At 50.3% G+C, this 71,631-nt stretch overlaps 1 long non-coding RNA gene across 2 annotated transcripts; it reads left to right on the forward strand.

The window, feature by feature from the left end:
• The first annotated feature begins 11,490 nt into the window (after nt 1–11,490).
• Nucleotides 11,491–49,740, forward strand: LOC146890183 (uncharacterized). Of its 2 annotated transcripts, XR_014999057.2 has the most exons (4): nt 11,491–11,715; nt 27,761–27,945; nt 28,559–28,644; nt 49,625–49,740. It is a non-coding gene; the product is annotated as an uncharacterized LOC146890183 (long non-coding RNA). The 2 variants fall into 2 exon arrangements; XR_014999056.2 differs by lacking the exon at nt 49,625–49,740 and having other exon boundaries at nt 28,559–28,811.
• Nucleotides 49,741–71,631: the final 21,891 nt, after the last annotated feature.

The raw sequence follows: 71,631 nt of genomic DNA on the forward strand, positions 1-71,631 counted from the left end.
GTTCTACTCTTGGACCAAGATACCCGCTCTACACGCTCAACACCCGGGCTGGAGTGTCGCCTTCATGGGAACTTCCCATGGTGCTGTTCTGGCTGAAAGAGCAGCACAGGGACATCCCTTGGTGTGGTGGTGTCGTGTGTCCGTGTGGTCCATCGCTCACGGGGAGCAGCCTCTGTTCCGTGCTGCTAGCCCTGTTTCCCTTCTCGGCCTGCGTCTCACATTCTGAAGTTCATGCCTGTGCTTGGGTCTTACAACCTATCCATCCCCTGGGTGACATGCTGGGAGGTGGAAGAAATAGTCCCCGCAGCAGCTTTGGCCCCAGTGAGACTGGAACACACCAGACTCAGGAAGAGTCCTCAGCCTATAGTATGGCCCCACTGGCCCCACAGTTCCTATCTGCGTTCTGCGAGTGGATTCCTCATGTCCTCCTCTTAGGGAAAGAAAGCCAGCCTGGCCCTGAGGGCAGCTGAGCTCTTTGGCCACTTTCAAGAAGACAGGGGACCCGGGGAGTCGGGTATTCATCGTGACACGTGTGGCCCCACAGTGCATAGGTGGTCTGGCGTGACTGCCACTGCCAGAAGCGTGAGAACAGGACCTCCAGCTTGTGCCTCCTAGGGGAGGTGCTCCCTGCGAAGACAGGTTTGAAGGCAAATGTTCAGCAAGCTACGAGCACAAGTGGGGTCTAGATGCCTCATCCGGCCCTGCTTGGCTGTATGGTGGAAGATCTAGTTCTTGAACATAGGTGTGTAGCACCCCCAAGGTCATCAGGGTCAACTTCCAGGTGATGAGGTGGAGGGTGACTGATTCCCAGACTCCTCCTCTTCTCCAGGCTTGTGACTTCTCTCTCTCTGTGACCACTGTGCTGGCTTCCGCCACCACACAGTGGCTCTTCTCAGTCTGAGCCTCGGAGCTGCGTTGCGAGAAGGCTATGTTCATCTTCTTCTAATCAACTTGGGTTTGTGCCTGTTTTCCCCCCCATTTTTCACGGCTGTATAGTATTTCATACCAAGGTGTATCCTGCTTTATTTATTCAATCTGTGGTGGGTGGATGGTTGGATAGGAACCCTTGAACCGTTGTCCTTTGCTGAGCTCACCTCCTTCCCACGGCCAGGAGTCCAGACCTGGCTGTGGAATTTCTGGCGCCCAAATGGTTAACTCGGCGCAGCTTTCCTGTGTTCTGCCGACTGTCATCTCCCAAAGTGGCTTCTGAACTCTTGCCACCATGCCGCTGGAAGCCCTGCCACCCAGGCTGGCCCCACACAGCTTTGAAAGGAGAGCATTCTTGGCGGCTTTGAAAAAGCCTCAGACCTGTGACAGCACCAACTGTGTTTTCAGTGGATGGAAGACGCCTGTGGGAGACAGCACCGGGTCAGCCTTGAGCCTGTCCCCCAGGCTGGGCACGACTCTGTGGCTGGGTCTTGGCCTCAGCACCACGCTCCTACATCCATCCTGGTTCTCAGCCCTTGAATTAAGAAGAACCTGGTATCTGTCACACGGTGCAGCGTGGCTGTCCCCCTGTCGATGGTGTTCTTCTCCATGACTGCTGGCTTCCTCTGGCCTGCGTCTTCTGTCTGTCAAATGACGAGGGTCATAGAGGCTGGTGGCAGGACAGTGTGGCTGTGGGCCTGAAGTAGCCCAGGATGGAGAGGCCATAGAGCCTGCCCCCAAGTGTCACGTGCTGAGAGTCCATCTTTAAACACTCTCAAGGCAGCAGACCTAGGGAAGAAGATCAGACACTCACATCCAGCCCATAGCACTGGTTGGTGTGAGGGCCATCAGGACCACAGGGCCAAGGCCAGAGCATCTATCCAGGAGGGGCTTCCCGGGCCGGGTGTAATGATCAGTTCCTATCCCCTTCCCGCCTTCTGCCTGGGCACAAATGGGCATCTCCAGAGCTCAGGGACCTCCTGGGGTTCGGGGTGTTATGAAGAGGCAGAGATGGGTGCTTAGGAGAAAGTGCTGATTTCTCTCACAGCTCTGCAGGAGAAGCTGCTTGTGGATAATTCCAGAACTTTTCTGATGGCAGCTGCCCTCACACACATCAGTTCTGTGTTGCTGGCCACCTCAGGCGATACTGCGGAGGATGCCACGGGGAGAGGTCCCTTAGTCAGACTTGTATCATGGGACCTCCTGGTCTTCTTGGAACCAGGGAGATGGGTGGAGTTGTAAGAAGGGACTGTGAAGCTGCCCAGGGCCTGTCATCTTCAGCCCTGGATCCACCTGTATACCATATCCAGCCGCATTAAACTCAATTTCTCTATCGAGAGAGCCAGGAGTTGACAGTCACCTCCTGGAGAGAGATGCATACAACGGGAGTGTCCTTGTTCCTAATATGCCCGCGGACCTCCACCAGGTCTGATGGATCCCAGCCTAAGGATTTGGATCTATCTGTGGGAAAGGCTGTCTTGTCCATCAAAGCCTTCCTCCTTTGTCTGTAGCAACTGAGCTATACTGTGCCCTAGCATCATGGCTGAACTGCATTCCCAGCCTCCCTTGCAGCTAAGTGCAGCCCTAGCTGCTTCATTATTGGCTAACAGTGTTTGAGAGAAGCTAACACCCTTCCTCTCCTTTTCCTTTAGCATCTATGCTGTGGCTGTCACCCCTCCTCAAGTAGGCTGATGGTGATAATGCGTCCTTGGGGGAGCCTCAGGATGGCAAGAATTCAGCTCTCTGAGTCCTGTGTACAGGGTGGCCTCACTGACTCAAGACACTTGGGCCAAGACTATGAAGTGGAGAAAGTTGAAGGCATTGTCTTTGGAACCCCTGAGTTACTGGGCCTTTTGTTGTGGTGGCTAACCCTCGTCCTAGTCAGACACTAAGCTGTTTATTTTATAACCAGACACGTGGAGCTGTGGAGAGGGGTGTAGTCCTTGAGTTTGTCAGTTGTTGAAGTAGTTAGGTATCAGATCTGACTTCAGCTCCAGAATCTGGCTCATGATTGGAAGGCTGAGGCCAACATGACCGAGGGATGGGTTTAGAACAGTATACAACCTAACACGATGAGGTAAGAGCAGGATCCGAGGTTCAGGGTGACTGTTCTCTTACTGTGGAAGTTGGTCTCTGTCCCCTGCTATGTCCCCAGATCCTACAGTTGTGGTGTGGATATTAGAGCCCCATGCTTGGGCTTCATTGGCTCTTGAGATCCATCAATCATTCCCATCACCCTCCCACGCATCCCCCACAAACACTGGCTCAGTATTCTTCCCAGCGCCAGGCTCTGTGCCAGCCTGGCATCTCGAGGATGGTGTCTTCTACACAGTCAGGCTGACGAGCAGGCCCTGCAGGAAGTCATGCTCCTGATGAGGGCAGGTACCCCAGGCTGGCCATGCAACTCCAGCACCACAGGGAGTCCCACAGGGAGCACGGGTTTGGATCATGACTGTGGCCCTCTCCAGCTGTGTGTCAATGCACTGAGAAACTTAGCCTTCCCATGCCTCAGTTTCCCCCTCTTTACAGAACTGTGGCAGAACTGAACTCCTGGGTGGCGGCTGTGAGGTCTCGGAGAGGCAGTGCTGACCTGGTTTGGCCAAAGCCGAGGCTCCAGCCTGTGTCCCTCCTTCCTCCGTGGAGGCCAGCGAGACGAGGCACAGAAACCAGACTGCTACTGGCTCTAATAAAGCCAGGCCATCAGGGTGGGTGACAGGGTTCCGGCAGGTGCACTGGGGGCCCTGGAAGCTTGTCTGAGTCATCAGAGGTCACACAGGCTTCTGGCCACAGATCAGCAGTGGGTGAATCCCTTCTGGGCAACAACATACTCTTCTGCCCCCTAGTCCAGCGGCTGACACTGTGAGGATTGGCTCCCCAGGGCGGAATGCAGAGGGCCCTCCGCGATAAACGATCCCGACAGATGACACACACTGTGGCTATGATACTTCCTGGGTTTGACTAAACCTGGTGACCAACAGAGCTCTGGAACCTATGCCCTGAGTGTGGATGGGACCTGTCATGGCCATGGGGTGTCTCAGCTCCCAGTACGTCTGGGGGCATGGCAGGGGGTGCGACATAAAGCATCCAGGGGTCTCCCCACCTAAGAGTCATGTACAAGTTTGTTTTACTTTTCTCGTTACTGTGACGAAATGCCAGGCAGAAGAGACTTTAGGAAGGACATGTTTGTTTGGGCTCACATTACATTGTGGTGGGAAAGGCTCAGTAGACATGATGCTGTAACAGAGTGAGGATATCACACAGAGAAAGGCAGACTGACACCAGAGGGAAGCATGCCGACCCGGCTGCAGAGTGGACACTGAGGCACGTCTAGGGGAAGAACAAGGACCCAGAAGGCATCAGGAAGAGGCTGTAGGCACAGCATAACTGTCCCTGTGATGGAGGGTAGAGATCTGGGCTGCAGAATGGTCATCAGTACCACAGGGAATCAACATCAGGGGTAGAAGACAATTGCCAATGTCACTGTCAATAGAATAAATACAGGTCCTGGCAACCTGGGGTGGCCTGAGGGCTGGGATGAGTTCCTGCCTACCAGGAAAGGGCAGAAAGAGGTGGGGCATAGTCAGTTGCAGAGTAGAGATCTGGTGGGGGCTCCTAGGTGAAGGTTGTGGCAGCAGCAAAGGCTGGGAGTCAGGGCTGGGCCCAGGCCTGAGGAAGGGGCAAGGACTGCCCAGACAGGGGCTTTGGGAGGACTCTTTTTGGGGAGATATGATGATCTGTATCTTGGCTAGGGCAGAATCCAAAAGGGTGCTATTACATGTCAGAAGTTGTCTGGCCAGGCAGTGGTGGCACACGCACACCTTTAATCCCAGCACTCGAGAGTCAGAGATAGGCGGATCTCTGTGAGTTCAAGGCCAGCCTGAGCTACAGGGCGAGTTCTAGGAAAGGCACCAAAGCTACACAGAGAAACTCTGTCTCGAAAAATCAAAAAAAAAAAAAGTCAGAAATGCAACTTTGTATCACATGTATGCAAAGTTTAAAGTCACCAGTTCCTAAGGACAGGACACAATGTGAATAGAGACAGTTACAAAGTAACCATCTTGGTTTTTGAGGCTACCCTCCAGGAGCCAAGATGTCTGTGCCCCTGTGGCACATGTGTCTGGCCTTTTATGTGGGCCCTGGGGATCCGAACTCAGGTCATCAGGCTTGCACAGTAAATACACGGTAACCTTACCCCATCAGGAGTCAAGGTTAACATCTAGAGCCTGAGTAATTCTCAGATGGCTCCGTGTGTGTATTTGTGGGGGCCAGAGGCATCGGAGCCCCTTGCAGCTGGAGCCACAGGCAGTGGTGAGCTGCCTGACAAAGGGGCAGGGAACCGAACTCGGGTCGCCTGCAAGAGCGACAGGTGCTCTATGCTGAGCCATCTGTCCAGCCCAAACACCACATTCTTAAGGGCATTCTCTGTCCTGCCTTGGGGACCTTTTCATCATTGCTCTATGTCCAAGGAACTAAACATGGTTAATGTGCGTGGTTTCCTTGGGTTGGACTCTGAGCAGCGTGTGGCTGAGGCACAGGGATGGATGTAGCCCAGACCCTGGATGCCTAGGCTCAGCTCCCAGGTGACCAAAGGAGCTATACTCTCTTCATCCCCTATGAGCTACCTCAGAAGGAATCCTAGCAGCCAGCAGTTGCCTCCAAGGTTTGCCACACTTTGAGATCTGTTCCTGATGTTGTGAGGGGGAGGTGTGAAGGCACAGCCATACCAGAAGGGGCCGGCTTTCGTCTTTCATCTACCTGTATCTCTGGAGCTTGGGGTAGCTCACCAGGATAGGCCCTTCTTCTTGGCAAGGCTGGGCAGCAGGGCGGGCCAGAAGCCACACTCCCTAGCATGTACTGGGAACTCCTGCGGCCTCCGCCTGGGGACCTTGCTGGTGGGCCAAGGCTGGCACATGCTCCAAACCAGACACTTCATTCATCTCCCCAAGGGATCGTGAGCGGTGGCTTTTGTGGGCGGTGTGAAGGACTGTGAGCATATAATCTGTGTCCATTGCCTCGGCAGGGCCGGCATGCAGAAGACAGCCAGGAAGCAGGGCTCTCTGGTCCTTTTCTGTTTCATGTGTGGTTTTACCATGCTGTGTCCCTCCCCACATCTTACTCTTTCATCTACTTTCCCACAGGAATGTTGGGCACGAATATTCACAGAAAGGCAGTCCTGGGGTCTTTTACTCCCTCCCAACTGTCTTCTCCTACTGCCCAGCCCCCCTAGCCAACCTCAGTCCTACTACCCAGCCCCCCATCCAGCCTCGTAGTGGCTCATGTGACTGACTCCATGTCCTCTGCATTCAGACAGAAGGGTGGGTACTACTTAATTTTTCCATTTAAAAAATATTTCAGGGACTGGATGACACTATAGGTGCCTGCAATCCCAATACTTGGGTGACTGAGACAGGAGACTTGCACACTGGGCTTCGTGCACAAGGTAGCCTGGGCTACAGAGTGACTCCTTGTCTCAAAACAACAAGAATAACAACTTTTTTTTTTATAAAAAAGTTATGTACTTTAAAAATAAAGTAAATATTTTATTTAATTTATTCTAAAGACCAAGTAGTGTAGTGGTCCACACCTTTAATCCCAGCACTCAGGAGGCAGAGTCAGGTGGATCTCTGTGAGTTTGAGAACAGTTTTGTCTACAAAGAGTCCCAGCCTAGACAGGGCTACACAGTGAGACTCTGTCTTAAAACAGGAGCAGCAACAACAACACCCCCCAAATAAGCAAATAAAACAATAGAAAGTCAACCCTTTCAAACAGACAATGCTTGTGTGGGGAACACATTTCAGAAAGAGAGAGGAAGAGGCCGATTTCTACCCCCTCCTGTCCCATGATGCCCTGAAGGCAGAGCTGTGCAGATTCTGGGCACACACACGTGAGTGAGTGTTGAGGACACCCCAGATTCATTGCCAGACATTATTGAAGGCTCTCAGACTGACACCCCTTAACAGGGATTCTGGAAGCTTCTAGCCAGGGAATAAAGCTGAGCACAGCTCTAGTACTTGGCTGTGTGTCTTTCACTGGTGCGCAGGGTCCCCAGAGCACAACTGGGCAGACAGATCTGTGTGTGACTGAGTCTCTAAGGTCCGACTCTGGGCACAGGTGCCATGCTCTAAAGGTGGTGGCTTCCGTGGTCCAGAGAGATGCTGAGGAATAAACCATGGTCAGTATCATGACGAGGCTTTCCCTGAGGCTCTCAAGGTGCAGGGGGAAGGGAGAGAGAGGGGAGGCAGGTTTCATCTTGCCATGTGGGACAGCTTCCCAGTCTTGGAAAGGACGGGGTCCTGTGTTCCTGTAGCTTGTGAGCAGGACAACAGCTTCTGGGTGGTGCACGTTAGCTGAGGTACGGAGTCCGCCTGGAATCAAGCCAGCGGGTGGTCTAAAAAGAGACCGAGGTGTAAGCACAGACCCCTGTCCTAGCCAGCATGGCCTCGACCATGCATGGCTCACTCCTTCGGCTGATCATTCTGTTGGCGCATGTGCTCAGCTGGCCTTGAGTAGTTTCTTCTCCCAGCCAGCAGGCGTGCGTGATATAAGAAGAAAGGGCGGCTCTCGTCAGTGTCCTTTGGGGGCCCTTTGTGCCACTGTGCCCAGATCAGCCTAGTCAGACAGCTGATGTCTTAGGGTCTTCACTGGGGTTGGGTCTCACATCATCACCTTCTCTTCTGCAACCTCAGCATCCCCATCCTTAGACTAGGCTCATTCTGAAAAGACACAGGACAGGGGAGTTCCAAGGACGCAGCTGGGGCAAACAGGTGGCATGATGTCCTTTCGGGCTCTGGTCAGCGAGGCTGCCATTAGCGAGACACTGGAGACAATGGGAGGGTGAACGTGGCCTGGGTATCGAATGATGTCAAGAACTGACTCCCAAGTTGTCATGTGACAGATGATCTTGAGCCACACGGAGGAGGGTCTCTGTGCCAGAGATGCGGGCAGCCGCAGTGGGAGACACTTGCGATCAATACCCATTTTATCGCCTCTCTGTTTAATCAGGGAATTTGACAAAAACCAAAACAAAAAGCAAATTTTGAGTCATAGCTCTAAGGCATTCATTTGCTTTCTTTCAGATTTTCTGTTTGAAGAATTTCATAGTAGGATGTTAGCTACTGAACGGGGGTGGGTCAGCCTCAGGGCAGCGTTTGGTTTGCTCTAATTTGGGGGCCCACGGGCTGTCTCCTGGAAGCTGTGTGCTGACCACCATGGCCCAGAGTCCAGGTCCCCGCACACAGGTCTTTGGGTTCACAAAGCATCCGGCTCTAACTGGTGATGCCCAGTCTGATTCCCATAGTCCTGCAGCCTGCCCTGGCTGCCCCAGCCTTCCCAGCGAGGAGTCCCAGTGTCTGCACCTCTTCCTCCCCATTCAGACGTCAGCTGTGAGGAGTGCTTTCCTCTCTGCCCCTGCAAAGTGCTGATGGGTAAGATCTAACCAGGGCCTGGGACTTGCCGGGGGTGGGGGGTGCCTTCTGGGAACTGGCTGGAGTAGGGTGGAGGATGGGTGGACAGGAGGAACCCATTCTGCTCTTGAGTTTTGTGGCCTCTGCAATATGTGGGTGTATAAATGTTTTTATTCATTTATTTTCATTATTTTTGGTTTGTTTTTTTTCAGACAAGGTTTTTCAACACAGCCCAAGTAGGCCTTGAACATCTGCCTTGATCTCCCAAGTTCTAGGATTATAAACATGGACCAGTCACTATTGAAAATTTAATAAATAAAACCATTCTGAAAAAGAAGAATGCTAGCATGTATTAATTGTTCTATTTGCTGATACATATTGATTATAATTATTTGAAGCTGTGTAGTGTCTTATAACACACTTAAAAGCAATAGTCTGTTATTAGTTGTATAAAATGAGCATTATCATAAAGCATTTTATTGTCTATTATTTATATGTTTATGTGTGTATGCTACATGTGTGGAGGTCAGACTGTAACCCTGTGAAGCCAACGCCCCTCCCTCGTGTGACAACTCAAGGTGTCAGGCTTTGAGGAAAATGCTCCCACCACTGAACCGTCAGGGTCTCATGTATCCCAGGCTGCCCTCAAACTCATCATCACGTATTCAAGGCTGAACTTAAACTCCCGATTCTCCTGCCTCCACCTCCAGAGTCCTGAGATTTTTGGTACATGCCACTGTACCTGGTCTATGTAAAGCTGGGGATCAAACCCAGGGTCTCATGTACACTGGACAAATACTTCACCAACTGAGTCATGGCCTTGGGCCCCCCCCATAAAGCATTTGAAATAGTTTTTTTTTTATTGGATAGATGTTAGCAATTCACAGTGGTTCAACCATAGACAACTTCTGGCTTTACGACTCAGTGGTGAACACAGTTTGATGCTGGCTGCCTGTTCTGAGAGACCCTCTGTACAGGTGCTAGGCTGAGATTTCTCCAGCTTGTCCATCACGTACAGATCTGTGGACCCTGTGCCCGCCCAGTTCTGTATTAGTGGATTTAGCCAACCGTGGAGCCAACACAGTCAGGGGGAAATGGTGCCCGTTTTGAGCAGGCACAAAGTTGTCTTAATGTTTCTTGGGCTATAGGACAGGCTATTTGTGCGGCATTCACGTTGTGGAGGGACCTGGGTAGACTCTTAGTGCCGTGTAAACACCACCCCATTTTATGTACGGGACCTGAGCACACCCAGTAGCTTGTGGTATCTGTGGGGGCTCCTCGGCCCAGTGCCTGTGGATTCTGAGGGAAGGATGGAACACAGGACCCTTCAGCTGGCATCGATAGGGTAAGGTGGACATTGCTCATCCAGGCCTGAGCTGCCTTGCCCTGGGCTACAGGTGACTTCTAGAGGGACTTCCAGACAGGGTCTCCCTGCACTGAGCTCAGGCACCCTGCAAAGTTTGATGTGCTAATTGTGAGTCCCCATTTGGTGGCCCGATGCTCTGTATTTCTAGCAGGCTCTCAGTCATGTTGGGGTAGCCAGCCAAGGCAGGACTCTAAGGGAGAGGCCAATTCATAGGCAGGAGCTGGGCCTGACCTCCTGGCCTCCATAATGATTATGGTGCTGAGCCAGCACCAGCCTACCCAGGGTGTCCTAGGTGTCTGTTGCTGGCCTCTGACCCTGGGGCAGAAGTCAGCTGGCCTCTATTGTCATTGTGATCTACACAGCAGAGGCAGGCCCCTTCCTGAGAGGAAGCTGCAGGGCAGCTGGTGGCCTTGGACCCTGAGGTCTCTTTGCTGGGCACAGTTGTCTCAGCCCACTGGAGCCAAGGTAGAAGGACAGAAAGGGGTGAGAAGCACAGGACACTCAGGAGAAGCAGGGGAAATAGATGGAGTTCCAAAATGCTAGGTGAAGCGGTTTCAAACCCTGAGTGCAAGAAACTTCTGGAAGCTTCTTTTCTCCCAGGCTTCAGTTTTCTAAAGAGGCCACCAGCACACAGGGGCTGGGGAGGGACTCTCAGGAGGCAGGGGAACCCCAGCAACCTTGGCCTGGAACCAGAATCGGGGGATGCTGTGGTCAGCTCTGGGGTGGGAAGCTTGGGGTAACCGTGAACTGGTCCCGGGAATCTGTACTACATACCCAGCACCCCAAAGTCTGTGGCTAGAGTAATCACGGCTTGGTCGCGCTCTCATTGGGTTGCACTCTGGGTGGGCTGAGGAGGCAGCTGGGCTCTGCTCCACGGGGCTGAGGCTGGGTGGGAGGACTTCTTCTGAGATGGTGTTCTCAGCCACATGGGACCAACCAGAGACTGTGGGCTTGGGAGGTGTGTGTGTGGGGGGTCTTCATGCGACAGATTGTTCTTCCTAATGCACAGCCTTGATGGCATCATTTTGAGATGAATGATGGCTTGGATACTACTTGACCTGATCTATGTGCCCCTCCTACCTCCTCTCCCTGTTTCCTTCTGTCCCCCAGTTCTGACCACGGGTGTTCTTCCTTTGTCTTCAGTCCCCAGCCACAGCCCTCACGCCAGCCTCCGAACAGGATGTCCCCTCTGCTGGGAGCATTCTCCCCTCCACTATCTCTCCCACACAACTGGACACCTCCCTCCCTCCGCCACCACTGTCTCTTTTCCCAGAGGTGGATGAAGGACACACACTAGACTTTAGCTCAGTTTGGTAGCTCAGGGTGGCCAGGAACTCGACATCCTCCTGCCTCAGCTTCCCAAGTGATGAGATCACAGGCATGTGCCATCACACCCAGCTAATATCATGCCTTGAAAGCGTTTCTGAACTGAGCATGAATGCTCACGCTTAGGATCCACTCAGAAGGCTGAGGCAGGAGGATTGCTGTGAATTTAGAGCCAGATTGGGTTACAGAGTGAGACCTTGTTTTAAAGAAAGAAAGAGAAAGGAAGGATGGGTCCACTTCTGGGTTCTGAGCAGGTGTTCCCCTCAAAAAGCTGACGTAAAGTCCAGTCGGAACCCCTGTAAAGTGAGGGATGGGGAAAGTCTGATCCATTAACTGTCCATGCCCTATTCTGTCCAGCAGAGGGCGCCAGTGCCAAACAGCTTGGCATTCTGGCTGGGTCCCTCTCTGAAAAGCTTCAAGTTCACTGGCGAGAAGTGTATGTGTGCAAGTCCTACAGACCACGTGAAGGGAGACATTGCCCGGCTCTGTACAGTCATCCAGGCAGGGATGCTTAAGCTGCGGCTAGCCCGGGGATGGACGCTGGTGTCTGAAGATTCCAGAAGCCTGAATTCTATAACTCTGTTACAGCCTGTCACTACTCAGCCTGCCTGCTGGTGTCACAGCCACAGAGCCTCTGAGATGTCACAGCGAGCCTGGGAGTCATTCTGGAGAGGGCAGAAGAAGCTTCCGAGGTGAGTCTTATCTGGTTCTAATTAGCTGTGCGGCCACGCACAAGTCACTTAACCTCTCTGGTCTGCTTGCTCTTCCGTTAGATGTGGGGCTGGATTAACTCATTTTGACATTCCTTTCAGCACAAGACAGTGGAGAGGGGAGGCTGTTGGCTGGGTCTGGGGATGACGCAGTCTTGGGAAGATTCCCATAAATGCTGTTGAGTCACCAGGGATTGAGGAGTGGGCCTGGCCGATTGGCAGCCATGATTTCATGTGTGTGTGTGTGCGTGTGTCTGTGTGTGCATGCGCACATGTGTGTGCGTGTATGTGGAGGCCAAAATAAACTTTGGGTGTCTTCCTCTATTGCTTTCTGCCTTATTTTTGTTTATTAAAGATTTTATTTAAAGCATCTAAAATAATACGTGTATGTAGGCACAGCTGTGTGCAGCTGCCTGAAGCGTCCAGAAGAGGGCAGTGGAGCCCCTGGGGCTGGAGTTCCAAGTGGTTGAGAGCTGCCTGGTGTGGGTGCTGGAAGCGAAACTCGGGTCCTCAGGAAGAGCATCGCCTACTTTTAACTGCTGAGCCATCTCTTCAGCTCATTACCTCTCTTCTTGAGACACAGCCCCTGGAACTCACTAGCTGGACTGTCAGGCGAATGAGCCCCAAGGGGTCTTCTTGTCTCTGCTCCCCCAGCCCTGGGGTTACAGCTGCGGCTCACTGCACCCGGCTTACGTGGGAGTGATGGGAACCAACTGCAAGCTGCCTTCCTTACATGGCGGTCATTTTACCCACCAAGCCATCTCCCCAGCCCTGCAGCTGTGTGCCTCTCTGGCTTTGGAGTGGAATGGAGGCCTGCCACTTACTGGACACGTGACCTTGGTGGCTGTTTGCCTCCACTTGCAGGCTGGGGGCAAGTCTACCCCTCAGAATTGCTGTGAGTTTCCCCACCTGACATCTCACTCAGGATACCTCACCCACCATTTTAGAGTCCCTTGTCCAGGCTCCTGGTATTGTCCTGGGATCCTGTTTCTTCTCCTCTCTCATTTGCTCTTCTCCTGATTCTTCTCTGGGGCCCCTCTCTCTGCCTTAATGCAGGGGACATTCCATCCCAGAGGTCTCTAGGAAGGTGGGCTTCAAAGGAGTGGGTCTCTGTATCTGCCCTGCAGCCTCTGAGCATCTCCTGGTGATCAGTCTTTAAGCTGTGTGAAAGTTCCAGAAATGATGAGGACAGATGGGTACCACAGAGGGCAAATGGGTCTCTTCTGCTCTGGGGATGAAACTCACAGGAGACCACTGTTGGTGCAGGAGAATTGTCTGTATTCTGTCAATCATGTTTTGAGTAAATGCTGATTGGCCAGGCAGGAAGTATAGGCGGGTCAACCAGACAGGAAATAGAGGCAGGGTGATGAGAACAGGAGAATTCTGGGAAGGAGGAAGCCCATTCCTCGCAGTCCTCTCCAGATATCCGAAGAAGTAGGATGTGACCTGCTCCACTGAAAAAGGTACCGAGCCATGTGGCTAACTTAGATAAGAATAATGGGTTGATATATGTTATAAGAGTTAGCAAGAAGCCTGGGCTAAGCCTGGGCTAATATAAACCTCTGTGTGAATTTCTCTGGGGGCTTACTGGCTGTGGGAATTGGGTAGGACAGAAACCCCACCAAGCCTGGCCCTCATGTTACATATTGTTAAGTATGCACCCCAGTGAATGATTTTTTTTTTTTTTTGAGACAGAGTTTCTCTATAGCTCCGGAGCCTGTCCTGGAACTAGCTCTTGTAGACCAGGCTGGCCTCAAACTCACAGAGATCTGCCTGCCTCTGCCTCCCAAGTGCTGGGATTAAAGGTGTGCACCACCACCTACTGGTTTGTTTTGTTTCCTTTTTTAAAAAAAGCTGCTTTATTGAGGGCTTGAGATTTGGCTCAGTGTACAGCCCCCTTCTTAGAATGTCCTAGCAAGGGGGCCTGGAAGTTTGTTTCAATGGCAGAGCCCCAGCTTAGAATCTCCCAGTGAGGTGTTGGGGTCATGGCTCAGGAGTGGGAGCCCCAGCCTAGGGTCTCCCAGTGAGGTGCTAGCGGTGTCGCTGAGGGGTAGAGTCACAGCCTAGGGTCCCCCAGTGATGTGCTGGGGTGTGGCTCAGGGGTGGAGCCCCAGCCTAGCACATGGGAACTGCAGAGCTGCACACCCCTCTTCCTCTCTCTTACCTTATTAGCAACTTGTTTGTACTGAAAAATGCTTTTACACTTTTTAGAGATAATTTACTTAAAAACCACAGCTTGGCTCTTAAACATCAGTGGATTGGAAAGCAATCCAACTGCATTTACTAGCGACCATTGCTTTTTTTTGTCACAGAAGCAAACAAAATACAGACTCCCCAATACATAAACAATTCACCACAGAGCACCCAAGCCACCGTGAAGGAAAGAGTACACCATGGCTGGAGGAGAGGGGGTGGCACGCCATGCTGGAAGGACTTAACAATTAGACTTTCTCAGAAAATGCTGCCCCCCACCCCAGCTTGACAATTTTATGTGTGAACAATTGTACATGCCTGTGTGTGTGTGCACTGCCCTTTGGGGCTAGAGAGTTGGCTTGGTGAAGAGCACTTGCTGTCTTCTAAAGGACTGGCATTCGGCTCCCCGCATCCCTTTCAAGCAGCTCGTACTCATTAGTAACTTCAATTCCAGGGGATCTGATGCCCTCTTCTGGCCTCCGTAGGCATGGCACCCACATGTGGCATGTACACAGATGGAAAAACACAAATAAAATAAAATAAAATTTAAAAGTTATTATTTGAAGTCACACCCAAGAGTAAACACTCGGTCATTTCTTTACAGAGTGTGACTCATCAGTTTAAGGTCACCTTAAAGAGGCAGCATGACCCAGTGAGTAATCTCAAAGAGGTATTTTTTTTAATTTATATTAATTTACTTTATATATGTGTACATTTTACCTGCATGTATGTTTGTGCACCACAAGCATGCCTGGTACACTTGGAGGGTGGAGAGGCCGTCAGATTCCATGAAACTGGAATTACGAATGGTTGTGAACATCCATGTAAATGCTACGAACTGAACCCAGGTCCTCTGGAAGAGCAGCCAGTGCTATAACCATTAAGCCACCTCTCCACCCCCTCAAATGGTATCGGAACGCTTGGGGTATCAGCAGTAGTTGCTGCTCTCTATGAGTTCTTTCTGTCTTTCTGTTGTGAAAGCTCAAGCAGAGAAAAGGAAACCCAGAGAGAATGAACATGAGCAACTGTCCCCAGAACACCCGCCAGGAAGGGGCAGAGGTGACACTGACCTTCCTCAGGAGACCTGGGAAAGGTCACAGAGCACAGGCAGGGAGGGTCCGTCCTTCTCTTCATTTCCTGCTCTGCAGGGAGGAAGTGGTTACAACAGCACACAGGCCACACTGGGGCCACAGCAATTAGATCAGGCAATGGCCTGGAGGTCAGGCGGCTGAGTCCAGCTCCCCTGGCAAACTTGCCTGTGACTTTCAGCATGCCCCCTTGTGTGTAAAGAGCGGAGGTTAGGTGAACTGGTCTCTGTCTCCTTGGAGGAAGACAGATGTTGGGTGGTGCCCCCAGGAGGAGGGTCTCCCTAGATCCTTGTTCTAAGTGGTCAGATTTGGGTCGGGGGAGGCTGACTCAGCCCAGCGCTTCAGTCCTTTGGAAACGCTCTGTTTTGGGACTGTCTGCTCCTCGGTGGTGGAAATGAAGATTGCGAATGGGTGCGGTGCGCTGTGGCTACAGTCCTCTCTGGCTAAGCTGTCCAGGTTGGTCTTGAACTCATTCTGTGGCCTAGGCAGGCCTCCTCAGAATTGCAATCCTCCTGCCTCAGCTTCCCAAGGAATTGTGCCTCCAGATCTGGCCTCTTGGCTGTTCATAAAGACCTGGATTCAGAGTCCCCTTTGTCCAGCTGTCACGGTGACCTGTGTGAGCACACAAGGCGATGACAAGGTGAGAGGACCTTTCCTTCTAGGGAGCAACCCTGGCGGGGAGAAGGTGGACAGGACCGAGGGTGTGAACGGAGAGATGCCGCCTCTTCAGCCGGGACAGTGTGCACTATGCAGTCAGAGGCAGGAGGTGTGTGGGGGCTGCTGACGTTTGGATGGCTAGCCATCAGCAGAGGTCAAGAGCTGTGACCTGGGTGGCCCAAGGTGAGAGGGGAAGAGGAGAGGGGACCGGTTATCACCCACGGAGATCTGAGCCCTCGCCGTGGGCCACACATGCAGAACAAGGGGGCATACCAGAATGAAAAGGGCAGAGTCCATTCTGGGGTCAACCTGGTCCCGATCACTTAGGACAGTCCGGCCACAAGCCTATTGGGTGGCTTATCTGTCGCAGAGGGTGTGATGGCCTCGGGCTGCTGATAGACACCAAGGATGTGGGATTTGACAGGCCACAGTGTCATCAGAGGCCTGGAGGTGGCCACTGGACCCTAGGCCTATCTGGATGCTCTCCCTGCTACCTGCAGCATTTCCTCTCCAGGGGGAGAGCTGGGAAGAAGCTACTCCTTTTTTTTTTTTTTCTTTTTCTGAATCCAAAATGAGTTTTAGGGAAAATGTCTTGCTCCTGTTATAATGGACATTGCAGGGAAGGACAAAGAAAAGCAGCCCGGGCAAGCACCCCTGAGACACAGCTGCAGGGTGGAGTTCTCATATGAAGACCTTCATATACATAGAACCCAGAGCCGGTCTCCATGTTCAATGTTCCCAACGGGCTTAAGGCATCTTTTCCCACATCTGCCTGAGCCACACCCTGAGCACAGCACAGCAGATGCTTTGCCCATCCGAGGCTGGACCAGAAGGGGCTGAGTGCAGAGTGGCCAGGGAGACTCCTCCCTGTGACACGTGGGCATTACAGGTGTGTGTCGCCATGGCTGGGTCTCCAGGGACCAGCCATGTCCAGGTCTCTGCACCTTGGAAGTGGTTGGGGGAGGGGATGGGAGCACCCACTTTTCTGTGCTGATGCCAGGTAGTGTGGCTGAGTGAAGTAGGCCGGCGGGAAGCGGTGGTACATGCTGGGCAGATGGTGCCAGCATCCAGGAGTGTAAGCCCCTCACTCACTGTCTCTGCTGAGGCCCTATGCCCTACGAGGTCCCCTTATTTTCTGTTGACTGCAGCATGCTCCAGAAGCCTGGGAGCAAGCTGGAGGAGGGGCGATCTCCAACACTGCTCTCTCCAGAGAGCTTCCTCTGAGCCATCTTAATCCCCAGAGCCTTGGGAGCCGAGGTGTAGAGGAGGATGCTTCCCCCACAGAGAGGCCACATTCCTCAGGCCTCCATGCTCCCTGGCTACAGCGCCCTCTTCCTGGGGAGCCGCTGATGATGAGTGGGCACCTTCTCCCTTGTTTCCTCTACCGGCCCTGTCCCCAAATGGCAGCATGCTTCCAGGGTGACTATTGTCCATGCGCCCAGGTGCAGAAAGCACAGACCGCTATGGATCACCACCCAGGATGTGGTGCGGTCCCACCAGGAAGGCTGAGCTTTTACATTTCAGAGGAAGTCCCTGGACCCCATGAGCCTCAGTGTTGCCGACCATACTGTAGGGATGGCGATATTCAGACGAATGTGGTCTTGACAACCTGTGACAGGCACCCTATACATCCTTTCTATTTCTTTAACTCTTAAGTGTGTTGGCCTCCCCCACCTGAGATAAGGCCTTGCATTTTTAGCACCACTAGGCTTCAAACTCACGGCAATCCTCCTGCCTCAGCCTCCAGAGTGCTGAGATGCCAACACAGACGCAACATCCCAGCTTTAAGCAAGGGAAATGACTGCTTAGACAAAGCCCTATACTCCCCAGCAGGTGTGAGGCTGGGATTGCTCCACTTGCCCTCCATGGGGTGCTGGGGTGGCGGGAAGCTATGTGGTGCCTGACAGGCAGAGGGGCAGCAAGCACCGGAGTAGTACCCTGTGGCTTCCCAAGCCCAGCTTAGCTTTAGAAGCGGGAGGAGGGCTGTGCTCGCTGGGACCCCAGGCTACTCAGCCCACGTGAACCCTAACTCATGTGGTGTGTTCAGCACACTCCGCTTCATCGCAGCACTATTCTGTCTAGTTTGCAGTTGAGAAACTCAAATGAAAAGTACCCTAGGCCTACAGCTGTGCAACCCTGAAAGTCAGAGCCTCCAGGCAAACAGAATCCAAAAGCTCATCTTCTCACAACACAGATGAGTTTCCTGGTCAGAGAGGCACCGACTCATCTCTTGGCATCCTGGGTCACAGAAGTTTGCCTGGCAGACTTGGCTCTTGGGGACTTCATTCCGGGCAGATCATCTGCTGCTTTTTTTCTGGGTTGGTGTCTTGGGGACTGTCTCCTAGTAGAACCTAACACCAGAAGCCTGATATGGTGGCTGTGCCTGTCACTCAGCACTTAGGATGCAGAAGTGGGAGGTTTGCTGCAAGCTCAAGGCTAGCCCAAGTTCAAGGTTAGCCTGGGCTATATAGTAAATTCTGGGCTACAGTGTGAAACATTGTATCACAGAAAAAAGCAAAACAAAACAAGACGTTGTTGGAAAAGGCAACACACACACTATACACACACCCACTACACACACTACACCCACTACACACCCACACACACATTACATCCATACACACTACACACATACTATACACACATACTACACATACTACATACACACACACTACACCCATACACACTATATACACACTACACACACACTACACCTATAACACTACACACACACACACACACTACACATACTATACACACACACTGCACACACACACAGTTGTTTAATCCACAAGGCTGGATGTCTCAGCTGGTCTTCAGAATCCTGAAGCAATGGGCTCTAATGCCAGTGAAGGAATGGACCTGCCAGCAAGAGCCAGGGCAAGCAGGAAAAGAAGCCAAAGCTTCCTTCTTCTCTGTCCTTTATAATACAGGCTGTCACCAGGATGTGTGGCCCAGGTTAAAGGTAGAACCTCCCATCTTAAAAGATCCAGATTTAAAAAGTGGGGCTTCCACTTCAAATGATTTAATTAAGAAAACTCCCTCACACCCAGGTGGTGGTGGTGCACGCCTTTAATCCCAGCATTTGGGAGGCAGGAGCAGGTGGATCTCTGCGAGTTCGAGGCCAGCCTGGTCTACAAGAGCTAGTTTCAGGACAACTAGGATTGTTACACAGAGAAACCTTGTCTTGAAAAACCAAAAGAAAAAGAAAAAAAAAAAAGAAAAAAAGGAAAAGAAGAAAACTCCCTCACTGGTGTATCCAGCCGTTAGTTAATTCCAGATGTAGTCAAGGTGATGACCAAGAATAGCCATCACAGAATCCTTAGAGTTTCCCTGAAGTCAACCCCCTGGCTCCCGACTCCTGGTGTCTCATACAGAAACTTCCTTAGAGAGGCTGATGCAGGCTTCTCCTCCCTGGAGAAGCTCATTGTCCTGGGGGTGGATGCCAGCCTCTGGGGCAGAGGGAAATGAAAGGTCGGCTTCCAGAAACAACTGTCAGCAATAGGTCTGGTTAGTGTGTGTGTGTGTGTGTGTGTGTGTGTGTGTGTGTGTGCATGTGTGCATGTGCGTGCATGTGTCAGAGACAGGGGGAGAGAGAGATAGAAACAGAGAGAGACAGAGACAGGGAGAGAGTGACAGAGACAGACAGAGACAGACGGGGGGCTCAGATCATTGGCACCTGTCTTAGTTAGGGTTTCTATTGTTATGAGCTAACACTATGACCAAGCTGGAGAGGAAAGGGTTTATTTGGTTTATACTTCCATATTATTATTCATTATGGAAGGAAGTCATCGCAGGAACTCACATGGGGCAGAAACCTGGAAGTGGGAGCTGATGCACAGGCCATGGAGGGTGCTGCTTACTGGCTTGCTTCTCGTGGCTTGCTCAGCCTGCTTTCTTATAGAACCCAGGACCACCAGCCCAGGGATGGTATCACCCACAATATCACCATCAGTCACTAATTAAGAAGATGCCCTACAGGCTTGCCTATGGTCTAATTCTAAGGAGACATTTTCTCAGTCCAGGTTCCCTCCTCTCAGATGACTTTAACTTGGGTCAGGTTGACATAAAATTGGTCAGCACAGTCTAATAGGTTAGCGCTCTACAACTGAGCTTCATCCCTAGCTCTATTTTTACCTTGTAGCCCAGGCTGGCCTAGAACTCACTTTATAGCCCAGGTGGCCTCAAATTCACAATCCTCCTGCCTTGGCCTCTTGAGTAGCTGGTAGACAGGCCTTCATTATCAGGCCTGGCTTGCAGGGTCATTTAAAGAAGCCAAGCATGACTCATACAGTCAGGACAACATCTGAGCATCACACAGAAGGTCTCAGGTGGGGAGAGAAGCCAGGTCTTTTTGCAGCAGAGAGAAGGGTGAGCCTGCCCCTCTCTGGCTCCTGGCAGCTGTGCCCAGCCCTATCCTTCCGTCCGTGTCCGCCCCTCCTGCCCTATTGTCTTCTGCCTCCCTGGCACCCAGTGGCCTTACTAGGCCACCATGTTCTGGAACACTATTCTCACATTTTTCTTCCAAGACGGGCTTGGCTCAAACATAAACAGCCCTGGACGGTGGGCATCCGGACTCCGGGGCCCATCGGCTCTATCCGGCGTTCGTCATTTCCCCAGAGAGGGTGGAGGGTGAGCAGTGAGGCTTGAGTCAGACGTTCATGTGTCTGAGGGGCGGTGAGGACAAAGGAGCATCTCCTGGGTCGAGATGGGATGGCCCGCTTTGCTGGCTGCAGTACCCTCCCTTCTTACTCCAAAACTTAGGCCTCTGAAGCTTAAGAGAGTCTCTGCTCTCTCTTACTTCCCAGAAAGTTTGCAGCCTGCAGGTGCAGAGCTGCCCTCAGTCACGCTCCCGTCTCTGGCTTTCACGAGGGCAGCGAAGCCACTGATCCCTTGGGCAGCTTTTCTCAGGTTTGGGTGGACCCGTGTCATCTCACACTTGAAGCGAAGCAAGGTGGGCTGGGTCTCCCTGCTCAGTGGGTACCAGTTGGTAGGCATCTTTCCAAACAGCCCTACTGGAGTTTGAGCCTGACTCCATAGGGACTCGTAGCTTTCGTTACAGGCTAGCGCCTCGTGTGCGATTTGAAGCAATTTGGGACCTAGGCTTTCTGGCTTCCAAGTTTTAAAAGTTGCCTGGCTCAGCAGGGTACCATGGCACATGCTTGTGGAGCCAGCCACTTAGCAACTCACGTAGGAGGATTTCATGGGTCCAGGGGCTCAGCGATAGCCGAGATAACAGAGAGACCCATCTCAAAGACAAAATGAAACAAAAGGTTGCAGACTCAAGAAGTGTGTGAATGCATGTGAGTGTGTGTGTGTGTGTGCCTGTGTACATACATATGTACATCTATGTGCTTGTGCACACAGCTTTGTGTGTCTGTGTGTATGCATGTGCACATTGACATGCATGTGTAATATGTATGAGTATGTGTGTTTGTGCGTGTGGTGGATATGTTTGTATGAGCATAGGCTTGTACACACACGTGCACATGCCTATGTGTGGCACATGAGTGCAAGTACGTGGAGCCCCATAGTGAAACTTGGGGGTTCTCACTTTTCACCCCAAAGACAGCCAGTCCTGAAGGTCAGCAGGCAGGTGCTGGAGGACCCCCTTCATCCAGCGGGCGGGGTGGTCATTTGCCTCTCCATCCATCACTCCTGAGTGTCAGCGTGGCCTCAGCAAGAGATAGCGGAGGAAAAATGACCTGAGCCCGTGGTGCATTTATCTGGTCCAGAGCCTGTGAGCCCTTGTCAAGCAGGGGCGGCCCATTTGTCAAAGTGGAACTGGCCGCTGCTCGCCAGGCCCCATGGCACCTGGTGCTCCTCCCTTGGGCTGCTGTGTCCTGGAATCTGCCACCAGAGAGTCTTTGTTAAGAGACACCGCCATCCAGAAGAAGCCTATGGTTGACAGGATAGTCGTGTTTCCTGGTCCACACTCCAAGCCAGAGGGACTTCTTGGAGGTGCTGTGTGAAATTCTACAACTGCACAAAATAATCAATCTCTCTCTCTCTCTCTCTCTCTCTCTCTCTCTCTCTCCTCTTCTCTCTCTCAGATAGACTATGTAGCCCAGACAGGCCTCGAACTTATAACTCTTCCTGTTTCAGCTCCTTAAGCATACACTGCCACACCTGGCTATTGATGCTATTTTATTTTTAATTTTTGGGGGACAGAGCCTCATTCTGTAGTCCAGGCTTGCTTGAAATTTGATATGTAACCCAAATTGGCCCTGAACTTGTGATCTTTTGGCCTCAGTCTCCCAAGTGCTTTTGCTATAAGTAGGCCCACATGCCTGCTCGCTATGCCCAGTTAAAACTGACCAAACTCAGGCATGGGGAGGGCGGCCAACATTCTCATCATGAGCCTTCTGTGTCCAAGCAGCACTTAGCGTCACAGTGAAAGCTGGAATGGCTGCAGAGAATTCCCAACCTAGCTTCACGCAGGGACCACAAGCCTCTGTGGCTCAGGCCACAGACTTAGTATATCCTCAAAGGCAGACACAGCTGAAAACGAAGTCAGGCAGAGGACAGATGGGGCAAATAAATGATTACAAGAAGATGCGGTTTTCCTTAGTGCCTGGCAGGGATGCTGGGGACAGTGGGCCGTGGAGTGGGTCAGTAGCTGCCCAGGCTGCTACCTCAGCCTGAGGATGTCTCTGTGTGCAGAGGCCTCAGGTTGACCTTTCTTGCAGCCACTATGATCCTCACTAGCCTTTTGGGGGTCCCCAGGAACTCCAGCGGCCTGTTTCTAGGCACACGCCCAGGGGTATCTTTTGGGTAGATGTGGCTGCTGCCTGCCGGATGAATCCCTCTTCAGTCTCTGCACACTCTGACCTGCTGCTGTCTTCTTCTGGGCTCGCTGGGAAAGGGTTCAGTCCCCGCCCCCACCCCATGTTCTGCTTTGTTTCCATAAGCATCAAGGGCTGTCAGTCCTGCCCCGCTGACTTGACCCCAGGATAGCCGCCACTATCAGCCCATCTCTGTAGCTAGTGCTCCAATCCAGCCAATGACACAGGAGGTTATCAGTGACAGACGGTAGTTCTCCCAGGGCAGCAGGGTCATAGGTCAGTGGCCACCAGAGCCCCATGTGGGATGGATTAAGTCCCTGCCACGCCTGGGTGGCAGGCAGCTCTAGGGAGAACCCAGGTCACTGTGGCAGTCACTTGTATGAATGCAGGGCTCAGAACTGTGAGACCAAACAGGTTTTCAGTGGAAAGAGAGTGGACTTTCCCCCAGGAGAGGGTGGGTCCCTGCAGGGAGATGTGTCGAGGTGAGTGTTTGGGTCTGTCTGTGAATGTGGGTGCAAAGTGGAAGAGCAAAGGCCAAGACCTCATCTGGGGTTCAAGCGAATCGGTGGGGGGAGAGGACAGGGCATGGAGGATGGGCTGAGAGGCCCCACTGCTGGCAATGGATTTGCCTGACTGGATGTCAGCAAAGCAAAGACTTCCAGAAATAGAACAAACCTTCCAGAGTGCACAGCCAGGACATCTAGAAGGAAACTTCTTCAGGCCAGCAGCCCTGCCTGTTTTCTGGCTTGTAGGAGACCCCAGGAGTTGCAATCACTCACTCAAGAAGCATTTATTGGGTACCTGCTATATGCTGGACTGGGTTCTAGGTATGAGAGATGGGGAAAAAAAGCAACAAGCAACAAAAATTCAGCCAATCCCCAGGGGTCCACCCTGCAGGGTGTACAGAGGTGGGAACAGGAATGTGCCACCCGTGAGCCGGCCTGGAAGGAGATGGGGATGTGGGGACAGCCCAGCTGATGGGAAGATGGGCAGCCCTGTGGGGTAGGGGTGTGATTTAGGAGGGTGTAGCTGTTAAGAGGAGCCACTGGCGGTTCTAGCAAAGCCAGTTTGGGTGGTAAATCCCGAGCCAATGCAAAGCCAAACATGGTGTGGGGTTACCCTAACTCCACTGGGACTGAGCCAGCCTCAGTTTACTTAACCTCCAAAGGGGCTGCTCAGAGGCCTCCCATGGCTTCTGGGACAGCGACTCAGAGGGAACCATTGGAAGGGCTTCCAGAGATGTGGGAGACAGGGACTCCGGTAATGGCTCAGAGCCGGGTCTTCAGGAGTGAACTTCGGAGGTAGTGTATCTCAGAGCATCTCACCATCCACGGTCCACCCTGGACATGCCTCAAGTCTGAACAGACATCACCCTCAAAGTTAAGCCCCTTTGGGATGAACTGGGACATGGTTTTGACTGTGTCTATAAGTCTGGTAAAGTTCCCAGTGCCTTTGGCAGCCTTGGGGAAGCAGGCTCCGGGCAATAACCTTCCCACTTAGACCCACGTCTTTGCTGCTTCATTGCTCGTCTTGGGAAGATTTCATTTTGTTAAAGGTCCAAGTGCCAGGAAGCCTCTCACACTGCCTGGCTCAGGGTCCAGAATGGGTGTCCTGCCAGTGTGGGCTCCATCAAGGTCCACAGACCCTGTTACACCCTGCAACCCTGGGTGCGGCCACTGTGACGTGTTCCAATCTGTCCTCACCTTTGCTCACGTCCTTTCTTCTCAATTTGCCTGGTCTGGGGATGGGCAGATTAGATCAAGAACTTAGAGTTGGAGCTATTTGGTTAATTTCCTTGACCCTGATAATGGTTTTTGTAAGAAACTGGGTATTTCTAGACTATAGCAGCCATGTATTATGGCACCTGCCAAAGTGGACTGGGATTCATCCCTGGAGAATAAATGACCAGTCTACAGATCTGAGAATGGAGAGTGGGGCTTTGGTTGGTGGAGAGGGAGAGGAGGTGGGGAGGAGGAAGAAGAGGGGAAGAGGAGGTGGACAAGGAAAAGGAGTGGATGAAGAAGAAGTAGGAAGGATGGGGAGGAAGAGGAAGAGGAGGGGAGGAGGCATGGGTTTGGGAGGAAGACGTCAATGGGAGATGGTAATGTTGGGTCTGTGGTTCCTTTTGGAGGGATTTGCTGCAGACTGGGTGGTGATGGTGACTACCAGGATGTGAGAAAAGGCTGCAAGTGAACAGATTTCACCATGGGTCTTCAGTACCAGATGGAGCATGGCCACACATGGGAATAGGACACACGGAGACTCAGGACACATGGGGACTTCAGACATACAGGGCTCAGGACACATGGGGACTCAGGACGTATGGGGACTTCAGACACACAGGGCTCAGGACACACAAGAACTGAGGACACACGGTGGTTCAGGATACACGGGGACTCAGGGCACACAGTGCTCAAGACACACACAGCTCAGGACACACACGGGGACTGAGGACACACAGTGGCTCAGGACACATGGGGGACTGAGGACACGTAGTACCCAGGACACACAGTGACTCAGGACACATGCGATCTCAGGACACACAGTGTCTCAGTACACAGAGAGACTCAGGACACACGGGTCTCAGGACACACGGGGCTCAGGACACATGGGGCTCAGGACAGGTAGATGCTCAGTCAACACTTGGAGCATGGATCACATGTAGGGCACTGGCTCAGGATCACAGGGAAGTCTCTCCCAGTGCAGAAGTTACAGGTGGATGGGGACATGCTCCCCCTGAGGCGCTGGGAAGCGTCCTCCTGACTCCTTCAGCTTCTGGGTGCTCTGGGGTGTCCCTGGCTGGGACTTTCTGGTTCCAGGCTGTATTCATATTCCCTCGGTTTCTCTTCTTTTAAGTACAGGGATGCCAGGGCATCTTTACATGAGTTGGGGTGAATACTGATCCAGGACAACCTCCTCAATATCTTTAATTACTTGAGCAAGAACTCATTGTCTGAGTGAGGGCCACAGAGGCAGAGCACTGGAAGCTTATGCTAGTATAGTGTTTTGTGTACAACGAATTTCACTTATTATTATTATAATTTTTTTCAAGACAGGGTTTCTTTGTGGCTTTGGAGCCTGTCCTAGAACTAGCTCTTGTAGACAAGGCTGGCCTCAAACTCACAGAGATCCTCCTGTCTCTACCTCCAGAGTGCTGGGATTAAAGGCGTGCACCACCATCGCCCAGTCAATATTATGGTTAATTTTATGGCACCGCTAGACAACCTTCATTGGCAGGTTTTCCACACACAGCACCATGAACCAGGTCCAGGTTATCTTGGCACACAGATGGTGTGCCTATCCTCTTTTAAATAAAGTTTTATTGGCACAGGCATGTCCATCTGATGACATGTTGACTGGCTGGCTTACTACTGCAAGAGCAGAGTAGATGAGCTTCAGTAGAGACCTTATGTGAGGCTGCATCTGGCCAGGATTCAAATCACCATGGAAACAAACCTGTGGGTGTCTGGAAGGGAGTCTCTAGGTTAACTGAAGATGGAAGTCCCACCCTGAATGTGAACAGCATCGTCCTCTGTGCTGTGGACACGAGAAAGTGAACTGAGCGCCAGCATCCATCCCTCTCTGCTTCCTGACAGTCAGTCATGTGACCAGTCGCCCTATGGTCCTGCCTCCTTGACTTCTCTGCCATGATGGACTGACTGTACCCTTGATCTGTCAAAGTAAGCCATTCCTTCCTTTTGTCACCTTTGTTAGGGAAACAAGCGACCTCATACAACATGTCACAGCAGCAAAACAAGTAACTAATGTGCTATGTGCCCTCAGAGGCTGAAATATTTATTCTCCGGACTTTTGAATAAAATGTTGGCTGACAATGGCTCTCACAGTCTCTAGAACAAGACACCAGTAATTTTGGCTTTGAGACCTTGTGAGATTTTATTTTTCTTTCTTAACATCTCTGTCTTTGCTAATATTTCAGGGATGAAAACATTATTTTTTATAATATGGAAAATCATAAATGCTTATTTAATAACTTGTGAATTAAGCTGGGCAGTGGTGGTGTACACCTTTAATCCCAGCACTTGGGAGGCAGAGTCAGGTGGATCTCTGTGAGTTCGAAGTCAGCCTGGTCTACAAAGTAAGTTTTAGGACAGCTAGGGCTATTACACAGAGAAACCAAGGGTCGAAAAGCAAACAAACAAAAAATGAATTAATAAACCATAGGTAGCTTGAAAGGGGCTTTGGAGTCAGCCCAGATAAGGAGCCTCATGCTTCTCTAAGAAGTGTGGGACCTTGGCAGGCTGTTGCCTGGCTATAGCCACCACGTCTTCCTCTCTTATGGCTTTTATTCCAACAAAGGGTGAAGGAAGCTAGCTCGCCAAGGGCAGCCGTGAGGAGGCCAGGCCGGCGGCGTGGGGGTTCGGGAAGCGAGGCCCATCTGGTTTGTGTTAGGTTTATAAGGTTGATGGCAAATAAGGGTATTAGAGCTAATTTACTTATTTAGAGAAAGACGACTGGGTCCCAGAATCTGTGACTGGGGAGGAATGGGCTCGGTCTCTCAGCTTGCAGGAGTGCCCCTCAGGAGGAGGGGCCTGCCTGGCCCAGGCCCTGGTGCAAAGATGTGGATCATTTTAAAAATAGCCCTGTAAGCATGTGGGGCTAGCTGCCCCCTCCTCCTACCTCCTCCGGCCAGAAGCACTCTTTCTAGAACTTTGTCCTTCATCCGCTGGGATACCCGTTATCACCACGGTCTGGGAAAGCAGGTAGTCTATAGGACAACACCAAAGGAATCAGCATAGCCATGTCCCCAGCTCTCTGGATACCAAGGGTCCTGGCTGTCCCCCATGACTCTGTGTTATAGCCTTCGTGTACTTGCCATTAGCTGAAACTTCACCTGCCCCAAGCCTTCCCCCTGGGATTTCCTGGTGGCAGCCCTTCTGTGCCAGCTCCACCCTTAGATCCAAGGATTTGGCTCCAGAATGGCAGCTCTAGGCAGAGACCAGGCTCCCCTTGGCTGAGTTTTGTGGGCAGAGCTGGGGCTTGAGAATGGCTGCCGTAGGCTCAGCTGGCATCTTTGCTGAAGCTGACCTTGGTGAACTTCACGTTCCCCTCCTGTGAGATGCTAAGAGGGCGCCCTGCGAGGAGGTGGGGATGTGTGTGTGCACATGTGAGCGTGCATGTGTTTGTGTGAATGTGTGTGTTTGTATGTGTTTATGTGTGTGCACGTGAGCGTGCGTGTATTTGTGTGAATGTGTGTGTTTGTCTCTGTGTATGCACGTGTGTACATGTATGTGTCTGGTTGCCTGAGGTCAGTTTTCAGAAGTCAGTTCTCTCCTTTCACCACAGAGGTCCCAGGAATTGAACTCAGATCATCAGACACAGTGGACAGCATCTTTACGTACTGAGCCATCTCCCTGACCCTGGTCAAGAAGCTTTACAAAGACTGAATGAGAGACGTATGGCAATTGATTAGTGTTGTCTGCATTGCCTGAGGAGTACAACAATCAGTTAGTGCTGTCTACCTGAGCTTGGTAAGTGACCTATAGCAATCGATTAGTACTGTCTGCATGGGTATGGGCGTAGAGGACTTCCACTGCCTGCTGAGCATCTGCAATTTATTCAGGACTTCATCTGCTCTTTACATATTTACTCAGGGATTCCTGGGCTCCCCACACACTTTTCCTTCTAGGTCAGAAGTTTCTACCCTTGGAAAACTGATCATCATTATTGAAGTGTGTGTGTGTGTGTGTGTGTGTGTGTGTAAGTATGTGTGCATATGTGTGTATGTACGTGTGTGCATGTGATATGTATGTGATGTGTGTATGTATGTGTATGCATGTGCATATATGTGATGTGTATGTGTGTCTATGTGTGTGCATGTGATGTGTGTATATGTGTATGTGTGTGTGATGTGTATGTGTGTGTACATGTGTATGCATGTGTGTATGTATGGGTGTATATGTATGTATATATGTGTGTATGTATGTGCGTGTATGTGATGTGTATGTGTGTGTACATGTGTTTGTACATGTGTGTGTATGTGTAGGGGGGCTGTATCTGTTTACATCTTTCAGCTTCACTTGGACTTAGCAATCTATTTTCTTCATAGTCCTATTGAGAAAATTTCTCACTCTTTCATTTTAGATAAAATCTCACCGACGGAATCCCCAAGGAGAATCCCCAGCGATTTAGTGTGCTCCTCAGGAGCAGCCTACACTCGGTTCTGTAAGGTCAGTCCAGCTCATTCCCCTTGCTGGCTTTGAGATCCATGTTACTCATGTTTTTAGTTAGTTCTTCTAAATGTGATTATTTTGATCCAGTCGTAAAAGGACTGGGTCTCCATGATAAAAGATCAGTAAAATGTTAACTCAAGAGGCACAAAGAATTAAATCTACACATTTGAAATCCTGCAACTGGCAATTATTCATCTTTAATACTTTGACCCTATTCTCACTTCTCATTTAGGTTTTATAAAAGACTTAATCGACTCTTATGATTTCAGGGTGTACCTTCCCCCAGGAACCCAGGCCTGACTGGCTTCAGGTACTTGAATGACATACCAAGAGCAGGCCCTTTTCTCTTCTCTGGACTTGGCCCTGCTCTAGGTTAGTTTTACGTCAGGAAGTGAGTGGTTTTCCTGGTGCTGGTCCCTGTGACAACTAGACAAAGCTCCTCAGGCAGAAGTCTAGTGAGCTGAGAGGAAGGGTAGATGGATGGATGTACAAGTAGATGGACAGAGGAATGAATGGATGGCCAAGGAGATAAGTAGCTGGTTGAGTAGAGAGATGAATAGAGAGAAGTGTATACGGATGAATGAATGGTTGGATGGGTGGGGAGATGGATTGATGAATGGATGTGTGCAAGGGCAGGTGGATGACTGGATGGACAAATCAGTGGACAGGAAGATGAGTGCATGACTGAGCAAATTGATGAATGGATGGACAGAAACGGATAAAAGGAAATATGTATTGATGGATGGAAAAACTGGTGGATGAATGGGTGAATGAACGGATGGTTGTATTGCTTTCTGAATGGATAGGTAGAAGGATAGATGATGGATGGGTACATAGATGAATGGACGGATGATAGATGATGGTGGGTAGATAGGTAGGCAAGTAGCTGAATAGATGCGTAGGTAGGTGGATGGGTGGAAGGATGGATGGACAGACAGATGGATGGACGGACGGATGGATGGATGGACAGATGGATGGATGGATGGACAGATGGACGGATGGACGGATGGATGGATGGATGGATGGATGGATGGGGACATTGGAGAATGGCTGGATAGGTAGATAAATGAATAGGTAGGTGGATAGATGGATTGGTAGGTAGATAGACGGATGGGGAGGTGGATAGATGGATGGGTAGGTGGACAGATGGGCAAACTGATAAATGGGTAGATGGGCTGATGGGCTGGCTGACAACCTGGCTAGGAGATGGGTAAAGCACCGAGAAGTGGAAGGGAGGTGACATGGAGACTGAGCCACATGCCTGCTGAGAGCACCTTGGTGCCACATTGCCAGGTTTAAATCCATCTCTGCTCGGTACTAACCTGCCAAGCTCGAGTCAGTATGTAGCCTCCCTAGGACTTGGTTTTTTGATCAGCAAGTGTGGACATTGCCGAACTCACCTCAGAGAGTGCTGGGTCACTGGCTCAAGCTGTTGTATACCAAACAACTTTGCATAGCACCAGCCATGCCCCAGCTTAGACACCCTGGCTGGCCCTGTCTGCTTTCACTTGTTTCCCCCTAAATATTTGTGTGTGTGTGTGTGTGTGTGTGTGTGTGTGTGTGTGTGTGCGCGCGCGCGCACAATCGTGAACACACATGTGGAGACTAGAACAAGATACCAGACAGCCTCCTCCATTGCTCTCCTGCTTTCCTTTAAGCAGGGTCTCTCACGGAACCAGCAGCATGCTGCTTTGCCTAGACTGGCTGTCCAGAGAGCGCCATCCATCTTCTTGTCGTTGCCCCCAACACCGGAGTTACAGGCGTATACAGCCACGCCTGGCTTCTTACATAGGTGCTGGAGATTCTAACTCGGATTCTCATTTGCAGAGAACATGTTTTCTTACACACAGAACCATCTCCTAACCCTCACTATTTGCCAGGTATTTATCAAGCACCTGGTGCTGTGTGGGCAGGTGCCTCTCACATGCAGGGGGCAAAGAGAGACTGAGATACATGCTTCTCCCAGGGACCTTTTATGGAATGCACTTCCTCTTCTGCTTTTTTACCCTACTGGTTACAGTCTCCACACATTTGAACACGCCTGCGTTTAATGCCAGTGTTTGCCTTTTAATGAGTTTCCCCCGTTGCTGGACTGTGCTGTCTGGCAAAGCGAAGGCCTCAGCGCTCCACTCACAGCTGGATATCAAAGACAAGCATAAATGACTATTCCCTTTCCAGTTGCTCCAGCCAAAACCCTGGGCTCTGTCTCATTTCTCTTCTTCGCACGCCACGTTCAGACTGTTGAGATCCAACTCGAGGTCCAGCTGCTTCTCCTGCGCCCCCACGGTCTCCTGTTCTTCAGCCCATGTCTGCTTGAATCTCTTATTAACCACCTGGCCTTCCTGCTTCTGACCTCACCCCGGGGCTTCTCCCGGGTGCTCGCAAGTGCTTAGAACACACTGCCTCCAATGCCTCAATGTTGGCAGCCTCCAGGGACCAGTAAGAGCCAGGAAGGAGCCTCCTCAGGGTTTCTGAGGGGAGTAAAGCTTACAGACCCAGGCTGTCGGACTCTTGGCCTCCAGGACTGCCAGAGGGATTCATCACCCTTGTTTAAACCACAGTGTTTGTGGACAGAACTTTGCCCTGAAGCTTCACAAATGAACACCAATTGTGGGCTTCCAAAGCCAGCATGGGGTGGGGTAGGTGCTTGTGGCTGCTGCTCAGGATAAGGCTCCCCTGAAGACCTGAGGTCCAGACTGGCAGCTGACTTGGAATTCTGAGGCCACCAGCTACAGGAACTCTGAACTAGGCATGGCCAGAAGATGTGGCAGCCTGGAAGCATCTGGGAACTTTAAACTGTGTCCTGGTTTATAGACCCAAGACAGATGGGAGTGTGTGACAGGCTGGTGTCTCACACCTGTTTTGTGACACAATCACAGGGGAGGTATGAACAAACCCTAGACAAGGAACTAAAGACAGACCGAAGAAATGGTACCAGAAAGGTTCGACGTAGTGAACTAATGAATTTATTGGGGTGACTTACAGGAGTAGGGGTAAAGGGTGACTTCCATTGGCATGGATGGCTCAAGGGCAGCTGAGTCACTAAAGCCCACTCCAGCATGGGTAGTGGCTCTTTAATGAGCTGTCTGCATGACTTGCAGCCACTTGGGTGCAGAGTCTTGTCCACAGCAGCTTGTCCATAGCCTTGGGGGGGAGGGGCCTTGGGAATCGGTGGGTTTGGGGCTCTTCCTGAGTACCTGATCATTTCCTGAGTCTTAAAGAGCCTCCCTCCAGGGTAGGGTCTTTCAGTTTGCAGAAAACTTCCAAATAGCAGCATCTTGCTGGCAATAGTTCTTTATGTTCTGGGGCCGCCTCAGGAGATTCTGTGTATCTGCTGGGCTGAAAGGTGTGTGTGTGTGTGTGTGTGTGTGTGTGAGAGAGAGAGAGAGAGAGAGAGAGACCGAGACAGAGACAGAGAGACAGAGACAGAGACAGAGAGAGAGAGAGAGAGAGAGAGAGAGAACTTCCCCGACCCTTTAGAGAGGCTTTGGGACTCCCCACAACCCGCTATGGGATGGGGACACAGTTAAGAGATGGTACTGTCTTCATGAGCAGCAACAGGGTCTTGCCCTGGCTTTCTGTAAGTACCTTCTGTGTCTTTCATTTCCCTCCTCTCAGAACAGCAAAGAGGTAGGGCAGCCATTGTCATAGTTAGGGTTTTTATTGCCATAACCATAACCAAAAGCAATTTAGGAAAATTAGGGCTCATTTCATCTTACACTTCCTGGTCACAGTCCATCACTGAAGGAAGTCAGGACAGGAACTCAAGCAGGGCAGAAACAGGGTTCCTCTGCAGCTTCAGAACCTATCCTGGAGCTCGTTCTGTACACCAGGCTGGCCTTGAACTCACAGAGATCCGCCTGCCTCTGCCTCCTGAGTGCTGGGATTAAAGGCGTGTGGCCTTAACCTGCTTTCTTATACAACCCAGGACCCTCTTTTTAGGGGTGGCCCCACCCACAGTGGACTGGGCCCACTTATATCAATTATTCATCTAGAAAATGCACCATGGGCTTGCCTATAAGGTGATCTTAGGGAGGCATGCTGTCAGTTAACATCCTTTCTTCAAGGTGTGTCTAGGTTTGTATCAGGACGACAGAAAGTAACAGCGTGGAGTCCGGTAGGGAAACCGACACTGGCTGACCTCGGCAGTCTCATCTTGGGAAGGGCTGCTTGGAGGCCAAACCACATTCACTCAAGACCTCAGACACTGGGATCATAAAGCAAGGGCGCACGGAAGTCCCTGGGGGTGCAGGGGTGTTTGTAGGAGTGCTGAGGAAGCGCATGGGAATTAAGAAGAGGCTCGTGGGAGGCAGGAGAAACCCAGGAGTTCGCAGAACAGCCCCAAGCTGTAGAGGAAGCTTGCTGGGTTGATTGGGTGGAGTCTGGGCCCTGCCCTGAATGCTCAGGTTACTGGAAGGGAGTCCGCTGGAGCTCGCAGCCCTAGCAGAAAGCTGAGCTGAGGTGGGGCTGTGAGCAAACCCCAAGTTTCCAGCATCTGTCATTATGGTTGAGCTGGTTCAAGAGGCAGTGATCTGGAGTCCACGGTTCTACGGGTGGGGGACACTACTACAGAAGTTTCAGAGGAGCGAGAGGCCGCATCTCATGTAGGTGTGAGCCCTGAGGAAGGGTGTGCACTTGGTGACTGAGCCTACCTGGACAGTCCAGGGAAGACATGCTGTGCCTGCTGGTGGGAAAGTCTGCTCTGGGGTTTCAGCTAATCTTCAAGTTCACGGACTGTCGTGTGCTATGGGGCATTAGGGTCTTTCCCCGAGGCCCCAGGTCCTCATGCCAGCCACAGTGCACAGCTCCTTCTTGGCGCCTTCCTTTCTCATTAAGCAGGGCCACTCCTTACTCTGTGCCTTACACGCAGCATTTGTCACTTAACCCATACACCCCCACCCACCCCCAGGCCTGGGCTGTGCCTCTTCTGAGAAGAGGGCTCAGGTGCCTATGAGGCCTGACTGCCCTCTTGCTGGATGGCTGATTGGGCCACATCTGGATCTCATTAGCCATGGGGTCTCCACCAACAGCCAGCGCTGTCTTTATCGCCCACAGCGCCGATCTAGACAGGAGAAAAATGGCTGCTGATATGCTCCACTTCCTGGGGGTGCTGTTTAAAGGCAGCATTGTGGCTGGCATGAGGAATGGAGAGTCGGGAGGAGGAGGGAGCATCAGCGCCCTGCTCCATGTAGATGGACAGCCATATAAGTGACTGCAGAGCAAAAGCTCTGCAGAGCTCCTTCTGAGGGATGGCACATGCCCCTACGGTCCTGAGGAGGTGGAGGCCATTGCTGGGCCCTTGGTAACACCTTGTTCCATTTCACAGCCCTCACTGTAGAAACATTCCAGCTAACCAAAACCCACATCAAGAGGTCGAACCTGGCAGCGTAAATGTGTAACCTAGCGCAGGGGTGCTGTGGGGGAGGCAGGCAGATCCCTTGGTACTCACTGGCCAGCCAGTCTAGCTGAAATGGTGAACTCCAAATTCAGTGAGAGACCTTGTCTCAAAGAATGTGATGGAGCCAGGCATGGTGGCCCTTAGGAGGCAGAGGCAGATGAATCTCTGTAAGTTTGAGGCCAACCTGTTCTGTCTACATAGTGAGTTCCAAGATTGCCAGGGATATATATGTTCTCACTATATATGCATACATACACACACACACATACTCTCCCTGCCTTAGCTTTTCCCCCTTCTTTAAATAATAACTCAACAAATGGTGCTGGCATAACTGGATATCAACATGTAGAAGAATGAAAATAGATCCATGTCTATCACCATGCACAAAACTCAAGTCCAAATGGATCAAAGACCTCAACATAAAGCCAACCACACTGAACCTCATAGAAGAAAAAATGGGAAGTACACTTGAATGCATTGACACTGGAGACCACTTCCTAAATATAGCCCCAGTAGCACAAATACTGAGAGAAACAATTAATAAATGGAACCTTCTGAAACTGAAAAGCTTCTGTAAAGCAAAGGACACAGTGAACAAGACAAGATGACAGCCTACAGAATGGGAAAAGATCTTCACCAACCCCAAATCTCCAAAATATACAAAGAACTCAAGAAATTGGTCATCCAAAGAACAAATAATCCAATGAAAAAATGGGGTACAGACCTAAACAGAGAACTCTCAACAAAGGAATATAAAATGACTGAAAGACACTTAAGGAAATGCTCAACATCCTTAGCCATCAAAGAAATGCAAATCAAAACAACTCTGAGATTCTTACACCTATAAGAATGGCCAAAACCAAAAACACTGTTGACAACTTATGCTGGAGAGGATGTGGGGTAAAGGAAACACTCCTCCTTTGCTGGTGGGAGTACAAACTGGTACAGCCCCTTTGGATATCAGTATGACAATTTCTCAAAAAATTAGGAAACAACCTTCCTCAACAACCCAGCAATACTACTCTTGGGTATATACCCAAAGGATGCTCAATCGTACCACAAGGACATGTGCTCAGCTATGTTAATAGCAGCCTTGTTTGTCATAGCCAGAACCTGGAAACAACCTAAATGCCCCTCAACTGAGGAAGGAGTAAGGAAAATGTGGTACATTTACACAATGGAGTACTACACAGCAGAAAAAAATGACATCTTGAAATTTGCAGGCAAATGGGTGGAGCTATAAAACATAATATAGTGAGATAATCCAGACCTAGGAAGATAACTATCACATGTACTCACTCATAAGTGGTTTTTAGACATAAAGCAAGGAAAAACCAGCCTACAATTCACAATCCCAGAGAAACTAAACAATGGACCTAATCTATATGGGAAGTAGAAAAACACAAGATCTCCTGAGTAAATTGGGAGCATGGGAACCATGGGAGAGGGTAGAAGGGGAGAAGAAAGGAAGGGCACAGAGAAAAACATACAGCTCAGTAAAAACAAACAGAAAGTAATAGTAATAACAACAACAATAATTATTTTATTGTAATATGTGTATGCAAGTTTTACTGGCATGTATGTATATGTATGACATGTGTGCCTGGTTCCTGAAGAGGCCAAAAGAAGGCGTTGGACCCCATGGAACTGGAGTTAGAGCTGATTGTGACCTGTCATGTGGTGTGAGGAATTGAACCCTGGTCATCTAGAAGATCAGCCAGGGCTGTTAGCTGCTGAGTCATCTCTCCAGTCACCGCCCCCTTGCGTGTCGGGGTCAGCCATGCATCAGACTCTGATGGCTTTCTCTCCTGGAGCTAAGGTACCCATAGCACCCCAGTGCTATTAAGTGATCCCAGGAGTCTCCTGATAAGGTGGTTCTGGGAAGTGCCCCAGAGGCAGCCAGCCAAAGCCCTGGCATATTTCAACGTGGGTCTCAAGTCATTTGAGAAAGGCCCAGGTCCTTTGGGGGAAATTCCCACGGAAAGAATCCAAATAGGATGTTTTCAAGATTAAAGGGGCATGGATCGAATGGGGCGCACTTGGTTGGATTGTTTAGCCACTTGTGTGTGCTCCACACAGTTCTGTTCCCTAGCAAACCAATCACTAGGCTTTGTGGCTCAAGCTGCAATCTATTCAATTAGCCTGGCATGCTTTTGAATCAGAAAAAAAAAAAAGCACACCCTCTCCCTGTCTTTTTCAGTGCTAACAACTCCTAAAAGCACGTTTTCGCCCCTCCCTCCTCCCTGCTCTGGCCACTTCGAGGTGGCCCTCAGCTCTTACCCAAACAGAAGGTGCCTCTGCTGTGATCCCCCGTGATTTACAGCCAGTGGGCTCCCCGCTCACCCCCATCCAGGATCTCATCCGGAACAGGCAACACCACTGGGGCCTCTGCAGAAGTTAAAAGCCCCGCGTGGAGGTCGCGCTTCTTTGCTGAGGGTCGTGAACCGCATTTAGGGGAGGAATGAAAACACTGTCCAGCAGCAGCAAATTGGGAATTTCCTCCACGGATTTAAAAACATATTTGAGGGTCGTGACCCTCTTGGGGGTTCGTGTTTTCCTTTGCCGGCCCCACATGTGTAATTGAAGCCCATATTGAAAATGAGGACCGGGGACCCAGGTTGCTCGCCTCTGGCTTTCCTCCCTCCCTCACACCCTCCTTTTTATCTTCCTCTTCCTTCTCTCTCCTCCTTTCCCTCTTTCTCTCTTTCCTTATCCATCTCCCCTTTCTCTCCTGTTTCTCCCCCAATCCTCTTCCCATTCCTTACTTCTCTTCTCCCTCCATTTTACCCACAATCCTCCTTTTCCTCCCTTCCTCTTCTTTCTCTCTCTTCTCTCCTTTCTTCCTTCTCCTACCCCAGTTTCTTCTTCCTCTCTCTCTCCTGTTCAGGTGGGCATCCACGCGTGGCATCCCCTCTCCCTTTTCGTGGCTGCTCCTGTTCCAGGCCTGTCCCACCCAACTCCAGTGAGGCTGTTTCTCAACGCTTCTCCCAGCTCATGCACCAGATTCCATTCTTCTAATGTGCAGGTCACTGCTACTCCCTGCTCTGCTCCTTCGGGCTGGCTCTCCACTTTACTGTAAGCTGTGGCCAGTGGGAACTGGATGCATCCTGACCCCAGGCTTCATCCTAGCCACACTCCTTTTCCTCTGAGAACACTGGCCGTTGGGCTCTTCCCGTGATCTAGAAGTATGCTAAGGGCAGAGATTCACGCTGAGGGCACAGTGCCACCAGGCTTGGAATGGGATCAACAAAATACCAGGGCCATTTTACTCTCCACAGATATTATTTCAGAGAAAATTGCTCATTTATGTTTATGTTTGGTCAATCATGATATCTTTCTTTAAATAAAATCCCCCTTTAATCTTAGCCTTCACAGAATGCTCCCATCGCATTAGGCACTGGTCTTAGCATTTTGCGCAGATGGACACCCCTATTCTCTGTCCATTTCAAGCCAGTGGAATAGACACAGGGAGAATGTGGGTTGGGTGAGGTATGACCTGGCAGGGAAGGACTTGGACCTGCACTGAGAGGCTGAGTGGATTACCTCCAATTCACGTGGAAATGAATCGACAATGGCTAAAGGCCCCTCCCCCATGTAGCTCTAAAACTCGCAGGAAACAGGCCTCTCATTCAGGGAAAGGATGGAGAGAAAGAACCTGTGGGTGTGAGTTTGCTCTGTAGGAGTGACAGCTCCGTTCCTGTTACTGTGGAACCCCTGAGCATCAGTGCCCCACATCCAAGGATTGGAAGTAAAAGGGCTTGGGGCTGGGTGGCTCCGTGGGTAAAGTGTCTACTACACACACATTAGGACCAGACGTGGCTTTCTAGCACCCACGAAGAAAGCCAGCACGGAGGCCTGGAAGCTGGGGACAGGACAATTTTCTGAACTCTTTGTCCAGCAGCCAGTCCATCAGCTTCAGGTTAAGAGAGACCTTGTCTCAAAAAGTAATGTGGAGACAGATAAAGGAAGACACCTCTGTCTTCCACGTAAGTACACAATGGGGCACACTCACACACACACACACACACACACACACACGTACACACATACGTACTACAGCCAACAGAATTGTCTACATAGATACAAACCTAGAGGGCTGAGGCTAAGATAACAAGGGTCATTGTCCTGGCAGAGCCTGGTAGTGCAGACTCAGGCTGTCAGCCTTACGAGCAAGGCCAGGTCAGAGCCTGGGTGTCCCATGGAAGCTGGGGCATCCATCGCCCAGGACTAGGGAAATGAATCTATAAATAGAATCTGGATTTTGCAGTCTTGCAATGCTCTTGCCTGCAGACAAGAGCTTTCAGTGTTTTTGTGACACCCTCCCCGCCCCCTTTAGGGACGAGGTCAGGGACACTGGCAAGGAGTCAGACAGTTCACCATGGGACCACTGTCAGCAGGGGGACCTCAAAATAACAGAAACTATTTATGCAAATCAAGTAAAAATGAATTAGATGTCATCAGCATTAGATACAGATCTAAATGTAGAGGGTTGGGGGGGGGGCGGGATGGGGTGGGGATGGACTGCAAGAAGATGATCGGACTGCCTCCAGCATGCAGCCTAGGGACCACCGCTCACAGGGATCAATGCCACAGGCCATGATGGTGTTTGGTCATCTGACAACAACAGATTAAAGCAGGGTTCTCCTCTTAAAATGGGGTAAGGAGTGGCAGAGGAGGACATGCTTTCAGCCAGTCTGCCGCACATTGTGACCATCTTCCCTTGGGTCTCTTTCTGTAAATGTTACTAAGATCCTATCAGGGGACGTGTGAACTATGTTCTGAATAACATTTAATACAGCTAGGCACTGCAAAATGATCCCAGCTCATAAGGCAACTTAAAACAAGTCAGCAATTAGAGATAAATCAACTGGGCTGGAGAGATGGCTTAGTAGCTAAGGGCACACACTGCTTTTATTCCCAGCACCCCCATCAGTGAGCTAACAACTGCCGGTAACTACAGCTTCAGGGTTCCGGATGCCCTCTTCTGGCCTCTACGGGCATTGCAGTCTCGTGTGCGCATGCACCCCACAACCAAACCCAAACATACCTGATCGTGTAATGTACAATTTCCAGATTTTCAATAATGGCAATTAAAAACTAGCTAGGAAAGCCCATTGCAGGAGCATCCGCAGGGTTGGAGGCCAGAAGAGGCAGGTGGGCAGCTCAGAGAAAAGGAGGATTGGAACAGAAACAAGACCTACACACTGGTACTTAGTGTTCACAGCTGCCATCCAAGCAGACTTTGGGATTTAAAAAGCTTCAAGAAAATATCAGTAGGTGATTCTGAATTTTTTTTTCTTACATAGCATCTCAAGTTGTAGCCCGGGCTGCCCTAGAACTCTTGGCGATCCTCCTCCTGGCCCTGCCTCCCAATGCTGGGATTATGAACTAGTTACTAAAACCTGTTCCCTCTCTCTAGGATACTTGCAATCCTCCTGCCTCAGCCTCTCATTCTGTAAACTCAGCCGGGGTGGAGGCACAGTTACAGTCAAGGCACTTGGGAGGTAGAGGCAGAAGGGTCCTGAGTTCCACACACATTGAAATGCCTCAAAATAAAACAAAAAGCGACACCATGCAGTTGGTCCTTGTGGGTGCTTTGGGAACCAAGTCCAAGTGGGGAGAAGAATCCATCTCCCTAAGCACGGCTTGGAAGTAGGGATTTCTGGGCCTTGAGAGTAAGGTCTCAAACCCACTGTGGTGGCTGAGTTCTCAGAGCAGTGGAAACAAGAGCTGATGGCACGGGGCTTAGGGTCACTCGACAAGTTCATTTACAAACACAATCTTCACCTCCACCTCCAGACAGTGTCACAGAACTTGGCTGGCTGGGAAGCCAAGCCTTTGTTCCCTCAGCAGCGGGGCCGTGGGCCCTCCTTGCTTGGACCTGGCCTGGAAGTGCTGGCCACCAGGGCGGGCGGCCACCAACCTGGAAGGGCCCTGTTCCCCAGAAATGGTCTCCAATGGAGCGTAAATGGCCAAATATTAGCCTGACACGTAACATGGGGTGAGAAAACGTCGGCCTGTTTCTTGTATTTGATGCATAAAAACTATTTAAACCTACAATTTTTTTTTGAAGCTGCGTGTGTGGTGGGAGGGAAAGGCCCGGCTGGGGCCAGTGCACGCGTTTGATGGGGGCTTCTGCGCTCGGTGTCCCGGCCTTCATGTGGTCGCTCGACTTCCTTCCAAATGGCCTTTCTTTCCTTTATTCCCTTTTCATATTTTACATGTTGTGATTTCATGGAGCCCTTCCAGTCGGTCATCAACAGTTCATTTGTGCCAGGGCCTTCTGTAAACTTTGCCTGGCTCAGGCCTGACCACCCACCCTCGCAGGCTGTCCAAACAGCATCGGTGCAGACACAGGGCTGGCAGATGGATCCGGGCCAGTGAGGTGGGGGTGGGGGTGGTGGCCCCAGGCCCTGTGCACGTGTGGCCTTGGCTCCCTTGCTACAAATCTTGGTCACTCTTGGCCCTTCTGAGGGTTACCCTCACTCTCTCTGACTTGGGGCCGATCTCTGTGTTAGGGACAGTCACGTTTATGGGGACATCCTGTCTCTCACAGCATCTTGAATGTCAGGGCATACTCCTTTTACTGCCCACCCCCGTTCCTGCTGTGACCGTGAGCAATGCTCTCACGAGGTCCTGCGTGGCCCTTGGCTGACAGATGGTAATTTCATTCTCTGTGTTTTGTTTGGGCTGTGGGGACATACTCGGGAAGACCAGAGACTCTTCCTGCGAATGGCTCACATTTCCCGTTTGTTGTCTGCAGGGCACTCTCAGAGAACTTGGCCTGGGTCCCATGTGTCTGTGCAGTCACAAACAAGCCTGGTGCTGCCGGGACACGGATGGGGCTGGAGGAGTAGGGTTAGGGGTCTACAGTATGGTGTTGTGGATGAGGAGACCTGACACTGATTCCTGTGAGGGGCCACCTTCCTCGTCACTCAGGAACGCTCTCTTTACAGTCCCCATGCTTCCAATGGGGAAACCGAGACCAGAGAAGACCTGAGGATCGGGAGTCACAAGACACCAAGTCCCATGTCTACACTGCTGGAGACACGGCCATTGTGTTACCTGGTGGCACTGAAGTGCTCCTGCATGTGTATCAAAGCCCTGTGGTCGGTGTCTACACACAGTTGGATGTCACCACTCTGAGAGTTGGGTGTGGCCGTGGAGACTCAGCGATGCTCATCCAGAATGACACCTCATGCATGGTGGAGGGCTTCAGGGCCTAGCCTACGGGATGGTGCCACCCACAGCTAAGGTAGCTCTTCCCACCCGAATTAGCTTCATCTAGAAACTTCCCCACAGGCTCAGAGTCTTGTCACTTCCATGGTTCTAGATCCCATCAAGGCGGCAGTCAGTGTTGACTGTCACGTGCACAGAGACCTTGTCTCAAAATAAAAAGAAATAGGTCGTCAGTGGGGGCTAGCGCTGTGGGCCAGCAGCAGATGCTTGTGTAGGATGAGTGGGGTCTATTCTTTGTACAGTTAGCTGTCCTTCCTGACGGCTTTCCACCAGCATTGGATGCTTTGGTCATTTATATGACTGAATAACACTCCACGGGACAGAGCTAAGGTTTGTCCATTTTGCCATTGCCTGCACTGGAAAGCTTTGGGATTTTGGGCCTTATGGTTATTAATCATGCCATGATAAGCATCACCAGAAGAATATCCCTGACAATACACGGCTCCGGGTCTCTTGGGTATATCTAGGAGTAGACTCTCCGGGTCACACAGTGACCCCACGTCTAACCTTCGAGGGCCGGAAGTCTAAGTCCAGAGAGACTGTGCTGGCCCCCCTCCTCACCAGCAGCTGGGCCAGTAGCTCCCCTTCCTGACACCTGCTATTCCACCTTTTGGATTGTAGCCACTCTTGTGGGTGTCGAGTTCAAGTGTCACCCTGCGCCTTACTTAGGGCATCTTTGCTGTGTTTGTCTTCCTTGGAGTTGTATTTACTCAGAATCTCGGACAATTGTTGTATTTCAGTCATCTTAACCACTGGGAACTCTGTCCTGGCTCAAGAATCCTCCCACCCCACTTAAAGTGTAAAACCCTGGGGAAAGGAGGTCATTATCACCCTCTTGAGTCATTTACACTTTAGTGTGAACAAGGGGCCCAGAGGGTTCCTGAGTGTGGCTGAGGATGGCCGAGCCAAGAGGCCAAGAGGGGAAAGCTAGGCCCATGAGGGAAAAGCCTCTGCTGGGACCTTGAAGGGCTATAGGTACCAGTTTGTCTGACAACACCCTAGGCTTCACCAGGTAGGGCACACTAAGCTTGGTGGTCACACACCTTCTAAGGCTCAAACCAGCGTGCGGGTCAGGAGCTCCCCCGCTCTGTTGCTGACAATGGCTGCACCTGTTTGAACTTGGGTGCAGGTCTCTAATCTCCAAGTCTTTATTTTATCATTTTGAGTTTCCCACGTGTCTGCCTGCACGCACCTTTGCCTGACTTCACACCACTCCATACCTGCCATCTACACCTGCCCACACCGGACTGTAGGCCTGTGTAATACACCTGCCTATACACCTGCCCACACCGGACTGTAGGCCTGTGTAATACACCTGCCTATACACCTGCCCACACCTGACTGTAGGCCTGTGTAATACACCTGCCTATACACCTGTCCACACCGGACTGTAGGCCTGTGTAATACACCTGCCATCTACACCTGCCCACACCGGACTGTAGGCCTGTGTAATACACCTGCCTATACACCTGCCCACACCGGACTGTAGGCCTGTGTAATACACCTGCCATCTACACCTGCCCACACCTGACTGTAGGCCTGTGTAATACACCTGCCTATACACCTGCCCACACCGGACTGTAGGCCTGTGTAATACACCTGCCTATACACCTGCCCACACCGGACTGTAGGCCTGTGTAATACACCTGCCATCTACACCTGCCCACACTGGACTGTAGGCCTGTGTAATACACCTGCCATCTACACCTGCCCACACCGGACTGTATACGACTACACACCTACCCACATCTGCCACACACCTGCCCACATATCTTCCCAAACACCCCTTCCACACACACACACCTGACTTTATACCTGCCTACCTGCTGGTCTGGCTTCTATAACACGACACAAGTGAGCTTGCCTGGTACCCACTGAGCCGCCTCCCCCCTCCCCACCATGTGATGTCTCATTTTCAACAACAACTTGACTGGATTTTTTTAAAAATCATGGAAACACATCTCTGGGCTTCTCTGTGAGGATACTTTCAGATGGGACGACCTACCCTGAGTGTGGGCAGTGCCATTCCCTAGGCCCGTGGCCTGGACCCAATAAAAAGGAGAAAGTGAACTGAGCACCAGCATCCGGTTCTCCCGACTGGTTCCCTGTGACCAGCGGCCTCAGACCTGCCTCTGTGACTTCCCTACCATGATGGACTGAACTCTCACACTGCGTCCTAACCCTTCTTCCCTTACATTTTTTTTCGTCAGGCATTGTGTCCCAGGAGGGTAGCTAATGCCCTGCTATCTGCAGCCTCCCTAGAATCCTCAATCCATCAGATCACCCCACACCTGTGTCTCCTGCTGCCTGGAGGCACAGTGAACGTTTGGACCTTTGGGAAGCCCCGTGTGACTGTGTCCTGGCCCCCTCACTCTTTTCTTCTGCTTTTGCCTCCTGCCAGCTCCTGCCAAGACTTGCTTTCCCACCTCAGGGCCTTTGACTGGAACGCCCTTCCCTCTCACTGCTCTAGTTCTAGCGACCTCCCTTCTTTGGTTTTCTCATCACCTCCTTGGCAAGGCCTTCCCTGACTACAAGGCCCAAGAGGGACCTCTTTGCCCCCTTCACGTTAAAACACAGCTGTAAGGCCCCATCTAAGGACCAGTGTCTCTCACAACACCGTGAACCTACAGGGGCCCTTCCCTCTCTCCCAAACTGAGGCATCCTTTGTTGTTTGTTGTTGTTGTTGCTGTTGTTTCTAAACTGCTTGGCCTGTGGCATTTTGTTACAACAGCCTGAACAGACCAAAGCAACAATGGTGTCTAGTGCAAGAACTTAAGCAGCAGCCTCTCATTCTCATTGGCTGGGCTGGGAGTGCTCCTCAGAGAGGACACTGTGTCTCCTCTCCTCTCCTTTTGGGCCCAAAGGACTGGTGGGGGAACATCCTGCTTGTGGCATGGTTGGGGCCCAGGAGGTCCCATCTTGCCTCTTGGTGTCTTTGCCCTTGTCTGTGGCTTCTGCAGACTCCAAGAGAACGCTGGTCCAGCAGCAGGAGATGGCCTCCACATCTGTGGAAGAAACTGCTTGAGGGAACAGAGGTGCTAGTGGGAAGGACAGATGCCTCTGTCTCCCAGGGAGGCAAACAGAAAGCTTGGAGTTTAAAAGGACCCAGCAGTGCAGGACTCAGAGGAGGTGGACAAGGTAACAGAGGGAGCAGACACCGCCTAGCTTGCCTGTGCCAGGGCAGGCAGGAAAGGAGAGGGAGGCACAGCTCTCTGGAGGGACAATGAGTGGCGTCCTTAGGGAGGGACTTTAAGCCAATCTTGAGGGACAGAGTGACAGGCAGGGAGGGCACAGAGGTGGGAAAGACATAGCCCAGGGCCACAGGGTCACATGTGGGTTCCAGGAGCCCGAGCACGACCACTGCGAGGCTCCTGAAGCAGATCTCTGCAGGATCCGGCTTGGGGACCTGGCCTCAGGATCTGGCCTGGACCTTGGTTTGGGCTCCTGAGTTCCCATCAGCCTTTCAGTTCTGAGACCTCTGGATTCTTCTCAAAGCACTGAAGGTGACGACAGAGGCTCAGTGACTTGACACTGACCCTGAAAGGTCTCTAGAACCTGAACGAAAAGAAGCCAGCGAGCCTAGGCTGGCTACAGCCACCCCGCTGTTCCACTCACTCCGTGACCAAATGGGGTATAAATCCCTCTGGCTTTGTAGCTCCAGGGCCCCTGGACAGCTCGTGTACCTGACGGAGTGATGGAAGCGGCAGCCACCACAGCATGTGGCGTTGGGAAGGGGACCGTCCGCACAGCTCTAAGAGGGATCCTTCATGGCTCAGAGCCTGGATGCTGCTCACAGTTACCTGCTCAGTGCTCCTGAGGATGTGCCCCATCCCCGGCGATTCCGTGAATAGGGTCTTTGGAAACATCACCAGGTTAAGCTGAGGCCATGAGGCCATGCTGGATAGAGGGGGCCCCAGCCCAGTGACTGGTGTCCTTAAGAAAAGATAGGACTGCAGGGACACAGGCACTCTAAGGGAAGGTCTTGTGAAGATGGAGCTGACATGGGGGTAAAGCCACATCGGGAGCTCAGAGAGGTAAGGTGAAGCCATCCTGGGCTTGTAGAAGGGGCCTGGCCCTGTTGACACTCTGATTTTGGAGTCCTGGAGTTTAGAACAGGAAAGGGGACACTCCGAGGTGCTCGATATGATACCTCATGGAGCTGGCACCATCAGCAGCCAGTTAGTGTCAGGCCCAGATTGGAACTGAGGTTCTCCCTCTCTGTGGTGTTTCATGGTGGTGGGCACAGGCAGCTTGGGGTGGGCGTGGGAACCTGGCCACAGCCTCTGATTGCCCCTGAGAGGCTCCACAGGCAGGATGAGCACTGACATTCTCCTCTAGCCTGGAGCTCTGTGAGTTCAAAGCCAAAACCAAAAGCAGCTTAATCAGTGTCTGTCCTGGAATTACCCATGCGGCTGGGCCAGGCTCGTGGCTGTGGACCGCTGGCGCTGTTTTCTTCCGGGAACCTTCCCTTGCATGCGGTTGGGGGCACTTAGCATTACGTCTGTCTGCTCTGCCCCAGGGCACTGGTCACATGAGACAGCTGTTCTTTGACAGAACATCTTCTGCAAAATGAGGGTTTTCTCCGTGGAGCCCTTCCTCCCTCAGACGGCACATGGGACCAGGCGGCCGGGAGCCACAGTGCGGTGTCCTGGAAATCTGGTTAGCTGTGGGATGGAGGTCATCGGTGTCCTCATGAACGTGAGTGGTGAAAGCGGAGGCGAAGGCCCAGAAGGATGGGACAAGCTTTCAGAGAAGCCTGAGGATGGGGGAAAATGTGGCTGGCTGAGCAGGCGTGGAGCCCTGGGCTCTGCCCCCAGGACCCCATAAACCTGGAGCAGGGCTCATGCCTGTAATCCTAGAACTTGGGAGTTAGATGTCAGAGGCTCAGAAGTTCAAGGTGATCCTCAGCTACGTCGTGAGTTTTGGACCAGCCTGGGCTACATGAGACCCCGTATTATAAGACAAAATAGGAAAAAAAAATTAAAACACACCAACAAGGGATCATGCTAGGGTAGCATAGGCCTTTAATTGTTTCTGGATGGGCAGAGGCAGAGGAAGGGAAGTTCAAATGCAGCCTGGGTAACCTAATAAGACTGCTTCAAAATAGAAAATTAGTAAAAAGAGGGTACAGTACAGCTCAGTGGTAAAACAGTCGTTTGTCATGGGCAAAGTCCTATGTTCAGTCCCCAAACAGAAACAAATGAGTACACGCATGCATACATAAAGACAGATGTGCCAGAGGTCAAAGGTGGACAGAATCTTCAGAGTCGTGGTAAGACTTAAGGTGCGGACCTGACATGTACCCAACCCCAGATCTCAGTTTCTTCGATGGTTGGGGCTGCACCGACTGCTCTCTGCAGAATCAGAATGAATGTCCCTAGAATATGGTGGAGTAGTGACTGTGGCCATTGGCTGGTAGCCAGGACCATGCCAATGTTCCCCATTCCTGTGACTCAGCTTGTGGCCACCTCTCCCAGGACTGGGTGGGCTTTGCCATCTCCCTTCCACCTCCCACCTCTGTATCTTTCAGCATCCGTGATGGTTTGAATAAAAATGGCCACCATCACTTACATATTTAAATGCGAGGTCATTAAGGAGGGATCTCAACACTTGAGAGGGATTAAAAGGTGTGGCCTTATTGGAAGAAGTGTGTCATCAAGGATAGGCTTTAGGGTTTCAAAAACTCAGGCCAGGCCATCCCTCTCTCTCTCTCTTCCTGCTGCCTGTGGATTGGATGTAGAACTCTCAGCTCCTTCGCCAGCCCATGCCTACCTGCGCCCCACCATGCTTCCACTGCGCCGATAATGAACCAAGCCTCTGAAACTGTAAGGAAGCACCCGTTCCATGCTTTCCTTTAGAAGGAAGTGCTGTGGTTGTGTTGTCTCTTCACAGCAGTAAGACATTGATTAAGACGCTACTATACCTGGTGGCTTCTTCCAGGACGGAGGAAATGGATGACTTGGGCCAGACAGCTCAGAAGCTGCAGGATTCCATGTCCAAGAGAAACCCTCACCCCAGAAGAATGGGAGCTGTGGGTCAGGTCTGCAAACCCCCTCCTGTCTGTCATGGAGGATACATGGTGACTGGCGGCAACTCCTCGCAGAGAGGACCTGCCTGTCAACCCGTCAATACTTGCTGTATAGGGAGACCATCACTCCCATGTCTTTACGCTATCATGGGTCACAATATAAAGCCTCGCGTGCTCTGTGTAGGCTCTGTCCTGGGCACACAGAGAGATAACGATTTTTTCCCGGAGGTGGTTGGGGGTAAAAATAGGAAGATCTGATGGCCAGAATATCTAAAAAGAGACAAATGGCAGCAGAAAGGTCATGGACTCGAGAGCCTCCTTTCATGGAGTTGAAATGAAGTAACCAAGATCTGCCATCCCTGCCACAGGCTCCCTGAGATGACTGGGCCCTCATACCTAACCAGGTTCATCTGTAGTAGCCGATGTCACCAACACCCTGACAGCGAGGACCGTCCTTGGGTGGCCTCCCCTTGCTCCTCAGATCCCATGTTAGCCATTGAGTCTCCTGAGCACCCTCTTGACTTGATTTGGTTTTGAAGCATCTTAGTTTTAAAGCCATGACGAGTTTTATGAGGTTCAGGGTTCTTCTAGAAGGTTCCTTGTTTGGGATGCATCTGGTGCCTCCCCCACAGAGTAAAGCGGCTTTCTGAGGATGACCAAGGGTGAATCACTCCATCAGGCCAAGGGCGTATCAGCCTCCAGCACGAATCCGACCTGCCCTGTGCCTCCCCTTCGTCTGGATGGAACCGCTTCTGGGTTCTCCAGTATTCCTTTTTTTATCCTCTTCTTCCTGGTGGTCCTAAGGATCGGGCTTGAGGCATCATCTCTGTTAGGGGTAGGAGCGCAACTTCTTCCACATGGAAAACTGCCTCTTTCATCCTGTTGACTTATTTACTCCATCATGTGTTTATCCAACTATGAGCCCCATGATGTTTACTTTATATCATGGGTTTTGATACAATACTTATTTTGTTCCTCAGAATCTCTGTCCCTAGCCACTGGGACACTCAGTATTTGGCTGCTCTGACTCTTGATAGTCCATCATGGTTCCTGTGGGTGCCAGAGTACCCTCAGATACTACAAGGTACCCCAAACTTGTTTGCTGTGTTTCCAGCCTCATCACCCATTTCTCCAAAGATCACAAAGTCCTCTTCTTTGAGAATATAGGGTGTAAGTCCTCAGGAGCTAGTCCTAGCAAGTCCCAGCCCACCCGCTATTCAGCCAGTCAACTCACAGGAGCTTCAGGGGACAAGAGACTGATGTGTTTCTATTCTGGATAGACTGATGACAATGTAGGTATCTCCATTAGCCACGTTCCTTGCTGCTGTGACTCAACCCATGACAAAGTCAAGATAAGGAAGGGAGGGTTTAATTTGGCTCACAGTTTGAGGATGCAGCCCACCATGGCGGGGAAGGCTTGGCGGCAGGAGTGAGGCAACTGGTTACACGGCATCCGCAGCCAGGAAGCAGAGACTTCAGTGCTGGTGCTTAGTCCCGTTCCCCTCTTCCCAGTCTGGAATCATAGCCCATCGGAGAGCGCTGCCCAGATTTAGCGTAGGTCTTCCCACTTCAGTTAATCCGATCTAGAGACATCCTAACAGACAGACGCAGAGGTTTGTTCCCATGGTGATCCTGATCTTACAAAGTGGACAGTGAAGGTTGACCCTTCTCCGTGGCCATCAGGGCTTGTTTGTGACCACTCACAAGGCATCATGGGCTTTGGGAGCAGGGGCTCCCTCCACAGGCTGTGTGAGAGACCTGTTCTCATAAAATATGTGTCTCCCCTAAGGAACTGGGGAGCTCTGGTGGTCAGTCTGAAGAATTGATAAAAAAAAAAAAAAAAACAAACACTTGGGAGAGTCTTCTGGGCTAATCCATCAGGCGTTGTGAGGTAGGGAAAGTGAGTACCCTGGAGAAGAAGAGGCAGTCTCCCAGGTTTAGGCTCCATCTGTAGCCTTTGACCATCTGTCTGATGTGGACCCCTATCCTCAGCTCTGCTGGGATTTTGTCTGTTGTTGGAGCTGGCTCTGGTCCTGTAGTCAGTAAGCCAGTTATGCCAGAAAATGATACTGCCTGGGAGTGTCCCTCAGCTGATGACAAGGGCCACTACTAGGGGCCTGTGGCTCCGCGTTCCCTTAGATGTGTGACCCTGAGACTCAGCCACCACACAGTTCCGCAGAACTCCCACGGAGGCCCATGCTATGGAGGGATCTTTATAGACAAGGCCTGGGCAGAGACTGGGCCGCTCTCTGGCTCACTGTCTACTTCCCATCTATTGTTGTAATCTGTTTGAATCTGAATCCTTGCCTCAGGCTCTGCTTGGGAGACTGGATAGAATGGCCCAGTCTCAGCCCTTCTGCAGACACGTCTCTACATCGTCCTGGATCTCGGAATTCACCTGTTTCCTGATGGCAAAGGAGCCCCAGGGCCAGGCGAGCAAAGGCATAGGACGTATCCTCGGAAAACCGAGGCCTGGGTTTCCACGTCTCTGTCCTTGTGGACCAGCTGGTCCTGGGTTCCTTGTGATAATGTCACAGAGAGTTCAGACCACCCGAGGCGCAAGCTGGGCTAGGGAGGCCTGGCAGCTAGGGTGGAGGCGGGTGCAGTGGGGGGGCCGAGAGAGGCTGAGTCTCAGGGAGGCAGCAACATGATAAGCTGTTGCAGCCGCAGCAAGAAGGCCTGTGGCCAAATTCCAAGGATTTTGCTCAGGTAGGGGTTTGGGGGCAGGATTGGGGGAGTGGAGCTCATGGACGAACCATCTCTGCCTCCATCTCCTTTATCTGCTGCCCGGAATGGTGTGATTTCCTCCCTTGGAGACGTCTTCAGCAGCCCAGATAAAAACGTGAGTGTGACTTATTAGGTTCACATTCCTCCCTGCTAGCGTGCCAGCCCGGCTCCCGGAACCCTTATCAGGGGAGGTTCCGTGCCCAGCCGCTGCCTCCTCCTCCAGTGGATCGAAGCCCGGAGACTCCACCAGAGACGGGCCGGCCTAGAGGGAGCCACCATCACACAGGCACTTAAAAAAAGAAGGCAGCCTGGTGACCAGCGCCTCCCAGGCTGACAACAGGAGTGATGGGGTGGGCATGGCCGGACCTAAGCTCAGGGCCTTCCCCACGCACTGGGAGGTTCACGTGGAGACGCTGGGAAAGTGCCTAGGCTTCAGCGAGGCGCCCCATCCTGCCTGGGGCCTGGCGGATTAGAGAAATACGTAGAATTTCCAAATTTAGCATGCAGGAATGGCTCCGTATAAACAAGGCTGCGTTTGCAGTAGAGAGGCCGAGCAGATAATGCCAAAAAAGTCCCCCGTGCAACCAAGTCCTGTGGGTCTGCAGCCAGCCTCGAGCTGACTGCGCACGCAGCCTCTTCCTGCAGGCCCTCTGCCTGGGTGGTCGGCCGAGACTGGAGGATCCGGCTGACAAGTGCTTTACACAGGCCAGATTATAAACTGTAAACCTCCTGTCAGGGGGCAGGGGGCCTGAGGCCTCCCCAGCACTCACAGGCGCGCAGTGTGGCCGGGACGAATGCTCCGCTGTGGAGGCAGGCTGGCCTGCTGCAGCCCGCTAGCCTCAAGCAAGGCAGATCTTTGGGAGGGACAAGGGCCAGCGTGGGGATTCACTCTGATAGCTTCTGTTTGAAACGAGAGCTGCAGAGGGCAAAGTTGCAGAGTTATAAAGACCAGCTGCTGCCTAAGGAACATGCATGCATAAGCTTACATGTCCACACATGCATACATACACATGCCTACATGTATGTGCACGCGCACACACATACACATTTCTGTGCTCACATTCACTCCTCTGTTGTCTATCTGTGCCCCCCCTTCACCCCGCAACAGGGTGAAGTGAAGGGGCTTTGTCCTCCTGATTGTGGGAAAGCACCTGTAGCTGACTCCCTGCTTTAAAAAAAAAAAAAAAAAAAGTTGTCTTCTCTCAGATGTGGGAACAGTGGCATGGAGCACTTGAACTGGCAAGCCAGCACTGCTAGCTCACTGACTCCCACCTCAGAGCATAAGGCCTTGGGGTCCGGGCTGTGAGTGTGGGGACAGCTAAGGGAACTGTGAGAGGTTTGGCTACTGTGGGGAACTTGACTTCTGGCACTGCGCCCTCCCCTACCAGCCTGCTAGAGACTTGTGTGAGTGAGGATGAGCCAGGAGGTCCAGAGTCGCAGCTATAGCCACCATGGCCCAGAGATTTCCTATTCCCTGGACCCAGACATTGGGGTGCTGGGAGAAGCAGTGGGAAACAGAACAGGAAAGGACCTGGCAAGTGGGAAGGGATACTCTAGGGTCTTACGTGGCTCCTGGCATTTGTATAAATTGACTGAACTCAAGTCAGGTGGCAACCTGAACATGTGGCTATACCGGCTCCATTTAAAGTGCTCATATGCCCCAGGGGACAGCTTTTCTAGCCAGGCAGAGCCAGAAAACTCTCAGAATGAAAGATTCTATTTCCCCCTCTTCCCTCAAAATTCTAAGCCTTCAGCTTTTGCCTCCTCTTTTCAGACTCTGAATAAAAGCACTCCCTGAGAGAAAGATGTGGGGAGGGCAAGCACCATCCCACCAACTACACTGAGTGAGAGGGCAGCACGGGCAACTCCAGACTGATTCACAGGCCACATTGTTCTCTAAAGCCAGGGCTGGGAAAAACATTCAGTCAAGAGAAGAAAGCCTGTAGCCCCGCTGGAGCTGGAAGGAACTTTACCCAGTAAGCCACAGCCACGTGGTGATTCGCAGATTAATAGAAATGGGTTAAATTATGTGTAAGAGTGAGCCAATAAAAAGCTAAAGCTAATGGGCCAAGCAGTGTTTTAAATAATATAGTTTCTGTGTGATTATTTTAGGGCTGAGCAGCCAGGAAACAAATAAGCAGCCTCCTCTAACAAATTGGTGCCCACGTGGCCAACTAAATTCATTTAAAACCTGAGAGGGTTTGAAAAGGAATTCTAGACACTCAAAAACAAAGTTTAGCCACATTCCCCCCCCCCCCCATGGGCTTTGCTTGCTGGTGGCACGCTGCAGTTCCTTTAAGAGAGGTCTTCCTGATTCAGCGGTAGCAGGAAAAAAAAACTGTGCTGTTTTGAAACTGCAGCTTCTTTGGCCATGCTGCCAAGCACAAACTAGCAGAGTGCTACAACTGCTTAATGGCTCAGCATAGACCCGCTGCATACTTAGAACTGGGGCATTGTGCATGGCTTGCAGAGGCAGGCAGTGAACGAACTTCCACCATGTTGGACTGTGCAGAGCAAGCAGGCGGGGCCGTGTATACTGTAGTAACGCTGTAGCCAAGGTTTTTAAGAAGCGCTTAACATTTTGAGAAGCAGACCTGGTCAGAAAATAATTACAGATACACAATAAAGACAAATTCAGATGGAAAAGACTTCTAAGTGGGTCATTATATTGGATAAATGTGCATAGTCTTGGGAGAGAGAAGAAAAAGACTAATGGTTTATAAAAAAAAAGTCTTTAAGGAGACAGAATACAGAGAGTCATAGATTAAAAGAGTAAAGATAATAAAATAAATATTAAAAACTAATAAAGTAAAAACAAGCCATGTAAAGAGAAAATAGACACAGAAAGTCTGCATTATGTATATTATTGTGTTTTCTTAGAATTTTTTGACTGTGAAGAAGCTAAGTAACCAACATATATACTTTAAAGGTGTCCTGTTTTGAAAATATGGATCTAAGGATATGTTGCTTTGGAAAAGAGGTTCTTCTTTTGTTTCCACAGAGGCTGAGAACCTGTGGATTCATTCCAGGCTAATGTGGTTTGATGGACCAAGAGCCCCTGATAGGTCATCTTGAACACCCCTCAAAAAATTACTTCACCCAACAAAAAGCAGGAAGCAGTTTGGAGAGAACTATGCCCATATTCCCAAATATTATTTTTAGATGTTTGTTTTAAAGGGGGATATTATATAGATATGAATACTTTGCATTGGTATGATATTGGTTTATTGATACAAAATTAAGGGCAATTTTTTATATGTATATTTTTGCTCTTGATTAAGGTATTGTGTTTTGTGCAGCTCATTTAAAAATGTAATATATATATATATATATATATATAGAGAGAGAGATTTCAATTAAATAGGTATTTTTCAAATCTTTCAGATACCTTCAGAATATGGCATTTAAATGTTTTAAGAATTTAGGACTTTTCATGACAGTGAGACACATCTACTCCTGGCAGCACCAATTACTTCAAGAGGAAGATGGACATTGAAGAGGCTCTTTATGGAGTTGGTTAGCCATTTAGGCAAGAAACTCCTCTGGTCTGGATTGCCTTGATGGTATGTTGGGTGAACTGGACATGCAGGATAAACAGAGAAATGACTGTTAAACTTACTTAAAGGTGAGATGATCCTTTGAGGTTCCAGCTTCATGAAATAGTCTGCTAGACATTCTACAGGACACAGCAGAAAGTGACTAATAGACTGCCAATATAGGTGAAACTGTCTTTGAAATTTCCTGCTTCATGGAAAAGTCTGCTGGATACTATGGACCTGTAGGCTGAAGATGGATGCCCTAACAGTACAGAAGACTTTGGGTGATTGTCCAGGCAGTGAGATCTCTCTGTCAATTCTAGAGTTTTGGAAGTTGTTTACAATGTACTACCTATTTACTTAGCTAATATTATATTTTTCTGGAGTCTTTGATGGAGTTGAAGAGTAGATAGTTACAGTTTTCTTTAATTATAATGAAAGATAAAGTATATATAACTAATGTGACTGTAATTCTTGCTTGATGCCTGTTTTGTTACATAAAATTTTACTATGTTGAATTTAAAACCTTTATTTTCATTTAAACAGAAAAGGGGAGGTGATGTGGAATTCCTCTCTGTATGCTGTGAAAATCATTGGTGAATAAAGAAACTGCCTTGGCCTGTTGATAGAGCAGAACTTAGTTAGGCAGGGGAAACTAAACTGAATGCTGGGAGAAAGGAGTCAGAGAGAGAAAAGCCATGTAGCCCTGCTGGGGTGGACAGAACTTTACCCAGTAAGCCACAACCACATAGTGATACACAGATTAGTAGAAATGGTTTAAATTATATGTATGAGTGAGCCAATAATGAGTGAGCTAATGGGCCAAGCAATGTTTTAAATAATATAGTTTCTGTGTGATTATTTTGGGACTGAGCAGCCGGGAAACAAACAAGCGGCCTCCTCCAACAAAAGCTCAACGTGCTTTGAGAGAAGTGGCCATGCTGGTCCAGTCACACATGCAAATTAATAGAGCAACTTCTGTGTGCAGGGCACCAGGTTCACAGAGGAGGTAACTGTCGGATCTCTGTGCTGTCAGCACTTCCATGCAGGAGGCAGAGCCAGTATTCATTCATTCATTCATTCATTCATTTGCCTAGCATGAAGTGTGGGAGGCGGGGGCTCTAGAGTTCCTTGTTGGCTCTGTGGTGAGGGAGTCAGCTTTGTTCCTTTTCTTCAACATCTACTAGTCCAGTCAAAAATGGGGGGGGGAGTTTGCCTAGAATTCTCAGGAATTTTCTAGAATGTCAGTGTGCTGTCTAGTTTTATGTCAACTTGACACAAGCGAGAGTCATTTGAGAAGAGAAAACCTCTAGTGAGAAAATGCCTCCATCAGAGTGGCCTATTGGCAAGCAGTGGGGACATTTCCTTGATTAATGATTGGTGTGGGAGGGCCCAGATCACTGTGGGTGGTGCCACCCCAGGGCTGTAGTTCTGGGTTGTAAAAGAAGGCAGGCTGAACAAGCCAGTAAGTACCACTCCTCCATGGCCTCTGCATCAGTTCCTGCCTCCAGGTTCCTGCCTTGACTTTTTTCAGTGACGCACTGTAAAACGTAAGCAGAAAACAGTTCTTTGGTCCCCAAGTTGCTTTTGGTCATGGTGTTTTTATCATGGTGATAGGAACCTAAACTGAGACAGGAATTAGTGCCAGGAGCGGTTGGAAAATCCATTAAATATTCATAGCTTTATTTTACCGAGCTATTGTGGGAGTTGAGAGCAGCTCTTTCAGCATTGCCCTCCAAGTACAAACAGTGGAGGCTTGGCTTGTGAAGTTTCAGACGGAAGCAAAGACTCTATCATGGGTATTTATGTAATATTTTGAATTAATAATATGTGGTGTCTGGCCATCTGTAGCTGAAGAATCCACAGAAGAAGAGACCAGCATCACTGAGGATCGTAAATCAGGAGATATTTTCTCAGGGCAAGCACACAGAAGCTGTGATCCAGAGGGGGCTGAGATTGCATCTTATTTTGGCAGCCAAACTTGGTAATTTGTAAGAGTCACCCATGTGGTGCTGGATTTGAATGCAGTGAAGGGGTCATGGAGGGCAGCTGAGTCTTGGCACTGTGAGAGGCCAGGAGAGACCGTTGGTGAAGGAGCAGCCTCAACTGAAGTAAAAGGCCCAGGACAGAAGAGGTAGAGGAGAGAAACTGAAGCTTGGTACCATCTGGCAGGGTGAGAATTGTGACCGTGCCCCGATTCTTCCTTCTTGGAGTGAAAAAGTTTGCAACTTATTCTTTTACTTTACAGAAGCTCCCAGAGAGACACTGAACTTTGAACGAGACTTTGCCTATTTTAAAGTATCTGGATTTTTGAAAGACCGAGGGACTTAGAGAAGTCAGAAGGTTGTATATTGTGATATCACTATTAGCATGTCATCTTGGGGACAAAAGAGAAAGGAAAGGTTCTAGTTGAAGAGTGATGGGTTTGTGCGTGTCCAGATGACAAGGGGTCCATTGTGCTGGCTAGTTTTATGTCATTTTGACACAATCTAGAGTCAGTCATTTTGGAAGAGGGAGTTTTAACTGAGGAAATGCCACTTTCAGATAGGCCTGTAGACAAGCCCATGGGCATTGCCTTGATTGAGGATTGATTTGGGAGGGGCCAGCTCACTGAGAGTGGTTTATCCCTGGGTTGGTGGTCCTGAGTTCTTTAAGGAAAGCAAACTGAGTGGGCCATATGGAACCAGCCAGTAAGCAGCACTCCCCCATGGTCCTGCATTAGTTCCTGTCTCCAGCTTTCTGTGCCTTTTGAATTCCTGCCCCAACTTCTCTCAGTGATAGACTTATAGGCTGTAAGGTAAAACCAACCCTTTCTTTCTTGAGTAGCTTTTGGTCATAGTGTTTTCTCACAGCCTTAGAAACCCGAACTAAGACATCCTGGTGATCCTGGGAGCAGACAGTGCTGGAGGTGAGGGGGGCTGAGGAGAGGGGAGTGGGCCCTGTGCCTGAGCTGGCTGGCATGTGCTTCAGTGCTGCAGTCCCTTGTTCCCCTCCCTTCTGCCCCCTCCATCATTTCTTCATAAATTTAATACTAGTGTATATGTGTGTGTGTCTGTCTGTCTCTGCGTGTGTGTCTGTGTGTCTAAGTCAGAAGTCAACCTTATGTGTTCTTCCTCAGCTGCCATCCACTTGCTTTCTGAGGCAGGGTCTCCTTGGCCTGGCATTCCAAGATTAGACCAGGCTGGCCATCTAGTGAGTCCCAGGCATCTACCTGTCCCTGCCTCCCCAGCCCTGGCCTTGCAAACCCATGCCCATGATTGACTTTTAAAAACATAGGTTCAGGGGGCTGGAGAGATGGCTCAGTGGTTAAGAGCATTGCCTGCTCTTCCAAAGGTCCTGAGTTCAATTCCCAGCAACCAAATGGTGGCTCACAACCATCTGTAATGAGGTCTGGTGCCCTCTTCTGGCCTGCAGACATACACACAGACAGAATATTGTATACATAATAAATAAATATTTAAAAATAAAAAATAAAAAAAATAAAAACATAGGTTCAAGGGATCAAACTCAGGTAAAGCCAGCCCTTACTGACTGAGCCCCATCTCTGGCCCTGCGGTCAGTTTCTGCAGACTGATTGGGAGTTAAATCAGGTTATGGATGGTGGACTGGGGACTCAGACACAGTGCAGGAGAGACGATGCTGGAGCCTTGGTATGTCAGTATCAGTCCTTTGCTCTGCTCCTGCAGACCTGGGGTAGGGGCTAGGATGCCGAGATGGCTTCTCAGAGCCCACAGCAGTGTCTGCCTCATGCCTTGCTCCTTGCTGGTGCTCCTCCTTCCCCTTGGCCTCAGTTGTTCCTCGGACCCCCGTGTTCCACGCTCTTCATATGGTCCCCCGACCCCTGCAGCTCCACTGACAATCGTGACACTGGGACAGGCTGAGAGGACAGTGGGACCCCTATATGTCCCATTTTCACTTAAATACCTACTCCTCAAGTTGATTTTTTTCTCCACTGGGTCTCTGACTTACTGGACCAGGAGATGCAGTCGAGGGACACGCTGGCTCCCCACAGCCCAACATTTCCCGTGTTGGAAGGTTTATTTTGACTCTTGGTTTCAGCCATTTCAGAGTGTGGTCGTCTGGTCTGTGCTGGGACTAGCTCATAGAGGGCACTGCAGTAAAGGATGCTGCTCACTTCATCCAGTTGGAAGGCAGAGGGGGAAAGGGAGGCAGCAAACCCTTCTAGGACCTGTATCCCATGACCTCCTTTCCTCTCTGCTATGGGCTGTGGAGCCAGGTTCAGCTTGTGGGCTTCCGTCATGGCTCCCAGTGGTTGGGAGGCAGAGAGGCGGATCTCTCTGTGTCTGAGGTCAGCCTGGTCTACATAGTGAGTGAGACTCTGTTTCAAAAAGAACAAGAACAACAACAACAAACCTAATCAATAACAGCAAAAACTAAAACCAACCAGCCAACAGCAGAAGCCAAACATGCTGTTTGGCTTATTATATGATCCATTTAGAAAAATCGGGGTGGTGACTGTGGCTTGGTGGGTAGAGTGATTGCCTAACATGCCCTGGTCTTGGGTTCCACCCTCAGCTCTGAAGAAGTCAGGCACAGTGGGGCACACCAGCGATTCCCAGAACTTGGGAGACAGAAACAGGAAGACCAGAAGTTCAAGGTCATCCTCAACTGCATAGTTGAGTTTGGGCGTAGTCTGGAATACATGGAATCACATTATTCCTTAAGAGACCATTGAAAAGAAAATGGGATCCATCACTGTACTCCTTTAAGCTGCCACACAAGTGACTCGGAGCATCTGACTCCAAACACTTCACCCTAATTCCAACTGGACACAGCAGGACACATGACAATGGCCGACTAGCTGGAAAGGCCTTGTGACTGCTGGCTGGGAACTGTACACTTAGAACAGGAGCCCGCGTGGGACAGTTCCGATGGGAATCATTGCAGGCCATAAACTGTCATCACTGAGGTAGTCAGAACAGAACCAGAGAAGTCCGCTGCTGATGACCATCCATGATGGTGGTAACCAAGAGCCCACGGCCCTTGAGCGTGGATGAACCGAACTCAGGAATGTAGGCTGGTTCCCACCAGTGAGCACGCTCCTGCCACCCCCAGGGTCTTGCAGGTTTCCAGGGATTTTACCCAATCTCAGGCTACGTAATTCTGGATCGCAAAGGAGGATGAAGTTTTGAGGTCTTGCGGTGACTTCCAGATGTTCTGGAAACTAAACCACCCACCAACAGCTGCAACAAATGCTCATTAAAAAAAAAAAAAAAAGACGCGTCCCCTCCACCCTGCTCGCTTTGACCTTTCCTTCCCTCCCCAACCCTGAGAACTATCTCTACACTCATCTCGGACTGCATCCGCTCGCTCCCTCAGCGCTCCTCTGCAGAGAGAGCCCTGTCAACTCCGGACTTGTGAAATTATCCTCCCTGCTGACTAAACTCCAACCCAGCGACTCGGTAACCTGTGACTCTGCTCCGTGTGCCTTGCCGGTCCTCGCAGCAGCCACAGAGCTGAAACTCTTGGAGAGGCAGACTACAGGAGGGCAGCTTTGAAGAGGAGGGCAGGCCTGGTGGGCTGCTTCTGCACTGACTGACTAAGCATTTGCTCAGAACCTCTGTGGCAATTGCTGGGACTCCAGAAGGAAGACGTCACAGTTGGGCTCTCCATGAGGTTACTCATTGTCACCAGCAGCATGCACAGCTGGCTCAACCGGGAATTGCAATAGGAAGCATGGTGTTATGCCAAGAGTGGCCCCAGGGTTCACAATCATCCACGGGTACCTACCAGCGCGGTGGATGAATGTGGGCAGGCAGGAGCTTTTAGGGTTGGGAAACCCATGAGGCACTCCTGTTCCTGGCTGAGTAGTCTGTTTGGCATGGATGATGGGGTGTGGCTGAGCGTGTGGTCCGAGAATAACCCCTGGACCCTGTTCCTGTAAAGTTAACGCAGTGATTGCTCTTCATGGGCCCAGCCGACGCTGTGTGATAGGCCTTAGTGTTCACTATGATTTACATGGGAGATGCTCCCCCGGAGGCTCCTATGTTTAAACATCAGCCCACCCACCCCCACTCCCAGCTGATGGTGCTCTGCAGGAACATTGTGGAACCTTTAGGAGGTGGGGCCTATAGAGGAAGCGGTTCACTGGGGATGGGTCTGATGAGCAACACATTCCAACCTTTGCCTCTTCCTGTTTCCCGGTGAATCTCAGCTGCTGTGTGTCCTGCCTGTCACCATGAACCCCACCACACCCTCTCCTCCATGACCTTCATGACCGACTGTGCCCTTTCAGACAGAGAGCCCAAACGCACCCCTCCTCCCTTCGTCGGGTGAGAGAAGTCCCCAGCACCATGCCAGCATCTCCAGGCTTAGGAACCAAGACACGTTGACATTCCCAGTGCTCTAGACTCTGCGGATGGCTTTCTGGGTACTTCCCACTTCTTTCTTCTGCACACTCAGGATGAAGTAGCTCTCAATGTCTGCCCATGGCGATGGCTGTGAGAATTAGAGGCAGAGAACCCTGATAAAATTCTTAGTGGATGAGTGTTTGGTTATCGTGGCTGTTGGAATTGGTGGTGGGGACTGACCTAGTGCTGCTGGTTGAACGCCGCATGACTTTGGTTCACCGCCAGTGACACCACTGTTAGCTTCCATGCAGGGGCTATGTGCCATGCAGAGGCACACTACCTGCACTATGACAGTTAGAAAGCATTGTATTAGCCAGACTATCATATTATTTTGATCATCAAGGCTGCATGGGCCAGACCTGGTGGTCCAGGCCTATGATCCTAGCAGTTAGGAGGCTGAGGCAGGGAGATAGCAGGTTTGAGACTAGCCTGGGCTACAGAGTGAGTTCAAGGCCCAACTTTGGCAATTTAGGGAAAGATCCTTTGCTTGGTTTGAAGTGGGTCAGTTCACTTCTAGTCCAGACCTTTGGGGTTGGAAGACACCCGCCTTTGATCCAGACTTTGAGGCAGAAAGGCACAGGCCTTTAATCTGGGTCTTGAGGCGGGAAGATACACCCTTAATATGAACCACACCTCTGCCAGCAGTCTATATAAGGACGCAGAAGAAGGAAGCTTTTGCTCTTTGCCTTCTTTTCCACACCTCGCTGGCACATCCATTCCTTCACTGGCATTAGAGCCTACTTCTTCGGGGTTCCAGAATCGGTCTACAGCAGACCAGCTGGGCACCCAGTCTTGTGGGACTGAGCAGCTACTGGATTTTTCAACTTTGCATTCACAGTTAGCCCTTGTTGGGTTAGCTGAATGGCAGCAGACAATTCATTCCAGCAAATTCTATATATATTTGTGGGGAGAGAGAGAGAGAGAGAGAGAGAGAGAGAGAGAGAGAGAGAGAGAGAGAGAGAGAGAGAGAAACTGATTAATTCTGGAAGTTCTGTGATTCAAATAGGCCTAAGTAATATAAAAGACCAGGTGAGACCATGGTGGGCTTCTGGCCTGAGTCCAAAGTCTGGAGGGACAGAGGAGACTCTGTTGCAAACCTCAGCTCAAGGACAGGAAATATAGGGTGAGGTCAGCTTTCTCAGGCTGGGCATATCGGCTGGTTCTACTTTTCTGACCTGTTGGCTCTTCCCAGATTCTGGGCTGACTGGATTAGGCTGCTCTCAGAAAAAGACCCCTTTTGGTTAAATGGAACCAAGTATTCAGATGCTGACCTTATCTGGAAACGTTCTTCCAGACACACCCAGACACACGTAATTTGGGGATCCCAGGCCCAGTCAAGGGGGCATCAGAATAAGCCACCATGCTGACCTCCAACAGCATAGGCAAGGTTTGGGGTTTACTTTCTTTCTTTCCTCCTCATCCTACCTCTTCCCTCTCTTCCTTCCTCCCACTCTTTCTCTCTTCCCTTCTTGCTTCTCCTCTTCCTTCTTCTTCTTTTCTTTTCTTGAGACAGAGTCTCATGCAGCCCAGGCTAGCCTTGGACTTGCTGTGTAGCTCCTGATTCTTCTTCCGTCTTCACAGAAGTGGGCTCTAGGATTACAGGCAAACATCAATAAGCCTGGCCAGCAAAGTGAAGTTCGTTCTAAACATTCTGAGTCTAGAAGTAGGACCTCCTGGCTGGGGTCTGGTTCCTGAAAAACAACAAAATCAAACAAAACAATGAAACAAAAACCCCTCTCCACTGTGGTGTGGGAAATCCTTTTGTATATGTATTGCTTTTATTGGTTAATGAATAAAGAAACTGGCTTAACCTGTGATAGGGTAGAGTAAAGCTAGGCAGGGGAAGACTCAAATGAATGCTGGGAGAAAGAAGGCGAAGCTGTGAGAAGTCATGGAACCGTCACCAGAGACAGATGTAAGCTGCTAGCCTGGAACCTTGCCCGTAGGCCACGAGTCTCATTGTAAAATATAGAATAATGGAAATGGGTTAGTTGAAGATAAAAGAGTAAACCAGAAATACGCTTAAGCTATTGGCCAAACCGTATTGCAAATAATACGGTTTCTGAGTGATTATTTCAGGTCTGGGCAGCTGGGAACGATCAAGCGGATTCAAACAAACTACTGTGTCTGCTAAGTAGAGTTCCCAACTTGCTGTGTGACATCAGCAATCTTCCCTCGTGCAGCCCCTGAAATGGTCCTGGGGCTGCTTCTGATGAGCATTTTTGCCCACTGCTTGTGGTCATTACAGGGCAGAATGGGAACATCCTCTTGGCTTCTGAGAGCCACGACACCAAGATGTCTAATGAGGGTATAGATGGGAGTTAGCCACTGGCTGAGTTGCTGGGACTTAGGCAGAGTGTGGGCCGTGGTTACATTCAAAAACCAGTTGAAGCTGGTTTTATCAGGAAGAAAGATGAGCTAGGCTATTCATGGCAGACAAGTTTTCAGTTGCAGGCCATTCTCAGAGCCTCACGTGATGTAGCTCTTCAAGTGATCTAAGAAACTGTCTTATCTCCAAGAGTTTCGAATCAAGTCCAGCAGAAATCGTGTATGTGTGTGCGCGCGCGCTTGTGCGTGTTGGGGTTCAGCTGCATGGCGTAGGGGTAGGGACTATTCTTGGGTTGGGTGTGACATAGTAGGCGGGACTTTGGGGCCCTCCCCTTCGAGGCGCTCTGAACAGCCTTGGCTCTGCACCCTAGGCTTTGAGCTAAATTTGTGTTTAAAGAAATGAATCTCAGATTAAAAATAGCTAAAGAGTTATAGCCCTCATTCTGAGGGTCCTTCCTCTTGTTGTGTGCTGGAATCCCTGGGGAAATTGTAACTACCTGACGTTTGACATTCAGAAATTGACTCAGTGAGACTGTGGTGTGAGGTTTCAGCATCGACATTAAAACAAACAAGCAAACAACTTTCTAGAAGATTCTAAACATCACCAAAGTTGAGACAGGCTAATTGAGTCTGATGGCCTTTATTAGATGGCCATCACTGAGACCCCAGGAGGCTGTGGTGTTCCTCTCCAACTGCTCTCCAGGGTGGATTAGAACTTTGATCTGGGTTTGGTTTTGTTATGTTCTGAGACAGAGCCTCACTCTGTAGCCCAGACTGGTCGTAGACATGAACCAATGATGCCTCTGTCTGTCTTTGCTTCTTGGATTCTGTGACACACTCACTGTGAAGAAGGTAACAAAGTCCCCCCATGCGCATGAAGTTTCTACAGCTTCATTTTCACAATCAAACACTGTAGTATGAGGGCTGGCTTGTTGGGGTTTCTGTCCCACCCAGTACCCCAACAAGTCAGCAAGTCCCAAGGAAAAATCACGCACAAGACTCCATAAGGTTATAAACTGATTGGCTCATTAGGTCAGGCTACTTATTAGCTCTTATAACTTATGTTACCCCATTATTCTTATCTACGTTAGCCACATGGGCTCATTACCTTTCTCAGTGTGACAGCTTACATGTTGCTTCTTCCGTGGTCTGCACAGGAATGGCAGAGGAACCTCTCTGCTTCCCAGAATTCTCCCAGTCTCTTTGCTCCACCCCTACTTCCTGTCTGGCTTTCCCGCCTATACTGCCTGCCTGGCCAATCAGCGTTTTATTAAAATATGATTGACAGAATACAGATAATTCTCCCGCACCAAAACACACATTTTTAATCTGACGTTTGAGTTTCTGCAGGGAAAATAAAATCTTCAGGGAAGAAAGTTACATTGGAATTTATGCCGCTTCTGGGAAACAGAAGCACTTGGGTCACACTGCATGGTTCAAGATCACACAGAGGCACAGTCCCCAGAGGGAGGGCTCCCAAGCTCATGACTTAGTTTATCGCTTCACATACTCGATTCCCATCCCAGGGCTGGGGGCTGGGGACCATTCCGGTGCTTACTGGTTGATGCAGACAAACTGTCAATACCCGCAAAGTGTTCCCTGTTTCCAAGGCCGGTTTCAGTGTGGCTTTTTTCCTTCAATAACTAATTGAGGGGTGTGGTGGTACAGTCTTTAATCCCAGCACTTGGGAGAAAGAGGCAGGTGGATCTCTGTGATTTCAAGGCCAGCCTGGTCTACATAGTGAGTTCCAGGACACCCAGGCTTACATAGGCTTTGTTCTCAAAGAACAAAGACAAAAACAAAGGAAATAAATAAAAGAACCAGCATGAGTGCTCACACACAAGCACAAACACACATGAGCTTGAGAACTGAGTTTGATGCCCAGCACCCACATAGAAAAGCTAGGGGCATGATTGAAAATTGGCTATTTCTCTTTCTTAGGTAGATCAGTTTTTGCTTATGTTTTGAAGCTCTTTTACCAAAGACATAGCATTTGAGATTGTTGTGTGATCTTAATAGATTCTCAACATCATGAAGATACCTTCTTTACCTCTGGCAGTTTTCTTTTTCTTTCAGTTTTATAATGAAACTAATATTCCCACTCCAAAAATTTAAGTTAACATTAACATACCGCATCTTTGCCCATGCTTTTACTTCCGTGTCTTTGTATTTAAAGCAGAGTTCTCATAGACAGTATATAGTTGGTTATTGTTTTTTAAACTCAACATAAAATCTTTATTAGAGTTGTTAGACCATTTGCCTTTTCTTTTAGAATTAACACATGGATTACACAAATTGGTGAGATTCATTATTTTCCAAGGGGTCAGGCTGTATGTAGCCAACTTGTCCTCTGAGGCTGATGGCACCAAGTTAGACTCCTTGCTGCCAAATGCAGGCTGTTTCCCCTGAGTTTGTACCGTGGCCAGTCATGTGTGCTTCTATTGAAAACAGAACATCTTTGGTCCCGAGACGTTGACTTCATCACTCGAAAACAGGGAAAGTCTCCTTCTTAAGGGCTAGAAACAACATGGAGAGGAAGAGGAAAGGAGTGTTCCAGCCCTTGCTGTCACAGGCCCCACCGCTGAGCTCACAGATGCTGAGGGGCAGTGGAAGTTGACGGCAGACGGCGATGTGGCCGGTGTTCCTGGAAGCACTCGGTTTCCAGGTCAAACAATTCACTTTGATTGTAAGTACGGGTTTGCTTTCGCTAATGGCAGGGTTGGTGACGAGTGCTACCAGAGCATGCCTGACCTGAGCATCGGCTGCGGATCGCAGCCCTGGACGGGATGCTGGCCATTTGACCCCCAGCTCCCATCATCCGTGTTTCTGAGCTGGGAGAGCGGGGAAGCTAGCCCTGACTTTTTACCTGGGAAGGCTGTTGTTAGTCCCCGTGGATAAGGGCCGTCAGAAAAATGCTAGAATCTTCTGGAGCTTTTGGAGGAAGGGTCGGGACACAGTGCGGCTGGAGTGCAAACCTGAGCGAAGGTGCAATGTCCCTTCTGCAGCCTCCAAGGGTCTCTTGGCAGTGACTTCTGACATCGCTTATGTTAAGCTGTGTCGGCCTGGGGAATCTCACTCATGGCACAGAGGTGACTTGTGTCTTTGCTGGGCACTAAGTAAAGGGGTCCCAACAAGGAGATCTGATGTCCTCTCTTAGGGACCTGTGGATGAGAAGAATTCTAGTGGATCCTCATTGGATTCCAGTTGGGATCATTTGGACAGATGGAAAAAGAAGCTGACAGCCTGGTGGATCTGGGGGCTGAGGTGCAACAGATAAAGGGTGGGGATAGAGGAGCATTGGCAGGGGGCAGATGCTCCAGCCAGGCTGGCATACGCACAGGCACATGGGAGATGCTGGGGTATAGTGGCACCAGAACCCAGATTCCGCTCCTTCAGGCTGAGCGTTCTCTCCACTGAGGTCCTTGGGTCTGGACCCTAGATTCTCCTGTCCCTCCAGCTCTGACCCCTAGAGGGCCGGTGATGAAAACAGCTAATTTACTTGAGAGAAAGGTACTTCCTAGGCTAGACTGTGGCTTTTGGCTTTGGGGGGTAAAGGCCGTGGTGTTTCTAAGTAGTAAAATGTTATGTCGTGTAACACACAGAATAGAAAAGACACTGTCGCCTGTGGTGAGAGGCCGGACTCGGCAGAGGGATGGGATTCAACTGAGTGTCCCCTCAGCTCTCCTGACCTCTGGGTAGGAGTCTCTTTAGGTACCATGTCTGACTGTGTCTCCATCAGCAACTCGATGGATTCTGACTTCTTTCCTTGTCCATAGCTTTTCTGTGAGCTCTCCCTGCAGGCTGGTTGGCCAAGCAGGGTCGTGTGCTCACAGGCAGCCACAAGAGGGACTGGAAGAGAGGCTGTCTGGAGCAGAAAGGAACAGGGACCTGCAGGTAGCTGCTAGGCCACCAGAGGACAAGGTCACATGCCCTCTAAAGGATAAATTCTGCTTTCCACTCCCAGAAAGTGGAGACTGTCCGTTGATAGTGCCAGGTGCTGTGGAGAAGGTGTCCTCAGTAAGAGCCAGAGGGAACTTCCCCTGCCGGGTCAGGAGCAGCTGCAGAGAGACACAGGGGACACCCGGCTGCTGCCTCACACGGAACACCAGACCTCATTTCAAATGCACCAGAGATCTCAGTGTAAGAACTAATACACAAATCTGTTAGAAGAAACCTGCAGAAACACAAATTTATCTAGTCAGCGCCGGTGAAGCTTTAAGTGTGACAGGAAAAAAACCAAAAAAACGCTGACATGTGTAGACAAGCCGAAATCTGCGGACGTTTAAAAGCGTGCTCTTTGGAAATATTAAAACAATATCAACAAACAAACAAACAAACAAAGAAAACACAGGGCTGTAAGAAACAGTCTCAGGAGCAGCTTGAGCCGTGGCTCAGTGGCTAGAAGCGCCTAACGCTCCGCTCTAGTGCCAGGGGTTGTGGTGAATCCCGCCTGGTGATAATGATATTGATAATTAATCAATCGATAGGTCATTATCGATTGCTAAATCGGAAAAAAAAAGAAATGGTCTCAGGATGTTTATCTGGAAAATGTTTTGTATCCAAAATATATCTAGAACCCACACAACTTACTATTAAGTCAACGTCTCAGGTTTTTAAGTGGTTGGTACTTCTGCTCAGACCCTCACACAGACGCAGGAAGATCCAGCAGGCACGCAGTAGGACACTCAGCACTGCCGTCACCCCAGAATGCAAATGGACACTGTCGTGCGGTGACAATTCCCACCTTCCAGAGAGGTCAAAATTAAAAGCACATGTTCACCAAAAGACTGCCGACAAGAGTCTCATTCACCACAGCCAAAGGCTGAATACAGGCCCAAATATCGTTACCAGACCAGCAGGTAAATCAGAATACTACTTAGCAGTTGAAAAAGAACATGGTTGACATTGATTAGGTGTCCTGTGGACATTTAAGGCATATTTCTGCACGCAAAAGCCAAACTCAAAGGGTCCAAGTCCTATTGTCACACTGTGTGGATCTGGAGCCTGCTGTGCCAGGCTGCAGCCATAGAAATTGAACTGGAGGCTTGGGACCAGGTGAGGGCTTGGCGGAGGGCAGCTTCTGTGTTCACATAAATGAACAGAGTAGACAAGTTCTGGGTTTCCGGGACACCCAGCTAGCAAGGTTTAAAGTGGGCTCATCTTGTGGTAAAGAAATGTTACCTTGAACTTGAGTTTTCAAACCTGGCCCAAAGCAGAAGAATGTACAGTTTGCCCTCAGGCCAGTGGAAGTGTCTGGTGCTAATCTGGTGTGTCCTCTTGCAAGGGGTGGAGGGAGCTGATACCGACCTAGGGATAACTGCAGCACCAGGGAGGTGTGGGACAAGTGCTCTGGTCTGCAAGGCAGGGATCACACCTGCACTGGTCAGGCATGGTTTTCAGAACCTTGAACTCAGGGCTAGCTTCACCGAAGTGGGACTGGTGTCGGCACTGGGCTAACGACAACATTCTCACACTTTTACACCCCAGACACAGACCACCCATATGCACAGATGACTTACTCAATACACACACACACACACACACACACACACACACACACGCACAGATATAAAATATGGTGCGGTGACACACATGCCCCTGTGACCCAGAACATGGAGGAAGGCCTACCTGTTCTGAGAGAGTGAAGATGACGCATGCTGGCCTTTGGGGCAGGTCATGACCCTGTCTCCCTCCTGTCAGGACTATTTCTGGAGCATCTGCAATCTGGAGGCTGAAGTAACTGACAGCTGAATGGTGTGGTCTAACCTGATCTGTGGCACTGAACGGTGTGGTCTAACCTGGACTGTGGCACTGAACGGTGTGGTCTAACCTGGACTGCTGTGACACTGGGACTTTCCTTGTGGCAAGGCTCTGCCAATTCAAACTTTGAACTGGGTGAGGCAGCTCCTCCCAGAGACTTTAGCACTTGGGAGGCTGAGGCTGGAGGATTGCTTAGAGTTTTGTAAACAAAGCCGACCAGATAACAATAAAAGTAGATAAAACAGACAAACAAACAAACATGAACCTTGTGGACAAGACCAGCAGCAATTTGCTCCTGTAGTGTAGATAGAGCCGCACCCCGCCCCACCCGCAGGGACTTGTACCCTTCCTGGTGAGTGGGGACACAGTCAAGGCCTTCAGAGTGTGGGGTGTAAGATGCTTAGGATTTTTGTGTTTGCAGCTTTGAGAAAGGTACCTGGGGCCTTGGACACTCTAGGCTGGGCCTGTGGGTACCTGTGACCTTGCTGTGTGTCCTCCTGCTCTCTGAGGGGACGCTGTGTGGGTGCACAGGCTTCCAGGGCCACAGCAAACTCTCCATCCATGTGCTCCTGTCCTCAGCTGAGGTTGGGTTCAGTCTTTCAGAGACTTTTCTTCCCAGCCTTTGTTCTGGAAGAAGGAGAGGCCTCTTCATCGGACACTCAGGCCTTCTTTTCTTTGGTCTTCAAACCCTACCTCATGAGTCTTCTCGGATCAAGCCCCCACGAGTCAGGTCCTCTCAGCCACTGGAGATTGGCTGTCATGGACAGGAACACTCACGAGGCCCCTCTGGGGCTCTGGCTGTTTTATGGGGAGAGCCATTTTGTTCTTAGAGTAGCCATTGGATTTAGTACTTCTGTGATCAGCCCAGGTCACTCATTAGGTCACTAAAAAGAAATCACGGAAGTAAAAAGAAAAACAGTTGGGAAGGGTCAGCATACGTGAGGGATCAGGATAGGGTGACAAGAGCAAACATGATTCAGATATGTTACATACAGGCATGAAGATGTCATTATGAAACCCACTATACTGTCTTATATGCTAGATTAAGCTTTAAGTAAAAACTTAAAACAGCAAAGTAAAACTTTTAGCATGAATGATGCCTCCCTGGGTCAGAATGGGAGAAGACCGAGTAGAAAGTTGCAGCCTGCTTTAGAACTGTTTACTTCAAGCTGCATGCATGTGACGTGTGCACATGCGTGCGCGCACCCTTGTGTGTACTGTGCTGGGGTGGGTGTGCTTACAATAGCATGGAGTCCGAAAACGAACAACATTGGACCGGACACAGGACGCACATCCGAGGAGACATGCCCAGGTGGCGTTGGCGATGGATCATTCTGACTATACTCTAAACACGAAACGCCCTGCGAGAACAGGCGGCTTATCTAGTCTCGCCGTTGCTCCCATTATGAAAATTTGAATTTTTGCCATTTCCTGTGATGAGGGCTTCCACGGGGGTGACGGGGGCACATCTATTTTGGATTCTCCCTTCAAAACCTCCTGGTATCGTGGAGATCAACTGGCACAAACAGAGCCCTGAGAGTCTCTTTCACAGAGAGCCAGAGCGTCTATCAATGGGGCACACGCGAGCCAGGCGGAAGGCTCCGCCAATGGCCATTCCATCAACTTTGGCAGGTGTATACACTATGCCTTTGATCTCAGAGGTTTGCCGAATTTAGATGACATAACCCGTGTTTGGTTATCTTTCTCCAAGGTAGAAGGGACGTAAGCAGATATCCACTTTTGCAAGATAAAATTAGCACCCCTTTGCTGGAAGACAAACATCACCGGCAGGAAAACCTTGATTAAAGTACAAAGCAGACAGGGGTACCGGGCTGCCCCCTCTGAACAAACCCCCTATTTATAGTGATAGGAAATAGTATTGGCCTGACATAGGGCAGTGAGCTGAAGCCACCCACCACAGCCTTAAAGACATGGCTTGATATTGCACATTCTGGAAAGTTCCTCTTGGATTTAGTTCATAAAGCCCCAACTTGGGGGAAAGAAAAGAGAAAGGGTGCCATGATGAATATTAAGCCAGAGCAAGGGGTTCCACAGATCTGGGCTCCTGTTCCCATGTTCCAGGGCTGTTGGGAACAGTTCTGCCATTTGTTGGCTGCACAGATTAGCGGAGGAGGCGAGCATGGGTAAATCCCGGGGCTGCTCACCCTGGTGTGGGGCTGGATACCAGAGGGAGTAACCTGTGGCAATTCCAGCCAGGGCACCAGGGGACCTGCCTTCCACACACCTGCCCCTCACCTTGACAGCTAGGCTCTAGGACCACGGTCCCACGCACTGGAGCATCTGGTCTGGGAAGATAAAACCGGTTTGGACCTCCTTCACTTCCCTTCGGAAGCCAGTTGCAGGGTTCTGCTTCCCGCTGTCAACATAGCTCGCTTCCCACACAACCTGTATTATTTCATTGGGAAAATAGGCCACCACATCCATGTCCCTGTCTCCCAAATTAATTCACATTAAAAATATGATTTGATGTAACAGAGAAGGGAGAGAGAATTTCCATGCAATTTCTATGTTGAAATTTAATATGGATTTTATTTTGGCTTTCTTTTTCCCTTTTGTGAGGCAGGGTTTTGCTGTGTAACCATGGCTGACCTAGAACCGGCCTTGAACTCACAGAGATCCACCTGCCTCTGTACCATCAAACCTGACTTGATGTAAAATTTCCCTAAGCCTCGCTTTGCTTTGTTGTATTCTGTCTGCAGCAACTTCACGGTGTCTCCTCTCTCAAGACCTCTGAGGTCTCGGCACAGGGCAGATCAAGACAAACCTTGCAGTGATCCTGGTATCCTTATGACCATGTAAAAAAATGAGCAATATTCCCCCAAACCATAAGGAAATCCAACACGTAGTGCAGGGCTCAAATTGCATTTTATAGAGCAGATTTTATTAAGGTGTCTATTTGCTTTCCTGATTCATTTCCCATTAGCTTCTCTCATGAACGGTCTCTAGTTTGTATAGCTCTGGGCTTTGTCCCTTGTAGCACAGGCTTCTCTTTCTTGCCTTGTAACCTTTAGGATAAGATTTTTACTTATCTATTGGAACTTGCAGAGCACATGGATCTTGGAGAGGCTTGGCGAGGTCTGCAGCCCGGGCAGTGTTAACATGGGAATGGAACCTATTGCCGGGCAGTGGTGGTGCACGCCTTTTATCCCAGTACTTGGGAGGCAGAAGCAGGCGGATCTCTGTGAGTTTGAAGCCAGCCTGGTCTACAGAGAAAGTTCCAGGACAGGCTCCAAAGCTACGAGGAGAAACTCTGTCTTGAAACCCTAATAAATAAGTAAGTAAGTAAGTAAATAAATAAATAAATAAAAAGATGGAACCTGCTACTTGAACATTCCACTCTTGGATAGAAAGATGCCATTGAGGAGTCCAGACCTGAGCCCTAACTTCACAGTAGCTGAGGCGTAGGTGAGACCCAGGCCCCTGTAAGCTTCAGATCTCGTGTGCAAAGCTCCCTGACCCCCCAAATAAATCACCTCAGTGTGAGAAAATTCTTCACGCTCAGTGTGCTCATGACATTTCCTTCAGCTCGTGGCGCTGACCTCAGGGTCCTTCAGGCCTTGTGCGGGCTTCTTAATA

The sequence above is a fragment of the Myodes glareolus genome, chromosome 22 (assembly GCF_982192425.1).
Source record: "Myodes glareolus chromosome 22, mMyoGla1.1, whole genome shotgun sequence".
In the NCBI taxonomy this organism is placed as follows: Eukaryota; Metazoa; Chordata; class Mammalia; order Rodentia; family Cricetidae; genus Myodes; species Myodes glareolus.